The sequence below is a fragment of the Callithrix jacchus genome, chromosome 4 (genome assembly GCF_049354715.1).
Source record: "Callithrix jacchus isolate 240 chromosome 4, calJac240_pri, whole genome shotgun sequence".
NCBI classification, from domain to species: domain Eukaryota; kingdom Metazoa; phylum Chordata; class Mammalia; order Primates; family Cebidae; genus Callithrix; species Callithrix jacchus.
The window spans coordinates 141,014,890-141,086,978 of NC_133505.1; the positions used below are offsets into that span (position 1 = coordinate 141,014,890).

The following is a 72,089-nucleotide window of genomic DNA, read 5'->3' on the forward strand; positions in this document are numbered from 1 at the left end:
AGACTTCAGATGTTAGAAAGCATTCCCACCGCTCTCAAGAGTCATTTGGAAAAACTGCCTCTTCGTAGCTAAGGCCATAACAACAGTGACAACAACAAACACCTCTCTGGGTTGTCCTCACAAGTAGTTTCCAGTTCAGAAAAGTCAATCCTGCGACAGTGTTGGCATCATCGCAGTGCACTCCGGTGATGCAGATGTAAAGATTGGCGATCTTAAACAAACTCCCTGGATTTGAATTCTGGCTATACCTCTTCCTAGCTCTATGATCTTTAACAAGTTAGTTAACCGCTGACCCTCAGTTTCCTTGGCTATATAGTGGGCACAATGAAGGACTGTGAGAGTGACCTGGTAGAGTGCTTTGAAGGGTTGCAGCTCAACAATGTCTTCCCTCTGAGAAGCCATGAAAGTTTCCCATAAGAAAAGGACCTTTGTTATTCCAATTTGGATACTTTAAGCAGGCATAATAGAACAGTAAAAGGAAATCAAATGTAAAGGGAATAAGCACTTCAGAGGAGCTTAATTTAATTTCTCATCTCTGCTAGAGTAAACATTGTAACCAGGCTAAAAACATTTCCTTTGTTCCCGTACTTATTAGAGAAAGGAGGAGGCCAGAGAAGTCATATCATTTCAGTTCTCTGACCTTCCTCCTGGATTATTTAATATTGACAGACAGGCAAGATATACAGAGGTTAAGGACAAAGACCCTGGAGCCTGGTGCTGGGATTCAAACCCTGACCCTGCCACTAACTAACTATGACCTGGGGCAAGTTCCTCAACTTCTGTATACTTCGGTTTCTTTGTCTATGAAACCACAATCATAAAATTACCCCACTTCAGTTATTTTTATATATGATAATTTTTTTTTCTTTGAGATGGAGTCTGCTCTGTCACCCAGGGTAGAGTGCAGTGGCACGATTTCAGCTCTCTGTAACCTCTGCCTCCCTGGTTCAAGCAATTCTCCTGCCTCAGCCTCCTGAGTAGCTGGGATGATAGGCACCTGCCATCACAACTGGCTGATTTTTGTATTTTTAGTAGAGACAGGGTTTCTACCATGTTGGCCAGGTTGGTCTCAAACTCCTGACTTCAAGTGATCTGCCTACCTCGGCCTCCCAAAGTTCTGGGATTACAGGCATAAGCCATTACTCCCAGGCTCTGTATGATGATTTAAAGCTCTTAGAACCATGCCTAGCAATATTAATGCCATTTAAGCGACAATTATTAGAAAAGCTACTGTTATTAAAGAACAACGTAAGGAATTGTTCAAATGCACATAATCATAAAATATGGAGTCAAGGCTGGGCACGTTGGGTGGCTCACGTCTGAAATCCCAACACTCTGGGAGGCTCTTTTGTGCCCAGGAATTTGAGACCAGCCTGGGCAACATAGTGATACCTTGTCTCTACAAACAAACAATAATAACAAAAACAAAAATACAGAGTCAAAATGAAAGAGTCTTGTCAAAGTTGGTAGTCAAGAGGCGGTTAGTTCTTCCACTAGGAAGATATAAAGTGGTTATTTTGTTCCTACTCTATTTGTTGAAAAATGAATGAATGAGGCATGAAGAACTTGACTAGTTTGATGATGATGGCTTAATGAAGAGGAAGGCATACAAGATCTGGAAGTGAAAACCCAAAACATGAGTCCTGGCTTAGCCTCATTCTAATTTGACAGGTGATTTACCACAGGTACTCACTTTCCTCACCTTTGAAAGAGGAAAGGCAGAGGGAGAATTTCTGAGGTTCACGCCACATCAAAAGTTCCGCAGGGCTAGATATTTTTATAAAAGGTAATGTAATCATGGCTATGGAAGTCTTTTTCACATACCTACTGTATTTCCAAAAAGGATCATTGAGTTGGAGACAATGTCATTTGTTTGTATTTTCTAAATCATTATGTACAAATACGAGCCACGGAACAGAACAAATCTTTAAATCCATGAAAATAGATTACCTTTAGCTGGACTGATAACTTTTAAAGCTCTTGGATTGGGAGAATAAAAGTGATAGGGACATTTTCCCATTCATCTTAAATGAATTTTTGGAGACTCTCAAGAGCAAAATATAATCCATACACATCTAATGCTAATTTATCATGAGCACTTAAAGAATGAAAGAACTGTTATCTAGTTTAGTTTAGCAATTCTCTGCTAAATGAAATTAAGCTGATTTAGTTGAGCTTTTAAAATATGAGGGGGAAAAGCTTAAATCCAAAGGATTTTGTAGAACTAGCATCCGGATGGTCTTTCTTCAGATTAAGTTCCTAGAATCTGGGTTCCCTGGAGCTGCCTGTCATTACTGTTAGTGTTGAGGACTAGAAAGGAGCTGGAAGAGGCTTGGCCACCTTTATAGGTTTTCAGTAGTGGCATAAGATCTCACCTGGTTGGGGGGGGTGGGGAGGATAGAAGATTCTGTTGTGGAAACAAAAGAAATAAAAGGGAGAGTGGTCTGAAATCAAAAGTCTGGATTATATATACAAGCTTTGAGTCGAACAAGGTTTAAATTTTAGCTTTGCTACTTCTTAGTTCTGTGGCCTTGGGCGAGTGGGTTAATCTCTCTAAGTCACACTTTGCACATCTAATAATGTTTCCTACTTTACAGGGTTACTGTGAAGATTAAATGAGCTAACACATGTAAAGCACTTGGCCTCTACCTAGAACATATTCAGCTCGAATAATGGTGACGGAGAGCTACAAGGCAGATAACCTACATTCCCTTTTAGCTTCTTATGCTCCCTCTGGAATGTCTCGGAAGCATAGGAAGCATTGTTTAAGCCTCCTGCAATCAAAAGTCATTCTTCTTAATGAGGCCTAATAGACCCTATGGGTTTTTTTTTTTTTTCCCAAAATCTATTCATAGTTTAATGTGGGCTATGGACAAAGATTCACTTTGTAAGACTGTCTAACTAGGTTAAAAATAAAATATGCAGAAATGTGTGGAACTTCAACAATAGAATATAAGAAAATGAATTCTTCTTAACTGAAAACAAAGGCATTTAGTATATGAATGTGTATGAAAGTAAAAGTCTGGAAAGTATAAACAGCACTATGCTAACAGTTGCTACATCTGGGGAAGGGAAAAGGATTGGAGAGGAGGTGGGATATACCTTATTATTGTTTTAATGTTTTATATATTTATTTACATATTGTTAATTAAAAACAAACAAAAAAAGCAAACCAAAAGCAAAGTCATGGTACAAACTGAAATAAACATTTAAGACACAGAACTTGTAAAATAAAGCAAAGTAGACAAGAATCAAAGAATTTATCCCTGGGACATTCAATGACTTGATACAAGGTCACCCTTTACTTAGTTAACTGTTCTTGAGGGGTAAGGAGAGCACAGGGCAGGAGAGATGCCTGATCCTGTCTCCAGTGACTGATAGATCCAGGTTAGAAGGTAGATGAAGCTGCTTGCCACTTATCTTGGTAGAAACTTCTTTCTGCATGTACTCAGGTAAGACATCAGTACCCCGGGTTGTTCTTTGCAAAATTCAAGGTCTACAGAGTCACCAACTGAAGTCTATTGGTAAATTATGCTTTTAAGCAAAACAAAACCAAATGGTAAATTAGCATTTCTGTTAGTTTATTTTGATGGCAAAGAAAATAAAATATAATTTAAAATTTATGTAACTTAAATCTGCATTGCTTAGAACATCTGACTGAGGAGCTTTAGAATATCCCCAATACCATGAAATAAATACAGTAAATAAAAGGGAGTAGGGAGCTTAAATACTGAAAGCACTGAAATGCTATGACTTTGTTTTAAATTGGCAAAACATGTGTTTATTATTGAAAATTGGGGCTGGGCCTGGTGGTGGACATCTGTAATCCCAGCAATTTAGGAGACTTAGGCAGGAAGATCACTTGAGCCCTAGAGGTCAAGACCACCCTGGGCAATACGGAGACGTGGTCTCTAAAAAAAATAAAAGTAAGTATTTCTAGAGGGACAGAACTAATAGATATGTAATAAATAAATAAATAATAAAAATAAAGAAAATTAATTTTCACAAAGGCCCTTCCCTTGGAAAGAAATATTTTGACTGCAAGGAGAAACTGAGAAGCATTGTGGTGCTCTGTGAGGTTACACTGACTTGCTTTTTCATTCAGCTTGCAGCTCCACTAGTGAAATACATGGTACTTACTCCCACTCCAAGAGCAGGGACCTGGCCGGACAGGTTGGTTTTATTTTGGTTTTAATGCATATGCTTTGGCCCACAGACTTTGAGAAAGATTTTGCTTTACTGATGAGAACTGAGTCCAGGTGCTTGGGAGCCTTCGCTGGCCCTCTAGCTGGGCCTGACATGTTGCCTGCATTTCTAGCCCTTGCCTTCCCAGTTTGCCCATTTGGTGCAGGGAGGTAGTCCAACCCACCCTGAAATCCACTGGGTTCTGTGGATGAGTTAACTGAAGAGCTGTATTTCAAGAGTGGCACTGAAAGGACCTGAATGAAGGGAAGGACAAATAAATGGAGGAAACCATTTTGGTGGAATTGCCCCAGGGTATTATATAGGATGGGGCAGTTGGGGACCAAAGGATGTTCCTGTTCCTAATGTTGCTTAAGAAATGCTATCCTGAAGAGTGTCAGTCATCATTCCTTTAACAATCATTCATTTCTTATCTCCTACTTGTGTATAAATTTGCAGATTTACACAGACCACCAGTGTGACCATCCCAGTGAACTACGTTTATTGTGAAATATACATAAAAAAAATTCTTTTTTCTCACCTACAATCAATGCAACATTATTAATACTTTGAGTTGAAGAATAAATAGTTTAAGAAATAAATGCATACAGCAACATAACCTTGAATTATCACTCAAATACATACAGACCTCCCACTGCTCTCTCCTTCTAAAAAAAAAAAAAAATGAGGCAGTTACACTAAGCAAAAGCAAAATTGAGGCAACTTAAAATAGACAATTTTAAATGCTGGATTCCATCATTTCTGCAAAAGGTCATTCTAGTCCTTTGCTATTTATACCATAGATAGAGACACAGCAAATTATTGGCTGAATGGATTTGGGAAGCCAGAAGCTGCTGCTTCTGACTAATGAAGATGATAATGCAGCACTTGAGACTGAGCAGATGAAAGGTGTGGAAAAGTTGAACCCTTCAAAGATAAGAGAGAGGAAGCTGCTAAATTAGCCCCTGACTAAATTACTAGCCATAAGTGTACTCAGGCCAATTCTCTTTGCAACTGCCTTGTAATCTTTGTTGTGGCTTAAGAGAGAAAAATCCCCATTCCCAGCTCAAACCCTTTTTAAGACATTTCAGCCCAACCCCCTCCTCCCAGTGCAACTCTTCATACCCACCCCGCCCCTCCTCCAACAAATTCGAATCAAGGCAGGTATGTATAGTTCTCAGCTTTACCACTGCTATCAGAAGCACGGCTTACATTGAGGGTTTAGCAACCGAACCTTAGCCTTACTTCATGCAAACATTGAAAAGCATTTAAGAGAAGCACAGAAAACAAAAGAAATAATCAAAACCTGTCCTTACCCGCTTCTTAAAAAATTGGAAGGCTGAGCATTTCTTGACCGGGAATCCATTCATGTCTTTGTTTACCATTTTCCACCGTGGGGAATTCACAGTTATAGATCCAGGGTGGCACCCGCCTGGTTAGTGCATCTGTTTCCCCGGTTTACCTCCTGTAGACAGTTAATGAAGACTGAGCGGGATGGAGAATCTAGCGGGGCTCAGTTCTTCACTCGCGCATTCTGCAGCGCCAGCTACTGCAGCAACCTCTCCCCACTTTCAGTGGCCACCGGCAGCGGCATTCCTCCTTCCATCATTGCTTCGAAACATATGCATCACTGCTGCAGGACCCTGGGGGCCCGACGGTGGGATACGGCCAACCTCGGGGAGCTGATGCTGTGGCTCCGACCGAGCGGGAGAAGGGTACCCCTCCCCGCCCCCAGCTACCTGGCTGCTCCTCGGCGGCCGGCACGGGGAGCCAGTCGCTCTTCTCCAGGTGATGCGCTCCTGGAGGCTGCTTGAGAGGAGAGTTGTTTTTGATTGAGCAAGTTCCAGTGGGAGCTGTAGTTAAGCAGCTGAGAGAAGGAGTAAGAGCGAGCAGAAGCCAGAGGGAGGGAGGGAGGGAGAGCCGCGCCAGAAAGGCAGAGGGAGAGAGAAAGCGAGGCTGGAAGAAGCAACGATTCATGAATATCTGAGCAGTAGCGGATGGAGAGAAGGCACAGCCAGCTCAGGACGCCCTGAAGAGCAGTTGACTCCCCTTGGGAAAGCTGCTTTAAATAGCTTCTTTTTCTTTTTTTTTCCAGTTAGAACCATTTAAATCAGAGTTGTATGTGAATGCACACCGTTTTTATGTTATGCTCATTGACATTCTTTTGAATTCTGTTCCTGAATAAAAGCCTCTCAACGGAAATGTAATCACATTTAATCCCTACCTTCCCAAATGCGGGAAAAAAATGAAATAAAGTGCAAGCCTAGGTATAACAATGGAAGATCTCTCACTATGCAGAAGCTGTCCTAGCCTCCCTCCCCTACTTGTCATTATATAGTGGGCAATGGTGAACGTAATTGTGTCTTTTTTTTTTTTTTTTAACTAAAAAAGCTTGTTACAAAAGAACACAATGAACATATACAAAGTATTTTATTACACACACACACACACACACACACACACACACACACGTTATTACCAAAAACTATTACTGAATCCATTTAATGATGAGGAAGGTTTGGTAAATTAAAGAGTAAAGCATTCTTCCTATTAGGTGAAAAATTTCCCAAGAAATCCTTACTCATGTTATCCTTTGCACATTGAGCTTCTTCTTAAAAAAGTAATTTAATTGTACGTGGCCCATTTTTAAATTTTTACTGTTTAATGTTGATATTTCTTGGGAATGATTTAAAAGATTAGTTTATAGCATAAAGCAAAGCAAGAAAGCAAAGAAAATAAACTTGGCATCTGATCTGGCAGAAAGCCACCAACGTCGGTGTGTGGCTTTCTGCTATCCCCTGACCTCACTGTGTCTTTTGGACACTGACTCATCCATAAAATGGAGGCAGCCACTCATTCATTCATTCACTCATTCATTTACTTAGTCATTCATTATTTGCTGTTTCATTCCATTAATAAATCTGTGACAAGTGTCCTCAGGATGTGGAGTCTTTTCATAGTCATCACAGGGAATATAACTGATAAATAAGTGAAAGGCACTCTGCTAATTTGAAACTGATTATGACCTCATTAAATATAACATGACTAACATTGTTAAAGTATTTTCATGGCAGTCTGTGGTAAGAAGAGAAACATGAGGTTAGACTGGGAAATAAATGCATGGGCTTCATTGAATTGCACTATAAATCTCTACAGTTGGACCAGAGTTTTGGGGAATAACATGAAATCCTGTTTGATAAATGCCTTGAGGTTTCCAAAAAGAAAATGCAATACAACTAAATGATGGCATGATAACCAAGGGAAAACAAACTATTCATTTTGGAGAGACATGTTCAATTGTCCAAGATGCAAGTATATGTTATGTAATCTACAACATTGATAAGTTTTTGTGGTTCTTCTAAAGAGTTCATTTAAAATTATGGTAGTTCAAAGGGAATTATTTTGAGATGATGGAAATGTTCTCTATCATGATTATGGTAGTGGTTATATAACTATGCATTTGTTGAAACTCATCAAACTTTATATAGGAAAAGGGAAACTTTTCCTGCATGTAAATTATACCTCAATGGACCTCATTTTAAAAAATGATGGTCATTCAAGCTCTTTCTTGTTCCTCCCATTGCTGCTTCCCAAAAAGTGTTTTAATAGACATTTATTGAGTTTGAGTGATATATATAGGAGGGGACCTTCAAGCACTCTGCTAAGAAGGAGGTGCTAGGGGTTTTCCTTGATCCCACATTGGCCTAGCATGCATACTGGTTGACATGGTTTGGCTGTGTCCCCACCCAAAGCTCATGTTGAATTGTAGTTCCCATAATCCTTACATGACTTGAGAGGGGACTGGTGGGAGATAATTGAATCATGGAGGTGGTTACTCTCATGCTGTTCTTTTAATAGTGAGTGAGTTCTCACGAGATCTGATGGTTTTATAAGGGGCTTTTCTCCCTTCTGCTCAGCACTTCTCCTTCCTGCTGCCATGTGAAGAAGGATGTGCTTGCTTCACCTTCCCCTCTGATTGTAAGTTTCCTGAGGCCTCCCCAGCCATGCTGAACTGTGAGTCAATTAAACTTTCCTTTATAAATTACCCAGTCTCAGGTGTGCCTTTATTAGCAATGTGAGAACAGACTAATATGCTGGTTTTAGGTAGGAGGTATATTTATTTGGGGTGAAGGGGGATGATTAATAGAGATTATGAGGGAGGAGATAAAGACAAGCTAAATTCTATCTCTTCCCCTCACTCCATGCAACCTCTTCAAGATGCTGCCACTGTCACCTCATCTATGTTAGATCCCATGGAAGGTCTGGTGCATATAAGTATCAGTGTTTTTTTTTATTTTTTATTTTTTAAAAAAAGACAGGGTTTCACCATATTGGTCAGGCTGGTCTTGAACTTCCAACCTCAGGTGATCCACCCGCCTTGGCCTCCAAAGTGCTTGGATTACAGGCATGAGCCACCAAGCCCGGCCTAGCATCAATAGTTTTTGTTACCAAGGAACTCACAGCCTAGTAGAGAAATACACAGTGTGTTAAGAATAATACATACAGTAGTCCTCCCTTATCTGAAGTTTTACTTTCCACAGTTTCAGTTACCTGTTATAAATCAAACATTTTAATTTAATTAACTTACTTCTTATTCCCATAAACATGCCTATTTATTTTTGTAGCACCAGCACACAGCGGAGTGCCTGGGCCATGCTAACACTCAACAAATGGTTCTCAAATGAATTAAATAAAAAAGTAGGTAGAGCTGACATCAGTGACCCTGGCACCAGACCGTTTTCAGGAATCATTAAATACCTTTAAGATTCTTCAGTCATGAAGCTCTCTACCATGATAGTCAATATGCCAAGCTTCAGCAAGAGCAAATGACCTCAGTCCTCACCATTTCTTCTTTAAGTTTCAATGACATTGCAGCCCTGGGACGACACTTCTTTTTAATGGAAAATCCCAATGTTAAAAAGAATCCCCCAGGGTGCAGTGACTCACACCTCTAATCCCAGCACTTTGGGAGGCCGAGGATGGTGGATCACCTGAGGTTGGGAGTTTGAGACCAGCCTGATCAACATGGAGAAACTCCACCTCTACTAAAACTATAAAAAATTAGCCAGACTTGGTGGCACATGCCTATAATCCCAGCTACTCAGGAGGCTGAGGCAGGAGAATTGCTTGAACCTGAGAGGCGGTGGTTGCAGTGAGCCAAGATCACACCATTGCACTGGCAGCAAGAGAGAAATTCCATCTCAAACAGACAAACAGACAAAAGAATCCTCTGGGCCAGGCACAGTGGCTCATGCCTATAATGCTAACACTTTGGGAGGCCAAGGCAGGAGGATCACTTGAGCCCAGGAGTTTGAGACCAGCCTGGCAACATAGCAAAGCCCCATCTGCATAAAAAGAAAAAGAAAATGAGGTAGTGTGGTGATGCAAGCCTGTGGTCTAACTGCTCAGGAGGCTGAGGTAGAAGGATTGCTTGACCCTGGGAAGTTGAGGCTGCAGTGAGCCACGGTTGTTCCAAGTACCTTAGCCTGTGCAACAGCAAGACTATCTCAAAATAAACAAACAAACAAACAAACAAATAAAAAGACTCCCTTGAACCTCTATTTGATTTTTTGTGATATATTTACTTTTTATACCAACAATATTGTTTAGGCTGTCACACAAAGAATCAAATAAAGCAGCTAGGTAGGACTAACTAGCAATACATACCTGGGTGGAGAGACTGCTGCATTGATCTGGTACATCTTGTACCTAACATTCATTCCCGAATTGTGCAATCTAAGTTCCCTCAATATACTAACACCTCAGTTTCTTCATCTGTAAAATAATAATAATAAAATGCTTCTTCACCTACGTCCTAAAGAAATTGTCAATACCAAATTATATTTGAAAGGGCTTTGCAGGCTGGATGAGGTGGCCCATGCCTACAATCCCAGCACTCTGAGAGGCTAAGACAGGCAGATGACAAGGTCAGGAGTTCAAGACCAGCATGGTCAAGATGGTGAAACCTCGTCTTTACTAAAAATACAAAAATTAGCTGGGCGTGGTGGCTCACGCCTGTAATCCCAGCTGCTTGGGAGTCTGAGACAGGAGAATCGCTTGAACCCTGGAGGCAGAGGTTGCAGTGAGTAAGATCGTGCCACTGCACTCCAGCCTGGGCTACAGAGCAAGACTCTGTCTCAAAGAAAAAAAAAAAGATAGAGCTTGGCAAAATAATAAATAACTCTACATTTTTTTTTGTTTCACTAAAGCAAGAGACATATGGTACTGTAATACTTTTTACCTTTTTAGAAAGTCTATCTTCCCGACTGGTCACATTGGCTCACTCCTATAATCCCAGCATTTTGGGAGGCCCAGGCAGGTGGATCACGAGGTCAGGAGATCAAGACAAGCTTGGCCAAGGTGGTGAAATCCTGTCTCTACTAAAAATACACAAATTAGCTTGGCATGGTGGCACGTGCCTGTAGTCACAGCTACTCGGAATGCTGAGATGGAGAATTGCTTGAACTGGGACTCGGGAAGCAAAGGTTGCAGTGAGCCAAGATCGTGCCACTGCACTCCAGCCTGGGCTACAGAGTGAGACTCTGCTTCAAAAAAAGAAAGCCTATCTTCCCATAGATTAAAGTGTTTTTGTGTTGTTTAATAGAATGCAATTTATTTCTATAGCACCCCAAATGTCCCTAAGGAGAAAGGAATAAAAATAGATCACCTCATGAGAAATGTTTTACATTCCTTTTCGGCCTGAGTGACTTGATCATGTGCTTAAAACTCCAGTCACAGTGGTGATATCTTTAATTAAGAATTAGGAAACCCTGGTAGAGATTATGGGTGTGTGTGTGTGTGTGTGTGTGCACGTGCACGCACAAAAGGCACTTTTTTATTTTATTTTATTTGTTTTTTTTTGAGAAAGGGTCTTGCTCTGTCACCCATGCTGGAGTGCAGTGGTTTGATCATGACTCACTGCAGCCTCAACCTCCTGGGCTCAAGTGATCCCCCCACCTCTGCCTCATGAGTAGCTGGGACTACAGGTGCGCGTCACCATGCCCAGCTAATTTTTGTAGGTTTTATAGAGATGGGGTTTCACCATGTTGCCCAGCCTCGTCTCAAATTCCTGAGCTCAAATGATCTGCCCACCTTGGCCTCCTAAAGCTCCGGGATCATAGGTGTGAGCCACCAAGCCTAGCCAAAAAGACTCTTTTAAAAAACTTTGAAATGTTTTGGTTTTACCAAATTAGATCTCTTTTCACTTAATTTGTGCATATATCAGAGGAAATGTTACATTACAGAGGAAAACCCTAAAACAGTTCATTATATAGTTTTCTTTGACGGAAATAATGATATAAAAACAAAAATAATAAAAAAGCCATTGAAGGATTTTGGTGATGAAAGAATATTTTTATTATTATTTTTTTTTTTAAAAAGCCAGACATGGTGGTTCATCACTATAATCCTAGCACTTTCGGAGGCTGAGGTGGGAAGATGGCTTGAGGTTAGGAGTTCAAGACCAGCATGGGCAACATAACAAGATCCTAGCTCTACAAAAATTAAGAAAAATAAGCAAGACATGGTGATGCAAACCTGTTGTCCCAGCTACTTGGGTGGCTAAAGCAGGAGGATCGATTGAACCCCAGGAGTTCAGGGAAGCAGTGAGCTATGATCGTGCCACTGAACTGAACTCCAGCCTGGCTGACAGAGCGGGACTCCATCTGTTAAAAAAAAAACAAAAATCAATACCAGAACTGATTCATGGAATTTTGCAAAAAGATGCAAGAAGCAAAGGATTGTGCTCCTTTTGTGTATAAGAGACTAAATAAGACTTAAAGTGTTCCATACTTGTGGTTTGTTTCAGTTTTCACTATATTAGCGAAAACAGTGCAATTGGTAGATACACGGCTTTCATACAAAGTCAGCATTTATTGATTATTTTATTATTTTAACTGGCAAAGCAGTCAGGCAATATCTCTAGTGCTAATTGGACACTTTATTGAATATAGAGAATGTTCTAATCATTACACTTACAAGAAAAAGAACAAACCAATGAAACAGATTGCATTTGTCTTGGCAAATTTCATCTAATGATAGTATTTAATCCATGTGCAAAGGATTCCATTTTTTCCCAGAAATATGGTTTTAACCAGATCATCTAATAAACTGGATTTTATTTATCTCTCTTGCCTGAAACATTTTTTTATGTAATTAGAAAATTTAGTTCCTCAGTTCAAGAGAAACTGTAGCAGCTGATTAAAAATGCATGCCGCCTCCCTGTATCTCCGTTACTCGCTTTTTACCTGGGTCTGCTCACCCACGCAGGCACCCACACACACCTCTCCCTTTTTTCTCTCCTTGGCTCTGTATGATAAAATGGTGTCAAATATGTTTATGACCTAACCTTCTCTGATACAAACTATAAAGAAATCCTCTCTTTCTATGGCAATGCGACAACATGTAGCCCAAGGGGACAAATCAATTTGTTAGTAATTGCTCATTTGAATATTAGTGATAATTCATTCAACATCAACAATGAATTTTACAGCTTTCCCAGATTTCACATCTGCACAGTTATTTCTATTCCCTTGCTTAAATCATACAAAGGATTTAGAACCTGCAAGTATTGTTTGTTTTAAAGAAAATCTATTCATTTGAATGCCCTTTTGATCTGACCTTCCTTATTACAGTAATTTCTTATCTCGTCAGTCAGGGAATTTTCAGTGTTGCAGCAAGACTTTGTTATCATGTAAATCTCACTGACAGAGACCTAGAAAATATACAGACATGCTTTCCAATGCATAAACGCGCACATATATGTACACATGCAGTTTGAACAAAGTAGGTGAACAGAACATTCTGCTAAGGTCATTATCATCTATGAATTGGACTGCCTTGTAAATTACCTTGAGATATAAAGTAGAAACTACAGTTGGTAGTGGATTTTACAGCCTTTTTGTAAGATGCATTTTTAGGGCTACTATTAGTTACTCCTCTCTTTTTTTTTTCAACATTCAACCTTTGAGATTAGGTTCAAATAATCTCTTAACTGATAGGACAGAAGGTTATATTTTTAACTTGACTTGCCCAAAATGTGTTCATCAGTTACTTCTCTATGTACAACACAAACGAACCATGATGTGGGCGGGTTGCTCCTGTCAACTGTCTCACCATGCTGAGTACTGATGGAATAGGCTATTGTGATTGGTATTGATTGAAAGACGCTAGGGAGAAATTAGTAGCTGGAGTCTTGTTTTCTCCACTCTGTAGGCATGATCTTTGGCTATCTCTCCATGTGCACCACGAAACAAAGAGCTGAGTCAAATTCTCAGATAATTCAAATCAGCTGAGGCTTGCAGAGAAAGGAGCGTGAGCTGGGCAGATATGTCCAGTAGTGACAGCCACTCCAGCAAAGAGACAACCCACCCAGGAGCCTCACATCCTGTTATTCTAGAAAATGCTGTGCCTTAAGGTGATTTGGTTCCTGAACATGATTGGCTTCCATTTGAAACTCTCTGGAAGTCTACCTGAGGTTTATCTGTTTTATAAAATAAGCTTATTTAAATTGAGCACAATTTAATCTCATCTAGCCCACTTTGTTTTCAAGGGAAATTAGATACCACAAATATAGTATCAACTCAAAATTATTAGAGTGACAATAAAGAGCATTAGAAGTAATGGGGTCTCTCCCCTCAAGTCAATATTGTTCAGTATAAATGGATTTGAATCTTACCTCTCCTACTTACTAGCTATGTGATCCTGAGCAAGTTAAAATAAACAAAATCACAAAATACTTCCTAACACTTAGTTTGTTGTAAGAATTAAAGGGAATTACAAAGTATTTAATATACACACATATGTGAATGTGTATGAATGTCTATTCACATATTTATATGTGACAGTTATTTTTTATTTTTGTTTATAAATAAAAATTCTTTCATTCTTTTCCTCTTATTTCTTTATTTTAATGCCACACTATATGGGATATGTGATAGTTTTAAAACATGTCTGCAAATTCTTTAATTCTGTTCCCATTGACAGAAGAAGTTTGTGTCTTCTCCCTTTGAATCCATGTGGGCTTATCTGCTTCAAACAACCTAGTAGAATGGAAGTGATGCTGTGTGACTTCTGAGGCTAGGTTATAAAAGGCCATGTTGTTTGTGCCTTATTCACTAAAACATTCTCACTTGGAGTCCTGAGCTGCTATGTAAGAAGTTTGGCTATCCAGAAACCTCCATGATATGAGGAAGCCCAAGTCACATGAAGAGGTCATGAGTAGGCATTTAGTTGATGGGTTGGTGGTCTGTGCTGAACCCAACTTTTGAGTCATGCCAGCCCAGGCACCAGATATATAAGTAGAAAACCTGATGATTCTAGCCCTGAATTTGAGTCATCCCAGCTGTTTGAGATTTTTCACCTGAAGTTCCAGACTTTGTGAAGTAAAACTAGATTCTGTGAATCTAATAACATAATGTTGTTTATGTTACCAAGTTTGAGGCTGGGCACGGCAGCTCAGGCCTGTAATCCCAGCACTTTGGGAGGCCAAGGCACGTGGATCACCTGAGGTCAGGAGTTCAAGACCCATCTGGACAACATAGGGAAACCCTGTCTGTACTAAAAATACAAAAATTAGCTGGGTGTGGTGGTGGGCACCAGTAATCCCAGCTACTCAGGTGACTGAGGCAGGAGAATCACTTGAACCTGGGAGGTGAAGGTTGCAGTGAGCCAAGATTGTGCCACTGTACTCCAGCTTGGGTGACAGAGTGAGGTAAAAATAAAATTAAAAAAAAAAAAATTGAGGTAATTCATTTCTTAGATTATATCTATCCTAACTATCTGTCTGTCTGTCATCTATCTGCCTGTTTTCTGTCTATCTGCCTATCTATCTATCTAGCTATCCATCCATCCATCTATATCTTCTCCCATGGCCCATTCCTCATGCCAGGGAACATGGTTCATGCTCAACACATGAAAGTACGAGGACGCCAAAAAACATATTCTATTAGTAATGGCCAATAGTTTAGATTGAAAGTGTTCAAGGCCAGGCGTGGTGGCTCAAGCCTGTAATCCCAGCACTTTGGGAGGCCGAGGCGGGTGGATCACGAGGTCAAGAGATCGATACCATCCTGGTCAACATGGTGAAACCCCATCTCTACTAAAAATGCAAAAAATTAGCTGGGCATGGTGGCGCGTGCCTGCAATCCCAGCTACTCGGGAGGCTGAGGCAGGAGAATTGCCTGAACCCAGGAGGCGGAGGTTGTGGTGAGCCGAGATCGCGCCATTGCACTCCAGCCTGGGTAACAAGAGCGAAACTCCGTCTCAAAAAAAAAGAAGTGTTCACATTGAAATCAACAGTTGGGAAAGAAGCTGAGAGGTGCTGCTCTCTTGTAGGCAATATAATCTTTGAGTTCTGTATCTTATTATTGTCTTAGTAAGCTTGTGCTATCATAACAAAATACCATAGCCTGGATGGTTTAAATAGCAGATATTTATTTTCTGACAGTTTTGGAGGCTGAAGTCCAATTTCAAGGTGTCAGCATAGTTGGTTTCTGGTAAGGGCTTTCTTCCTGGCTTGTATATAGCTGTGTTCTCACTGTGTCCTCACATGGCAGGGAGAAAGATTGTTTCTTCTCATAAGGTCACTAACCCTATCCTGAAGACCCCACCTTCAGGACCTCATCTAAGCCTAATTCTCTCAAAGTCCTTATTTCTAAATACCATCACATGTAGGGGTTAGGGCTTCAACGTATGAATTCTGGGAGGACATAATTCAGTCTGTAGCAGCCATTTTGTCATGTGGAACTGTTTCTGGTACTGAGGCACTCAATTTCCACATCAGAAGTGAATATTGTTATATTGCTTTCTCAGTAAGCAACAATTGGGAAAAGTTTTAAAAATCTATGTCAACCCATGTGATATAGGGTTGATATAACTACTGTACAAAAAACTCCTATAAATGTATAAGAAAAGGCCAGCTATCTTAATAGTATGCCTAGGAAATAAAAAGCAAATCAGTAAGGGCATAATACAGAATATAAAAAACATATGCAAGTAAGTATGGGTAGAGATGCTAACATTTCTGGTGGTTAGAAAAATGCAATTTAAAATGGTGAGATACCATTTTTTCACTTCTTAGGCTGAAAAATATTAAAAAGTTATGCATTCAAAATAAGCAAAACTCTGCAGTATTTTTGCTTATAGGTGGAGGTAGTAGAAATACTTTTGAAAATAATCGAGGAATATTATACAAAATTACAATGTGCCTATCCACTGACCTCGTAAGTTTAGTTTCGAGAATAAATTGAAAATATAAATACCAGTATACGTGACTCTATGTATAGGAATACTTGCTATAGGATTGGTTGGAACAGGAAGAATTAGGGAAAAATAGGGTCATGATTTAACATATTGTATAACTATACTAAAGAATATCTTGCAGCTATTCAAAAGTATCAATTTAAACATTTTCAAAATCCTAATGTTTTCTAAAGAAAAAAACATTTTATGGCCAGGCACAGTGGCTCACACCTATAATCCTAGCACTTTAGGAGGCTGAGGTGGGTGGATTACTTGAGCCCTGGGGGTTTCAGACTAGCCCGGGCAACATCTTCACACAAAATGCAAAAATTAGTTATGATAGGGTACACCTGTGGTCCCAACTACTCAGAAGGCTAAGGTGGGAGGCTCACTCGGGCCCAGGAGACCAAAGTTGCAGTGAGCTATAATTGCACCACTGCACTCCAGCCTGGGCAACACAGCCAGACTCTGTCTCAAAAAAACAACAAAATTAAACCAAAACAAACAAAAACACCCAAAAAACTCCTACAATGTTTTATTTTATATGAGCATAGAGAAAGGAATGGAAGATTATATATCAAAATATAAAACTGGTTACTTCAGGAGGAGGTAGATGGGGAAGCCTATTTCTTTTCTTCCTTCCTTCCCTTCCTCCCTCCCTTCCTCCCTCCCTCCCTCCCTTCCTTCCTTTGTTCCTTCCCTCCCTTCTCCCTCCCTTCCTTCCTTTGTTCCTTCCCTCCCTTCTCCCTCCCTTCCTTCTTTCCTTCCTTCCTTTCTTTCTTTCTTTTTCTTTCTTTCTTTCTTTCTTTCTTTCTTTCTTTCTTTCTTTCTTTCTTTCTTTCTTTCTTTTTTTTCTTTCTTTTTCTTTTCTTTCTTTCTTCCTTCTTTCCTTCTCTCTCTCTCTCTCTCTTTCTTTCTTCCTTTTATTAGACAGTATCTCACTCTGTTTCCCAGGCTGGAGTGCAGTGGTACAACTATGGCTCAGTGCAGCCTCAACCTCCTGGGCTCAAAATATTCTCCCACCTCAACCTCCTAAGTAGCTGGCACTACAAACACCATGTTGGGCTAATTTAAAAAAACACAAGTTTTTATAGAGACAGAGTTTCCCTATGTTGCTCAGGCTGGTCTCAAAGTCTTGGGTGCAAGTGATCCTCCTACCTCAGCCTCCCAAACTACTGGGGTTACAGATGGGAGCCACCATGCCCAGCCTCATTTTTTTTCTTTGTAAGTTTCTATAGTGTATTTATCAAAACAAGCATATCTTACAGTAAAGCTGAAAAACATTTGACATCCTACAGCTTACTTAGGCACCCTACCATCTCATTTTCACCATGTATTTTACTTCTGCCTTTGAAAGCTTCTATTCTTTTATCCTTGATTGTGTATCTGATAAATTTTAGGCACCATGCCTTGTACTAGGAAATTTACAAAGAACAGTATTTGACCACAGCCAGTATCTAGAATTGCAGAATGTAGCAGGGCTGGAAGGAACTTGAGGATCTTCTCATCCAAACCTTTCATTCTATAGATGATGGAATTGAGGCCCACAGAGACTGACTTGCTCAAGGTTACATCATAGTGAATGACATTTCCATTCTGAATTTAGCCAATCACGAGATACATGAAATTCAGCCAAAATCAAACAGAAAACATCATGAAATGTAGTCATGAATCAATAGAACAACCAGTATTTGTTGGGAACTCAATTATTCCCTAGGCACTGAGTTCAGGACTAAGTGTCTGTCATGCTTCTTTAGATTCTGACTAATTTTTCAGTGCTTATTTTTATAGTAGCTTATATACAAAATTTGCATAAGAGATTGTAGCTTCTCTTTTCATGACTGTTCTTTCTCTTTCTCTTTTCCATTGCTGATTGCGATGTCAGTCAAGTAGCCTCTCCCTATAAAGTAAACTTAGTTAAGAGATAAATTTATCTAAACAGAATCTGCTATTGATTAGAAAAATCTGAATTTGTGCCACAGGATTTTCATGAAACTGTCCATCAGTTCCTAAAGCAAAGAGATCTATAAAAACTTGAACAAAAAATTTAAACTTTCCCATATGGAAGCAGAAAAATAATTTTTAATTAAAAATATGATTGTGTATTCTGAATAGAAGCTGGTCACTTTGGAAAATTGTGTAAAACCCAGAATTGCTCGAATTGTGAAAGGTCAGATGTTGTAAATGGGCAAGCCCACTGAAGGGACTGTTTCTATCTGATTTCACTTTACTTTTCACACTCTCTTGTCACTGAAGTACAGACTTCACATTTGAACAGAAGCTATTGAATGGGGTGGGTGAAGACCAAACCTACTTATAAAATTCTTTTACTTATTTATTTATATTTAAACATAATTATTGCTTATATAGCCTATCAATTTATAATTCTTTAAAAATATTTAATATAGGATTTTTCTAGAGAGTGCTACTTAGTATTCCTTGTCAGCTTTAGCGGAACAGAGTGCCAATATTTCAGCCTTTCTGTAAGGGTTTAAAGTGTATTTACACTAGAATACTGTTATTTTTACCCAGTGTGTACTATTTTTATAATGAAAGACACTATTGAAATATAAATTTATGTTTTGGACTGAGCACGCTAACTCACCCCGGTAATCTCAGCACTTTGGGAGGCCAAGGCGGGCGGACCACAAGGTCAGGAGTTTGAGACCAGCCTGGCCAATCTGGCGAAACGCCGGCTCTACTAAAAATACAAAAAGTTAGCTGGGTGTGGTGGTGCATGCTTGTAATCCCAGCTACTTGGGAGGCTGAGGCGGGAGAATTGCTTAAACCCAGGAGGCAGAGGTTGCAGTGAGCCGAGATGGCGTCACTGCACTTCAGCCTGGTCAACAGAGCAAGACCCTGTCTCAAAAAGTAAATCAACATATAAATTCATTAAATAAATTTGTTTTGTTGCAAGGCATCCTAGACAGTGCACAAACATGAAGTCTTCAGGAAAAAGGAAGAATCTAAACTAAAACTTCCTTCTGTTTTTGATGGTATATATGCTAAGCCATATTTAGTCTACTAGATGTATACCCTCAATGAGTGGGTGAGTTAAGAGAAAGTCTAAATTAAGGACATGAGGCTTTTACCTCTTTATCTCAAGGGTTCAAAACATATTTAAATAAACATAAGGATAATAGTGAAATATCCTTTCCCCATGGCAGAAACAAAAAAAAAAAATTTAATAGAAAGAATAATAATGAAACAGTGGGGCCGGGTGGGGTGACTCACCTGTAATCCCAGCACTTTGGGAGGCTGAGGTGGGTGGATCACAAGGTCAAGAGATTGAGACCATCCTGGCCAACATGGTGAAACCCCGTCTCTACTAAAAATACAAAAATTAGCTGGGCATGGTGGTGTGCACCTGTAATCCCAGCTACTTGGGAGGCTGAGGCAGAATTGCTTGAACCCGGGATGCAGAGGTTGCAGTGAGCTGAGATCATGCCACTGCACTCCAGCCTGGGGCCTGGCAAAAGAGCAAGACTCTGTCTCAAAAAAAAAAAAAGAAGAAACAGTGGGTTATTGGAATAGAGGCAATGTGCCCTAATGGCGAAAAGTAATCATGTCTGGGGGTTGACTCTCTCTTCACCGGAACACAGCTATGTTATGTAAACTGGGATGTTATTTGAGTCTTCAAGCCTGTTTTCTATCTATAAAGAGGAGATAATAGTTGTACCTATGTCTCTGAGTTCTTAGAAATGAAAGACGTAGCATATACAATTTGCCTAGCGGGGAGCATGGTACACGGGAGAAGATCAGTAAGGGTTGGCTATTGCTGTTATTATCGTTCTTATTCTTACTTGAAAACATGAATAGAGGAAGTTCTCATTGAAGCCAGGGGCTTCAAAAGAGCATGCAGAGCTTGGCAGGTGGGGAGTTTTGGGCATCTGTTGGGTGCTAGACAGTACTTCCATAGGGCAGTTGACCTGGTTTCCAGAGGAGCCGGAGGGTGTTAACCTGGAGCAGTCATCTGCAAATAAGAATTTACTTTAAGTCTTATGTTTTACCTTTTGAAAATTTTGCAGTAGACTCCATAATGCTTGTAAGCATTAACATAGAATAATGTTCTTCCTTCACATTGCATCCCAAGTCCTTATATAACTCCTACTCCTGGGGAGCTGAAACCTACTTATTCTGCGCTTTTTGGCACTGTCTCATTTATGCCAGATGGAGGAACACAGGTTGAAGATGAGAAAGGAGTCACACATACAGGACTGCAGGCAGGAGTTTAAGTTGGGCCTGGGGGTGATGTATAAAAAAGAGATTGAATGAAATAATTCAGTATTACCTACAATAGTAAGCACTATATTGTTAATTACTTTTAAGTGCCAGGCACTCACCTGGGTTAGGTACTCTGTAAGCATTTTTTCATTAAATTTTTACGACATCTTTGAGAACAAGCTATTATTATCTGTATTTGTGGGGAATTTGCTTTGGAAAGCTGGGAGTCCAGAGGCAATGAGACCATTCAATATCCTGTTAATTGGTCCAATGTTGACATGACAACCATTTGGTCCAAGAGGGTAGCAATACAAAAGTGAGAAAGCACACACTTTATTTTGTCATTCAATAAACATTGGATGTGGGCTGCATACCGCATGCTGGTGAATAAGATACTTTCCTTGCTTAAGAGTTAGACTGGAAGTCTGGCTGGCAATTTCAGGGCTATGTAATGAGTGTTGTGGTGGCAGGAAGCACAGAGTGTCTGGGAGCCCTGAGGAGGAAAAACCAGTTCAGCTCTGAGTATCCAGAGTACTTTTCATAGACATGGAGAGAGATTTTGAAGAATTAAATTAAATTTCTTTTCTTTTTTTTTTTTTGTAGAGACAGAGTCTCACTATCTTGCCCAGGCTGTTCTCAAACTCCAGGTCTCAAGTGATCATCCCACTTCAGCCTCCCAAAGTACTGGGATTACAGGCATGGGTTACCATCCCCGGCCAATAATTGAATTTTTAACCCTGAATGGATATGAAACATGGAGGCATAACGTTGTGGCTAAAAGCCAGGACTCTGGAGTCAGACTACACAGAATCAATCCCTGGTCCTGCTACTTACTGGCAATGTGATCTTGGTCAAGTTACTTAACTTTTGCCCCAGAGTTTCCTCATCTGAAAATGGAGATTAAAAATTACCTACTTTATAGGGTTGTTTTGGAGACTGAAATGAGTTAATATATAAATTTTGAAAGAATGCCAAGTCCAGAATAAATTATATGTGATTATTTGCTTCTTGCTATGGGAAATTGAAAGAGAGGGCAGTTGTGAGTGCAAATAGGAACCGATGCTACAATCACATTGATAAATTAACGGACACTTTTGAGGTTTTTCTCACTGTTATGGACCACCCACTCTCACCACCAGGGTCTAGGGTGGGTCAGCAATTTGAAACTTGTCCGGCCTAACCAACATGGTGAAACCCCATCTCTACTAAAAATACAAAAATTAGCTAGACATGGTGGTGCACCCCTGTAATCACAGCTATCAGGAGGCTGAAGCAGGAGACTTGCTTGAACCTGCCAGGCAGAGGTTGCAGTGAGCCAAGATTGCGCCACTGCACTCCAGCCTGGGCAACAGACCGAGACTCTTTCTCAACAACAATGGCAACAACAACAACAACAAAAAACTTGTTAAGGGCTGGGTGGGTAAAGAAAATGAGTGAGACAGCTAGGCACTGTAAGGAACTGAGGTGAATGGGGACCTTTGAAAAGGGTGGCTACAAATCAGTTCCAACCAAGTATCGCCTCATGGAATATTGGTCCAGTGATGCCAGATTCTCTGATATTTCAGGAGAAGTTGCAAAACTATATATTTATGTAAAATGTCCCAATTTAAGAAACTTTAAAAGCTATAAAAGAAAGTCATCTGTGGCTCAATCAAGACTTTTGGGTCCTCCTCTAGGCTCTCTATTGCCTCCAGGGATAGATAACAGCTTTTTCTTTAAAGTTTTCCACCAAAAAGACAGTAGAAAGAAATTGTTAGGCTCTTGGGAGCTAATTTCAAACAGGCTGTGCTTTTCTCAAGTCTAGGTCCCAGGTGGTGCAAAATGGGCCGCTTTGCTGTATAGCGAAGGCTGGATGGGGGTTCCCCCTAGGCCTGGAAGCCTGTGGGGAGGGGCTGGGGGGTTGGGAATTGAACAGCATTTATCACATTTCAAGTGTCATGGAACCATTCAGATCGATTATACATGTAAATGACTATTTTTAGTATCATTCAGATTCCTATTGTTTTATACTCAGATATATTCTATAACGTGAAAGAACCAAATTTCGCTAAAAAGCAGTGACAGTTATCATTAACTACTACCAAATGTAACATTAAAAAAAATTTTTTTTTTTTGAGACAGGATCTTGCTTGTTGCCCAGGCGGGAGTGCCATGGTGTGCTTTCAGCTCACTGCAACCTCCGCCTCCTGGGTTCAAGTGATTCTCCTACATCAGCCTCCCGAGGAACTGGGACTACAGGTGCATGCCACCACGCCCAGCTAAAAATGTAACATTTGAGACTGTACTTTTAATCAACATTCTTGGGCATGGTGGTTTATCCCTGTAATTCCAGCACTTTGGGAGGCCCAGGCAGGGCCATCACTTGAGGCCAGGAGTTAGAAACCAGCCTGGGTAACATGACAATATCCTGTCTTTACAAAACAAAGAAACAAAATGAATTGGGTAGTGTGTGCCTGTAGTCCTAGCTACTTGGAAGTCTGAGGAAGGAGGATTGCTTGAACCCAGGAGTTCAAGGCTGCAGTAAGCTTTGATCACTCCACTGCACTCAGCCTGGGTGACAAAGTGAGAGCCCGTCTCAAAAAATAAAATGAACAAAGTTCGTTCAACAACTATTTTATGAGTATCACTACACGTTGCTCTGTTTATACTCTTATCAACCTGCCTTGTGACGATCAGTGTGAATATATTGGGGTACATATTCAGTGAAGGCAAAGGAGTTCAGATGGGTTTTAGGGATACACTAGTCCTAATGAACTCCATGGCTTTATCAAATGAGCTAATCACCAAAGCCTCACCTGGAAAATGAAACACCATAATTAACCATAATGTTATTACTATAAGACAGGGTAGGCTGAATGCAGTAGCTCACGCCTGTAATCCCAGCACTTTGGGAGGCCAAGGCAGGTGGATCACCTGAGGTCAGGAGTCCAAGACCAGCCTGGCCAACACAGTGAAACCTGTATCTACTAAAAATACAAAAAATTAGCCAGGTTTGGTGGTGTGAGCTAGTGCTGGCTACTCAGGAGACTGAGGCGTGAGAATTGCTTAAGCCTGGGAGACGGAGGTTGTAGTGAGCAAAGATCACGCCATTGCACTCTAGTCTGGGCTAAAAGCGAAACTCTGTCTCAAAAAAAAAAAAAAAAAAAAAAGACGGGATCTTGTTCTGTCGCTCAGGCTGAAGGGCAGATCATAGCTCACTGCCAGCCTCAAACTCCTGGGTTCCTGCTATACTCTCTCTTTAGCCTCTGGAGTAGCTGGGACCATAGGTGTGTGACACCATACAAACCTAATTTTTTTGTTTCTTTTGTTTTTAAATTTTTAAAAAATGCTTGAATTGTTAGATAATTTTGTTTTTTAATTTTTAGTACAGATGAGATCTTGCTATGTTGCCCAGGCTGGTCTTGAACTGCTGGCTTCAAGTGATCCTCCTATCTCAGCCTCTCAAAGTGCAGGATTATAGGCATGAGCTATTATGCGGGGTCTTTATTGTTCTTTTCTTTCTTTTTTTTTTTTTTTGAGACAGAGTTTCTCTCGTTGTCTAGGCTGGAGTGCAATGGTTGCTCACTGCAACCTTCACCTCCCAGGTTCAAGTGATTCTCCCGTCTCAGCCTCTCAAGTAGCTGGGATTATAGGCATGCAACACCATGCCTGGCTAATTTTGTATTTTTAGTAGAGATGGGGTTTCTCCATATTGGTCAGGCTGGTCTCAAACTCCCTACCTCAGGTGATTCGTCAGCCTTAGTCTCCCAAAGTGCTGAGATTACAGATGTGAGCCACTGCACCCTGCCTCTTTTTCAAATATAGAATAAAATGAACCACCTAGAGGTTATATTTTCCCTAAGCTAAAAGGAAATCAGCAATCAAAGCAGGCTGAGAATTTAATACTATTCCTTCAATTTCTCCTTATTCCATTGAGCCCTTAAACTCCATCAACTGGAATTTATTGAAAAAATCATATTAAATAACAACATTTATGAATCAATATGCTAGCATTTATCCTACCCAAATTTACATCTTAATAAGTTTTTTTGAGGATACATCACATTTTACTTTTTTCAACCATAACAAATTCAGCCTGCTGTACATCCACTGGCTTGTGTACCAGCTCAGGAATTTAATTTATACTCTAAGTAAACAAAGTGCAATAGCAGATGTTAGATTGTGTGCTACTCATGGACCAAAACCATCTACATCCAGTTGGCCACATCCAATTTGAGGATGCATGATTTATTTCTATTGAAAATAAGTTGTACCATTCAGGGCAAACACACAAAGGAACAAAGGAAAATAAATAACCTGACTGCCACTGTATCAACGTGTATCATAGCACAGCCTTTCTTCTTATTTTTCAATTAGTTCTTACCTATATGCAATCTCTTCAAACCTTTTATATCTTGAGACTCAAACTGCATAATCTTCTGCTTCATGATTTAATTGAGTGGAAATCCTTTTTTCCAGTAACGGAGAGCTTTAGAGCACTACAACAAAATGCAAATGCAATCTGCTGTTTCCCCAAGGTGAGTATTAAGACCTTTAATAGGAAGATTACACTCAGAAAGTTAATCTTTCAATTTTTATTTTGCCCAACATTATTCACGGTGAGTATATTCAGTTTATGCTACACACGAATGTTCTCAACATGAATGTAGATCATATAGACTGCTTACTGTATGGATTAAATGAGCTCATACATGTAAAGGATTTAGAACAATATCTGGAACATAATGAATTGTCTTTATAATAATCATCATCAAGCCAGGCAGGGTGGTTCACACCTATAATCCCAGCACTTTGGGGGGCTGAGGCGGGCAGATCACTTGAGGCCAAGAGTTCAAGAGCAGCCTGGCTACCATGGTGAAATCCCATCTCTACTAAAAATACAAAAATTAGTTGGGTGTGATGGTGCATGCCTGTAATCCCAGCTACTCAGGAGGCTGAGGCAGAAGAATTACTTGAACCCAAGAGGCGGAGGTTGCAGTGAGCTGAGATTGTACCACTGCACACCACTGTATTTCAGCCTGGGTGACAGGAATGAAACCTTGTCTCAAAAAATAATAATAATAATAATCAACATAAACTTTTTTCTCAATCTTTGCCTCTGGTTCTTTAGGCTATGTAATTCCTACCTTGCATTCTATCTGGACCTCCAAAAATAATATTCAGGCTTACTTCACATTGCATGCCTGTTTCAAAACACCTCATGTACCCCATATACACCCTCATATACACCTGCTATTTACCCAGAAGAATTTTTATAAAAAAATAATAAAAACATTAAAAAATAAAACAAATAGGACAGGCACGGTGGCTAATGCCTGCAATCCCAGCATTTTGGAAGGCTGAGGCAAGCGGCTCACTTGAAGTCTAGAATTCAAGACCAGCCTGAGCAACATGGAGAAACCCCATCTCTACTAAAAATACAAAATTAGCCAGGCATGGTGGTGTATACCTGTAGTCTCAGGTACTCAGGAGGCTGAGGCAGGAGAATTGCTTGAACCCGGGAAGTGGAGGTTGTGGTGAGCTGAGATCATGCCATTGCACTCCAGCCTGGGGAGCAAGAGCAAAACTCTGTCTCCAACAACAACAACAACAAACAAACAAAATAAAGGATAATATCAGGGTGTGCTCAAAAGGAAAAAAAGAACAATATTTGAATGTTAAAAAAAACAACAAAGATAATACTCAGGATAGGAAGGTTCTTCTAAATATAAAGTTTTGTGTAAGTTAGGGTTCTCCAGAGAAAAAGAACTAATAAGAGATAAACAGAGATGCAGATATGGACATAGACATAGATATAGTTTTGTTATAAGGAATTGGTTCACTCAATTATGGAGGCTGACAAGACTCAAGATCTCTATAGTTGGCAAGCTGCAGAGCTAGGAGAGCTGATGATGGAGTTCCAGTCTGAATGCCGCCACGCTCAAGACCCAGAAAGAGCCTGTTTTCTTTTTATGTAGAGATAGGGTTTCACCATGTTGGCTGGGAAGGTCTCGAACTCCTGGGCTCAAGTGATCCGGCTGCCTAGGACTCCCAGACTGCTGGGATTGTGGGTGTGAGCCGCTGTACCTGGCTCCAGTTCAGTCCTGAAGTCAGACAGGCAGGAGGAAATTCCCTCTTACTTTGCAAGCGCTTCAGCCTTTTTTTGTACTTTTCAGGCTTTCAGGTGATTGGATGAGACCCACCCACGCTGGAGAAGATAATATACCTTATTCAGTCAGAGACACCTTCATGTACACACCCAGAATAATGTTTGATCAAAAGTCTAGCACCCTGTGGCCCAGTTGAGTGACACATAAAATTAACCATCATGTATTCCATTTTGACTAGTGTTTCTCCTCCCTTAGTCAGGTGCACCTCATAGATTCTTCCAGAATGGGACTCAATCAGCATATTTTTACTGTGTATAAGGCAGAATTGCTTGTAAAGTATTTTTAGAGATGTTTTTTGTTCTGAAGGAGCTAATAACATAGTTAAAAAGACTAAACAAAACCTGGATTAAAAATATATTAAAAAGGAATAAACAAAAACTATAGCAAGGGAAGGGGTAGTTAGTACATGGAGACAAATGAATGTTGTAGACAAGGTGATTCTGTGGAGGAAATGGCTGGCACGTATTGGAGCGGGGTAAGCAGAGCTCAAGGAAGAAACGGGTCTCAGAGTAAAGGATATGGATGATTTTATTAAGCATGGGGAAGAATTATATTTTCAATATTAATTTCTGTATTTCTAGGTGTGCCATTTCCTCTTCCTGCAGCTACAGTGAAGCAGAAACAAAGGCTCATAGAAAACAGTGTCCTATCCGTGCTTCTTAATAAAATAATAATAAAAAAAGAAGAAAACACCATCCTAAGTGGGAAACTTTTAGGGTTCACAGAGCAGAATTTACCTCACTGTTTAAATAAAACTAGGTCTGGAGAAGGGAGAGGAGAGGGCCGATGAGACGCTGGGACTACAGAGGGGAGAACCAGAGATGGGTGGAGAGCAAAAGAGGGACGCGCCACCCCCAGAACCAGGGAGCTGCGCAGAAGCAGATTTGGCACAGGTTGTTGTCTAAAAAGGACCTACCAAAAGCAACTCTCTGACAATCTTTGAATACTGGCTCATTCTTTCCCCACTTATTCAGTGCCCATTGCTTGCCACGTTTGGGTGCTAAACTTCTGCAAGTCCATAGTCTACCTCACCTCCAGTAGAGTAAGGGGGTCATGAACATCTTATGAGGAGGAGTGATATCCTGTAGGAACCTCTGATCAAAGTAAGACCCAACACAACCAATTGGGAATTCCCCTTCGAGTGAGGACATTGGTGGCCACACTGTCACTGGGTATATACAGAAAGAACTAGAATCAAATATATTTAGAATGGGCCAACTTTTTTTTTTTTGAAACAGATCTCACTCTGTAGCCCAGGCTGGAGTGCAGTGGCCCAATTCTGGCTCACTGCAACTTCCTCCTCCCGGGTTCAAGCAATTCTCATGCTTCAGCCTCCTAAGTAGCTGGGACTACAGGCACACACCACCACGCCCAGCTAATTTTTGTAGTTTTAGTAGAGATGGGGTTTTGTCATGTTGGCCAGGCTGGTCTCGAACTCCTAGCCTCAAGTGATCCACCCACCTCAGCTTCCCAAAGTGCTGGGTTCCCAGCAGAATGAGCCAATTTGAATAGCTCTTAAGCACATAAAAAGTGCCACTGATAATGGAACTGTTAACCCATATGCAGAGTTTGGCCCAGGAGGGCAGATACTATGTTCAACCACATGTAAAGGATTAAGATTGCACATAGACACATCTTCGGTAATCACTCTAATCTCTTTCACCAAATCAGAAAATGCTATTCTTTTAGGATTTCCCCAAAGGATCATTACCACATGTCTGTCCAAGATAAGTGAAGAAATTACCATGCAGGGATATGACCAAAACAGGGATTCAGGATTGAAATGGTAGGGTTGGCTTGTACAGAGGATGGTTTAATGACTGCCAATAAGCAGAGAAAGAAGAATTGAGAAATATGCTTGTCCTTTACTTACTGCTGGACCTGTAGAGTTGGATTCTAGCCAACCGAGAGAGTTCCTGGCTCCAGCGATCATCCATCCATCCATCCATCCATCCATCCATCCATCCCATCTGTCCATCCATCCATCTGTCCAACACATATTTACTGAATGATTGCTACATATTAAATATTTATCTATGAGCAGAAATTTAGCAGTGGGGAACAAAGACAAAAATCCCTGCTCTCGTAGTGCTTATGGTTTAGTGAGGAGAGCAAGATAACAAAATAAGCAGAGTAGATTACAGGGAGAAAGAAAATGAGAAAGCAGCATGGGTAGTGCCAGAGTTGGTGGAGAAAAAGCCCCACTGGGAAGGTGACTTGGAGTGAAGGCTTGAAGGACCATGCATGAGCCACGTGGCTAACCAGGGAAGAGCTCCCACAGGGCGATGGCGGGAGCAAAGTCCCTGAGCTACTTTATGGCACATAAAGGCTGATTAATTTGTAACGGCAAATGACACATGACGAGACTTTGGTTAAGGTATATATACATTCCTCTGTGTTTAAGATTATTTTCTGCCAGAAGATGCTTAAGCTAAATATTGACCTAAGTTTTTTCTATGTAGTATTATGTTATTCTTTGAAAATAGAGTACTAAGTCATTCCAGCCTGATTGGCAATTTCTTTAATACTGCAAAGGAATGTGCCAACTGGCATCTAGGAACTTGGTGGTGAAGCAGCCAGTGATTACAATTTGTGATTGCTTATTGACAAATTAAGACAGAAATTGTCATGGCCTGACCTCCTGCTGATGTAAATCCTTGATTACCAGGAGCATCAAGACAACTCTTTCCAGTGTCCTGTACCCTTTCTAATGTCCCTTATTAAATATACATAACTTTGCAATCTTCGATGGGGTCAACATTCAACACGCCTTGACTTTTAACTGGCACCACTAATCAACGTGATATTAATCCAGGATGAACACCTGTCACATCAGGGCAAGAGATAGGAACCAATGAAGTTGCTTCATGGATGAAGGTGGCATTTTCTATGCAGGGTTTAGTCATTCCTTATGGTTTTCGCTTGCTGTGAAAAACTCATGAGACCAGTAGCTCATTTTGCAAGAGCTATCTTTAAACTCTTTCCTCAGCCTCTCTCTTATTACTTCAGTACAGTAACGGTTGGGTCTTCAACTAAGTGACATTTGAGACCTTCATATATCTAAGACATCATATCATACTTCACAGCAAGAGACAGTGAGTCTTCATTTAAGGCCGAATTTCTGGTGTTAGTGGAGAATTTGGTTTGAATGCTCTTATTCATGTTTCTAAAATTGCAAACATATTTTATTTATTTATTTATTTATTTTTGAGATGGATTCTCACTCTGCTGCCCAGGCTGGAGTGCAGTGACAAGATCTCAGCTCACTGCAACCTCTGCCTCCTGGGTTCAAGTGTTTCTCCTGCCTCAGACTCCCAAGTGGCAGGGACTACAGGTGTGTGCCATCACGCCTGGCTAAATTTTTATTTTAGTTTTTTGAGATGGAGTCTCTCTCTGTTGCCCAGGCTGAAGTGCAATGGCATGCTCTTGGCTCACTGCAACCTCCCCCTACCAGGTTCAAGCGATTCTCCTGCCTCAGCCTCCTGAAAAGCTGGGATTACAGGCACACGACACCATGCTTGGCTAATTTTTGTATTTTTAGTAGAGACAGGGGTTCACCATGTTAGTCAGGCTGGTCTCGAACTCCTGACCTTGTGATCCGCCTGCCTTGGCCTCCCAAAGTTCTGGGATTATAGGTGTGAGCCACCATGCCTGGTCTAATGCCCTGCTGAATTTTGTATTTTTTAATAGAAATGGGGTTTCACCATGTTGGACAGGCTGTTCTCAAACTCCTGAACTTGTGATCCACCCACCCCCACCCCGGCCTCCCAAAGTGTAGAATTATAAGTGTGAGACACCGCACCTGGCCCATATTTTATTTTATTATTTTATTTATTTTTTTAAGAGACAGGGTCTTGCTCTGTCACCCTGGCTGGAGTGCAGTGGCAGGATCATAGCCCACATAGCCTGGAACTCCTGGACCCTCAGGTAGCTGGGATTATAGGTGCAAACTACCTCGCCTGGCTTAAAACTGCAAACACATTTGTCTTATTATATTGGTAGTCTATACATTAGAGAAAACTAGAATAGAAATGAGGGTAGAACTCAGCCATCTTTACAGTGTGCCAATTTAGGGGTCTATCAGATTTTTCAGTTGGTAATAAAAATATGGGTCAGTGATTTTATTATTTATTTATTTATTTGAGACAGTCTCGCTTTCTCCCACAGGCTAGAGTGCAGTGGCACCATTTCAGCTCACTGCAACCTCTGTCTCCCGGGTTCAAGTGATTCTCCTGCCTCAGCCTGCAGAGGAGCTAGGATTACAGACACAGGCCACCACTCTTGGCCTGATTTTTGCACTTTTACCAGAGACAGGGTTTCACCAGGTTGGCCAGGCTGGTCTCAAACTCCTGGCCTCAAGTGATCCACCTACTTCAGCCTCCCAGAGAGCTGCAATTACAGGTGTGAGCTGCTGCACCCGGCTTGATTTTACAATTTATTTCTTATGGTGCCTGGTATATTTATGAAAAACTCGTTTTACATAAATCACACTTCTGGTTCTTCACAGATTCTCTTCCTACCTGTCCCTCCCTTTTTCACCAGGAGTGAAGCATTTCTGTGTGTGTGTTTGTGTGTCTATGTGTGTGCAGGAAAGTGTGTGTGTGTGTGTGTGTGTGTGTGTGTGTGTGAAGGGGTAGACAGTGTTCTGAATCAAGACAAGACATGGGTCTCTGTCCCCATCTCACTACATGATTACTGGCAGTGCCCTCTCCAGCCTTCACTTGGTCTGTCTCTCAATTTGCTCATCAGTAAGAGGAGAACATCTTTTTATTTCCTTTGTTTTTTTTGTTTGTTTGTTGTTTGTATTTTTTTTTTTTTTGAGACGGAGTTTTGCTCTTGTTACCCAGGCTGGAGTGCAATGGCGCGATCTCGGCCCACCACAACCTCTGCCTCCTGGGTTCAGGCAATTCTCCTGTCTCAGCCTCCCGAGTAGCTGGGATTACAGGCACACACCACCGTGCCCAGCTAATTTTTTGTATTTTTAGTAGAGACGGGGTTTCACCATGTTGACCAGGATGGTCTCGATCTCTCGACCTCGTGATCCACCCGTCTCGGCCTCCCAAAGTGCTGGGATTACAGGCTTGAGCCACCGCGCCCGGCCGTGTTGTTTGTATTTTTTGACAGAATCTTGCTCTGTCGCCCATGCTGCAGTGCAGTGGCAGTGATATTAGCTCACTGCAACCTCTGCTTCCCAGGTTCAAGCGATTCTTCCGCCTTAGCTTCCCAAGTAGCTGGGACTACTGGCGCACACCACCACACCTGGCTAATTTTTGTATTTTTAGTAGAGAGGGGGGCTTCACCATGTTGGCCAGGCTGGTCTTGAACTCCAGACCTCGTGATTCACCCACGTTGGCTTCCCAAAGTGGTGCCCAGCTGACACCTTTTTCTTAGTAGTGGTGTTATGGGGATAAAGCGAGCTGATATATGTGAAGAACTTAAAAGCTATAATGATTAGCACAGCTTTAATACATCGCTCATCACCTGTGCAGATCTGGCATCAGCTCCTCCAGGTGCTACCCAGGATGGCTATGCACCATCTTTGGGAAAATTGTTTCAGTTACTTCACCTGTGCAAGGAGGGTAGTTATTATGCAAATGTGAAGCAATTGTCTGATCACAGCTCACTAGATAGTAGTATTACGGTTTACATGGGATGTGGAGAGTGTGCCAGGTTTGAAGATGCTAGAGTTCCAGAAACCCAACCTCAAGCTGTGCAGAGAGCCTGGGACTAGCCCAGTGGTGTTCGCAGCCTCTGGTCCCCAGGGGCTGCAGCTGAACCTTGAATGGGACCTGCCCTTTCCTGGCAGGGGTGTGGACACATTGGCCTCGGTCAGGCGCCCTCAGGACAGGCGCCAGGGTGGAGCTGGAGCAAGCCTTCTGGAGAACCCCTCCCTCGGAAATGAATTCCAGTGCCTAACTGCAGATTTCATTCATCTTAACAAGAACTACTCCTATGCAGTTTGATTAAAATAGAATACAGACTTCTTAGTAATGATCAGCATACATACTTGCCACACATTCACATACATGAGAAAGAAGTTAGGATTTGTAGTGCAATGCCTGGAAAGCTTGCCCTTTGCCCAGGTGTTTCGTATCAGGACTGCTGTCCGTGAAAACGGCATTCAAAATGAAAGACCGGTGCACATCATAGGACATTTTTATAAGCCAAGCCATTTTCTTTTTCCAATCTGTGCAAATTTATTGACTGCATGTAAAATAAAGAGCATTCGGCAAAAACTTTCTTCTATTATCTCTTAGTAAATTAATCATTGGTTACTTATTGAAAGTGTGTCTGCTGGTAGTCAGACAAGGGCTAGATTATATCAAAATAAGTATATTTGAGCAAACATTTATTGAATAGTAATAGGCACTGTGCTTGGCATTAATAAGATGAAGATCTGGATCCTGTCCTCTGAAAGCTTAGAGAGTGGTTCAGGATGGAGCAGGTGGGGCATAGCAAATGAATGTTTTCAACACAGAAATGTGCTGATGAAAAAGCAGAGGCAGTGGGAACCAGAGAGGAGCTTCCGAATCTGGAAGTCAGAGACGGCTGCCCTGGGGCTTGGGTTGAGTCTCAGAGGATGAATGGGAGTTGGCAAGCAAAATTGACGGAAGGGTGGGGAAGAGTTCTGTGGTTGGGTGAATAGGAGGGACTACGTCACAAGAGACGTGAAATGATATTATGCTGGCAAATAAATACACAAGGAAAGTCTGAGGCAGACTATGGAGGAAGATGAGCTGGGAGAGAAAGGTAGGCAAAATTAGGCTCCAGGAGGCCTCTATGCCATGCTGAGAAATGTGGACTTTGGGTCTATTGGTGGAAAAGGCTGAACGAGGGATTTTGAACATAGCCTCATCCCTTGGCTGGGCATGGTGGCTGGTTCATACCCATAATGGCAGCACTTTGGGAGGCCAAGGAGGGCAGATCACTTGAGGCCAGGAGTTCGAGACCAGCCTGGGCAACATAGCAAGACTCATCTCAAAATTTTATAAATTATAAAAATAAACATAAAAATTAAAAACATACAATGTTTGCTAGTAACCATTCATTAGAAAAAGTTTTAAAATATTTTTTTTCACTTTTTAAAAACTTTAATTTTTATTATTATTTTTTGAGAGAGGGTCTCACTCTGTCACCCAGGCTAGAGTGCAATGGCACGATATGGCTCACTGTAGCCTCCACCTTCTGGGTTCAAGCGATTCTCCTGCCTCAGCCTCCTGAGTAGCTGGGATTACAGGCACACGCCACCATGCCTGGCTCACTATTTTGTATTTTTAGTAGAGACAGGGTTTCACCATGTTGGCTAGTTTGGTCTTAAACTGATCTTAAATGATCCATCTACCTCAGCCTCCCACAGTGCCGGGATTACAGGCTTGAGCCAATGCTCCCAGCCTTTAAATTTGATTTTAATTTTTATTTCTTTTTTGAGGGATGGGGTCTTAGGCACTGTCACTCAGGCTGGAATTCAGTGGCACAATCATGGCTCACTGCGGCCTTGACCTGCTGGACTTCTGAGCAGCTAGGGCTACAGGTGCATGCCACCACACTTGGCTAATTTTTTAAATTTTTTGTAGAGACAGGGTCTTGCTATATTGCCCAGGCTTGTCCCAAACTGTTGGCCTCAAGTGATCCTCCTGCCTCAGCTTCCTAAAGTGCTGGGATTACAAGTATCAGCTACTGTGCTTGGTTAGCTACTAACCCTTCTTCTCCAAATTCCAACTCCATGTTTGTTTTTGTTTTGAGACAAGGTCTCATTCTGTCACCCAGGCTGGAGTGCAGTGGTGAAATCCTGGCTCACTACATCCTCTGCCTCCAGGGCTCAAGCGATGGTCCCACTTTGGCCTCCAGAGTAGTTAGGACCACAGGTGAGCATCACCACACCTATTTATTTATTTGTTTATTTTTGGTAGAGGTGGGGTTTTGCCATGTTACTCAGGCTGGTCTTGAACTGCCAGGCTCAAGCTATCGGCTTGCCTCAGCCTCCCAAAGTGCTGTGATTGCAGGCGTAAGCCACGGTGCCCGGCCCAACTTTACATTTTTATGAGCACTGGGTTGGATTACATTAACTCAGTGCTGTCTAACTTTTAAATTTTCATGTTAGAAATGATAAGCTGGGTGTGATGGTATATGCATATATCCCTATATACTCAGGAGGCTGAGGCAGGAGGATTACTTGCGCCAAGGGGTCAAGGCCAACCTGGACAACATTAACATAGTAAAACTCCATATCTAAAAAAAATAAAAATAAAAATGATATCCCAGACTAGGATAGAAAGATAAAGTTGCTCTTAGCTACAGGGAAGCATGTCTTTTACAGACACTCTTTTCCCTGGGCTTCAGGCAGCAGAGCTAATGGAAGACAGCTCCGTACTTTGCCACAGATACAAGCTACATAAGGCGGAGCCTACGCCGGGGAGCTTTGTTTTCATTTTTATTCCAAAATCCTCTTGTTCTCCAACTCAGATTTTCAATAGACAAGCATGCATTTTGTCTCAACAATTATGGCAAGGCATTGGGCTGGGTATCAGAGATGCAGCAGAGAGCAACATAATAAACTGGGTTCATGCTTTCAAGTAGTTTAAAGACCAGCGATGACAATGCTTGGGGAGTGCGCTGGACTCAAGAGAGTAAGCGGGAATTGCACTAGGCATGCCAAGCGCCATGAGGGGAGCACTATATTTGGGAGCGTATCCTAGACCGGGTGTCGGAAAAGGCTTCCCTACAGGAACTGATATTTAAGCTGAGAGCTGGAGGATACATAAGACTGAGCCAAGCAAGCAGAAGGAGGAAGTGTGTTCCAGGCAGACGGACAGCGCAAGTGAGTCCCAAAGGCAAATGGGAATGGGCCATGCTGCAAGAATTCCAAGGAGCTCCTGTGCTGGAGAGGAGTGCAGGGGAGAAGCACACTGGGAGGCGAGGCCAGGGAGAAAGAAGGGTCAGTGAAGGAGGGCATTAGCAGCCATGTGACGCAGCCCTTTACGTGCTGTGATGATGATGTGGGCCTTCAAAATTTTTTCCCTACTTGATACTCTAAGACAGTGACTGTCAGAGAGGTTAACTGACGTTCCTGAAATCAACTATCAGGCTGGGCATTGTGGCTCATTCCTGGAATGCCTGTAATCCCCACACTTTGGGAGGCTGAGGCAAGAGAATGGCTTGAGACCAGGAATTTGAGAACAACCCTGGCAACATAGGGAGGTCCTGTGTCTACAAAAAAATTAAAAAATTAGCCAGGTGTACTGGCATACTCAGTCCCTCCTGAGTAGCTGGGACTACATCTGTATGTAGTCCCAGCTACTCAGGAGGCTGAGGTGGGAGGATCACCTGAGGCTGGGAGGTTAAGGCTGCAGTGAGCTGTAACTGCACCACTGCACTCCAGCCTGGGGCAACAGAGTAAGACTCTGTCTCAAAAATAAACATATAAATCAAAAATCAAATGTCTACGCATTGACGGGCCACTGTGTCTTCCTTGGGTTTTCCCAGAAGCAGATCATGACACAAAGATTCAATTATTTGGAGGATTGGCTTAGGAAATGCCAGCAAAGAAGTGGCAAAGGGCACAGGAAACTGAGTTCCGCTTATTAGTACTGGGTTGAAGGCCACAGTAGGGGTGGGGAGGTGATATTCATTCTCTGGCACCTCTAGTCCGCTGCCTGGGTGGGTACAGTGGGTGCAGAGACAGCTCTCAGGTGAAGGAATGCAAGTGTGGAAAGTTGGGCATTTGGAATGGTGGTCGGCCAGGGCAAGGGGACATGAGCCGGGCACTGAGTTCTCTGCTGCAAAGTTCTACGGCCCTGATTCTGAGCTCCTACACTGCACTACACTGGCTGGATTTGACTTGAATTCCACCTGACTAGCAGGTAAAAGATGCTCATTTGGTGGTGGATAGAGGTAGAAAAGTCAAAGAACATTCTAGAACTCTATGCTGGGGCCCTGGCAATACCTCAGGCTCTAAGCCTACATCTCCTTAGTCACAGCATACACTTCCCATAATTCTTTCCTTCACTTGGGAGTCTTGATACCAAAGGAAGACATGCCACTTTGAGCAGCCTATTAATTTGAAAGTGTCAAGTTTAACTAGGGAAATAAATGAGACTCCTCAAAATCAGAGCTTAGTGAGGCATGAGGTATTGAACAAGGTTACTTAGTTTAACACAGCTGGATTAATTAAGGTAAAGACTTTGGGTTGGGATTTGGGGGGCCTTCTGACTCATGCAGTTTTTCCAGAAATGAATGGGTCGTAAGTGTTGGGAATCTGATACTTAATGACTTAGTTTTGGGGCTAAAAAGTTCCCAGTAAGTTTGTCTCTGCAATAGTTGTCCTTGGGAGACATTGTAGAGCAAGAGAAAAAGAGAGGTTGGTTTTCCTTTCCTTCCTAGCCTTTTGCCCTTATCACACATTTATAGCTGGAGGCGCTGTGAATTTAGATATCAACATCATGGTTTAGGTGCTTAAGGATTTCGTAGTCTGTGAGAAGACAGACACACAGATAAATGTACACTAGCTAACAAGATGTGGGGCCCTGGGGCAATCTTTCAGCCACTCCGGGCTCTGTTTCATCTGGAAAGACCTTGATGGACAAGTTCAGTGCTTCTCAACCTTGGCTGCTCATTGAAAGCAATCGGGAGCTTAAACAACACCAATGCCCCTGCTGGCCTCATGGCTCTGGAGAAAGGCCCAGGCATCGGTAATTTTTTTGAAAGATTTTATTAACTCTAAAACTCCTTCCCCCAGGCTCCCCCAACCCATCAAGACAGGTTGTGCTCTGTTTAACTCAACAGAAGACAGGAGGTAGGAGGTGAAAATCACATTCCCTCCTCTTGGTCCAGTGAATAGTAGCATGAGGGCAGTGGAGGTCTGCCTTAGGCGATCATATGCCAGCTGCCTCTTGGACTCTAAGTGAATAGCTCACCTCAACAGAACACATAGAACACTCGTTCCAGAAATAACAGGTGCTCACATTTTTCTTACTCAGGAGACACATTCATAGAGCCAACAGCTAATTATCATACCAAGAAAACACAAACCGTGAGGGAGAGCGGAGGCGGGCTGGCAGCACCCTTGAGTTGTACAAACCGTGACTCACTGGTGTCCAAGGCTGAAGCATCTCCGTAGCATCTTTCTGAGAAGTACCCAGTGGTTATTTTGCAAAGGAAAGAAGGCAACGTGCTTTGCCGTGGGCCTGAACGGAAGGAGAGCTCTTCTCCAATCTCCTGCGTCCTCTGGTTGGCTTCAGACCACACCTCCCATTGAACTTTCTGTCACTGGAATAGAGAACAGTTGGCTCCCACATCCCTGTTCTGGCGTGTTCACTACATTAACAACATCTTCTGTTACGTATAAGGCAATTAAATGATGAGCTTAGAAGCTGGCATCTTTCCTTTAAAGTAAAAGGCAGCTTCTGTTTTGCTAGTGACAGTCTCCTGTAAAAATAACTCTCTTGTTAGGGATGACATAAGAGCCACTGAAACCATCTCCACTCACGGTTAGCTTGGAGCCTGCCCCATGCCCTTCCGAGGCCCTTTCTCTGATACATGCTGACAAAATCAGCTCCCTGTGCGCCAATATCAACATAATGACCTCACCTTGGATGAGCTTATGAGTCTCTGAAGGCTGACTGATTCTTCAAAACACGCTGAGGGGATGAGTTAGAGGCATGTTTAAATTGCTTGTACTTTTCCTTGCTGGCTGTAAAGCCAGCATTGCTCTATCTAATGCAATGTCTACAAAAAGCCACAGAACTCCACTTTTTTTTCTTTTTAGGCTGATATATTTTCTATTCCATCTTCTGCCACAGGTCTTGTTTGAGAGAACTTTGGAATGTGTAATGACCACTAAGAGTATGGAATTGAATTAGCTGATTAATTACAAAGGTAGAGCCTCAATTTAAAAGAAAGATGCCCAAACCAGGCAAAGGGGATCATTCCTCTAATCCCAGCACTTTGGGAAGCCAAGGCAGGAGGATCAGTTGTGCCCAGGAGTTCAAGACCAGCCTGGGCAACATAATGAGACCTCATCTCTACAAAAGACCAAAAAGTTACCTGGGCATGGTGGCACATGCCTATCTACTTGCGAGGCTGAGGTGGGAGGATCGCTTGAGTCCAGAAAGTTGAGGCTGCAGTGAACTGTGATCATGTTCACTGTACTCCAGCCTGAGCAACAGAGTTTAACTCAACAGAATACAGGAGTTAGGTGGTGAAAATCACATTTCCTCTCAAAAAAGAAACAGTATAAGACAGAGGCCTATATCAGCCCATTAAAGACTTGGAGGTGGGGGCGGTCAAAACTCAACTGAGACTGGGCCCAGTGGCTCTCGCCTGTAACCTTTGGGAGGCCAAGTGGATCACTTGAGGTCAGGAGTTTGAATCCAGCCTGGGCAACAAGGTAAAACCCAGTCTTTACTAAAAATACAAAAATTCTGCCTGATAACGAAAGAAAAAAAAGAAAAAAAAATACAAAAATTAGCCAGGCATGGTGATAGGCACCTGTAATCCCAGCTACTTGGGAGGCGGAGGCAGGAGAATCTCCTGAACCCAGGAGGCAGAGGTTGCAGTGAGCTGAGATCATGCCATAGCACTCCAGCCTGGGCAACATAATGAGACTCCATTAAAAAAAAAAAAAAAGAAAGAACTTGGAATGACACATATAATGTGTGATGTAGGCAGGCTCCAAGGCATTAAAATATGGGAACTGAGTTTTCCAATTAGACATTTTTTTTTCATTTAAGTTATATTATTGTTTTATTTGAAAAGTGAGGGATACCTTATGGAAAATACAGAAAATACAAGAAGAATCTTTTGTAAGTCATTATGTTCCTATACAAAGCATTAGTGTTATAGCTTATATTTTTTTCTAGTCTTTTTTCTTTGTGTTGCTTTTTGGTAACATACTGTTTATATATATAAATATATAATATTGAGCAGGCACAAAAATCTGCTTTGGGTTTTAGTGTTTTCATCTGTATACTAGTAATAATAGTATTACTATATAGCATAATTATAATATGGCATGTATAGCAGTATATCATAGTAATAGTACTATATATATAGGGTATACACTATTATATATAATAATAACACATATTATATATATGCATTCTATTCTTTTTACTTAATGTGCATTTTTCTATTTTAGGTTATACTTACCACAAAACATCTTTTGCAATGGCCACCAAATATTCTACTGTTATCAAGTTTTTAAAATTTTTTTTATATTTTTGAGATGGAGTCTCTGTTGCTAAGGCTGGAGTGCAGCGATGAGATCTCGCCTCCACCTCCCAGGTTCCAGTGATTCTCCTGCCTCAGCCTCCCGGGTAGCTGGGATTACAGGAATGTGCCACCATGACTCGCTAATTTTTGTATTTTTCGTAGAGATGGTGTTATATTATGTTGGACAGGCTGATCTTGAACTCTTGACCTCAGGTGATCCACCCACCTCAGCCTCCCACAGTGATAGGATTACAGCCATGAGCCATTGCACCCGGCCAAGTTATTTTTAATAAAAAATTTCCATACTTTATTCTATAAAGCTGAGTAGAAAATTTCTTTTCTGGTCAGTTATTCTAACCAAAATATTATGAAATAAAACAAAGGTCCTTTTCCATTTTATGCATAGAGTCATTGAAAATAAAAAATGAAAATAATAATAAAACTAAGGTCCTTTTGAATGAGTTACCAAATAAAATACAGAATCTCCAGTTAAATTTGAATTTCAGGTAAATAAGAAGAATTTTAAAAAATGTAACTATGTCCTAAACATTGCATGGGATATATTTATACTAAAATATTATTTGTTATTTGTCTGAAATTCAAATTTAACTGGGCCTGTATTTATATTTGCTAAATCTGCAACCCTATGAGTGAGATTTGAAAAAGGGAGGGGACCTGTTTATTTTTCCTATTACTAATTTTTTTCAAAACAGAAAGTCATTATAACTTTTTATTAATAATCTACCATTTGGTAACAGCTAAGCAGAAAATAAAAGTGAAAAAACGAAAAAGAAGGAAAGAAAAGGTAAATGGACACAAGGTATTCACAGTCTCAAAAAATAAATAGACGTGATGTTACATCTAGCCAAAATTATTTTAAAGGTATATAACAGGCCAGACCTGGTGGCTCACACCTGTAATCCCAGCACTTTGGAAGGCTGACGCGGTCAGATCACTTGAGGTCAGGAGTTCAAGACCAGCTTGGCCAACATGGTGAAACCTGGTCTCTACTAAAAATACACTAACGATATATCTAAAGATATATAAAGACTCAAAACAAGGGGATGGAAAAAAACTCACCAACCAAATGGAGAGCAAAAATAAATAAATAAATAAATAAATAAATAAATAAAAAGCAGGAGTTGCAATTCTCACACTTAATAAAATAGATTTCAAAGCTACAAGGATGCAAGGGTAAAAGGATTAATGCAACAATAAGAGATCTTAACACCCAGATACATAAGACACATAATGAGATTTAGATTCAACGAGACAACAAATTGATAATGATATCCAGGACTTGAACTCAGAGCCAGAACAAATAAACACAATAGAGGTCTCCATTTTAAACACATAAAATATGTATTAACCACTTTAAACACTCAAAATATTGATCGGCCATTATTGAAACCCATTTTAGGAATGAAGTAATATTCCTTTTTCCCTCTTTTTCTTTTTTTCCCCCCCAAAAAATAAAATAAAATAAAATAAAAATACAAAAATTAGCCGAGTATGGAGGCACACATCTGTAATCCCAGCTATTCAGGAAGCTGAGGCAGGAGAATCGCTTGAACCCAGGGGGCAGAGGTTGCAGTGAGCAGAGACCACGCCACTGCACTCCAGCCCGGGCGACAGAGTAAGACTCTGTCTGAAAAATAAATAAATAAATAAAGCTATATAACAAAGAAAGGTATTTATGAGTAGCAGCTTTATGTTTTGAAAGCACTACAGGAAATTCATTCTGGGTTTTCAGATAGTCATCAACACTGTGTTTTATACTTTTGACTTTTCAGATAGAATATGATTATGTGGCAGCTCATACCTGAAATGACTCTTGGGGAATTCAGCTAAGGATTTAGCCAATGGCCAAATCACTTGTTGCCAATTTCAGGCGCAATGGTACTAATTGTTGAAGAATGAAGACTTTCTCTGTAGGCTGTACCTGCAGAGGCCTTTCCCAGTCATTTTATACTAGTGGGGTTTTGATGACAAGTTTCCCTTAGAGCCTTACACAAGAACATTATAAAACCCCTGCTTTCTTGAAGAATCAAACTATTATCTGTGAGTCTAAGAGTCATTTGCTGAGAGTCAGCGGATGCTCCAGGATTTCTATACTCTGTTGAAGGGACTCAGAGCTGCCAGTGGCTGGAAAGAGGGCTCAGAACTTTTTCTTGAAGCTGCAACTGCAGAACAAGCACAATTACTTTATTGAGAAGAAATGATTGAAGAAGCAAGTAAAAAGGGGTTGGAGCTGGTGGCCGTCTAAAACCTCCTTCTTCCACTCCATGTCACTGATGCTGATTACGTTTGATGGAATAATTAGCAATTGGCATGGGACATAAAGGATCTGAAGACAGACTAATGCTCTTAAACATGACTTAGAAGACTAAAACGGTACTGGTGAGAGACATTTCTAATCAGACTATAAAAGCTACATGCTGTCAGCATAGTTTCTCTCATTTTGTTTTTCACCCAGGGACATACCTCCAAAATGAAAGTCTGACCATGACTCTTCTGAAAGCCCCTTCCTGGCCTCCCACTGTGTGCTGAATCAAGTTTGAGCCTGAGAGTGGGTGTGACACAGCCCCCCCCCCCCCCCCCCAGCTCCTGGCCCTCCAGCCCCGCCTACTCCTATTATCCCAGGCATCTCTTTGCTGCCTGTTGCTTTCTCATCCAACTCATTAGTAACATTGACTTCAAGTTTATAGGACAAGATACTGTTTCAGGCTTCTCTTGCACCTGCTGTTTTCTTTGAGTCCAAGAAAGCCTTGTGGCTTCCCCTCCCTCCTCTCTCCTTCCCCCTAAGGCTGCCTGGTGACTGTTATTTCCTCCTGAGAAGCAGCTCAGGTGTCAGTTTCTGCAGGGCCCTCTATTCATCACACCCAACACCCCCAGGGTTAAAACCTCTTCCTTTAAGCTGTTCTGGATCTTTCTCACATGTTGTGTTATATCAGATCATTGGTTAGCTTTATTTATGTGTCCTCTTCCCATTCATAAGCTCATTTGATTTTTCTATCTTTCCCTAGCAACTAAACAGAGTCTGGTACATTATAATCAATCAATATTTTGGGGGGAGTGAATCCTAGATTTTAGGTTTAGCAATTATTCTATACTCAATGAATTTTCATGTATTTCACTGAAATTAATTTGTCAGTACATTTCCAAAATCTGAACTCCCAGCTGCACTGTAGAGTAAACTTTGTAAGCAGTGATGCTCTTCCTAGATCTGTAGCTTTGAGATCTAAAACAGGGCTGTGCACAATCACTTTAGCTCCTGGCTAAGTCTTTGACCCTGCAATTTAGGTATGATTATATCTTTTGAATTCCCATTATATTTCTATTGTCAACCTCTTAGACAGCTTAACCACAATCAGGAAAACGGAATAAACACATTGAAGTCTGATTTAAACCCTGTGGTCTCTTGGAGCTGCCAGTCAGATTGAGAAGTTACAGGACAGGGAGACTTTGTAGAGTAGGAACTTCTCACAGTGGTAAATCAGAAATAAGAAAATCCTAGGTCAGAGAAATAATGGTGCTCCAGTGGTAGGGAGTAGCTGCCATAACACTCTCTATCAACATAGGTCTTTGGGTACCTGCCCATTCTCTTATTCAAGTCTCAATTTGATGTGAAGTTATCTTCTCTTCTTAAACTCATGCATAAATAAGTTCTTCTTTGGAACAGAGGAGTGAATTGCTTGTCAGTACCCCTCAGAGACTCCATGCAACTGAAAGTGGGTCATTCCATGTGGCATCGAAGCTCTTTGACTAATCTCTCATTTAAGATGTGCAAGTGGCTAATAGATGGGAAAGATCCCTGGAAAAAGTAACTTGGTTTCTTGTGAGTTTCTTGAGTCTACCTGTCTGAGGAATCTCTGAGATCTGCTTCTCAATAGTGGTACTTTTCTTTTTTCTTCTTCTTCTTCTTTTTTTTTCTTTTTTTGAGACGGAATCTCGCTGTCACCCAGACTGGAGTGCAGTGGCGCAATCTCGCCTCACTGCAACCTTTGCCTCCCGCGTTCAAGCAATTCTCCTGCCTCAGCCTCCCCAGGAGCCGGGATTACAGGTGCCTGCTACCATGCCCAGCTAATTGTTGTATTTTTAGTAGAGATGGGGTTTCACCATATTGGTCAGGCTGATCTCGAATCCTGACCTCAGGTGATCCGCCTGCCTTGGCCTCCCAAAGTGCTGGGATTACAGGCATGAGCCATGGCACTTGGCCATAGCTGTGCTTTTCATCTTGATCATTAATTAATTAATTAAAAAATGGCTTAAGTGTGGCCTAAACATTGAGGTTTGCTCTTCTCCCACAAATTTTAAACAGGAGACTTTTCCTCTTTACTCAAGTTTGACAGACCAAGAGTATCTAAGCTGAATACTGAACTTACAACTGTTTGTGAGAGTTGAAATGCAGTCAATGCAGTTTGCAGTGCCTCGATCATGGTTCCTGGATGGAGATGTCTTGGGAGCAGAGTCCTTCCTATCTATGATTGGCATTTTCCAGCTTTCCTCTTCCTTTGTTCAGTTCTGCTCCAGTCCCTGTGCCTCACCAGCGCCGCCTGAAGTAGCATTTCTCAGTGTCAGCCTGGTATCTACTTCCTTTAAAAACACTGACAGGGTATGTTTTTCTTCTCCATCTGAAGATTCTGGATGAGTCCTCCAAAAAGAGGAGGAGTAAGGGAGTTGGGCTGTGGGTCATCACTGCTAGAACAGTCCATCTGTGCACACTCACACACACGCTTAAATCCACCAGTTCATCCCGATCCTGATGCCTGTTTCTGATCCACAGGATTTATTCTGGCTTCTCCTTCTTTTTCCTAATTTTTTACTCCTTTCTCTCACAGTGAGAAACCTGGCCCTCTTTATCTGCAATAGGTTTACTTTTGTTCAGTCCTGGTGTACACATAAAATAATTTCAGAACTGCTAACTCATACCCATGAAAGACACAAATTTGCTTCAATATAATATTTATTTGTTTATTTTTGAGACAGAGTTTCACTCTTATTGCCCAGGCTAGAGTGTAATGGTGTGATATTGGTTCATTGCAATTTCTACCTCCCAGGTTCAAGCAATTCTCCTGTCTCAGCCTCCCAAGTAGCAGGGATTACAGGCACTCGCCACTACGCCTAGCTAATTTTATGTTCTTTAGTAGAGATGGGGTTTCACCATGTTGGTCAGACTGGTCTCAAACTCTTGACCTCAGGTGATCTGCCCATCTCAGCCTCCCAAAGGGCTGGGGTTACAGGCGTGAGCCCATACCCTGCTGAGTATAATGTTTATGTACAGTTCTTTTGTCTTTACCCATTTAGTATATACACAAAATTCTATTTCCTAACTCAGGTTAATTCTTTTCTTCCCCTGGTTTTGTTATCCATTTGTAATAAAGTGAGTTCCATTTGCCTCCCGTCATTTCCCCACCGCATCCCACCAACAGATTTAGAAGAATTCAGATTATAACCAAGTTGAGCCTGACTGATGGAGAAATTCTAGGTTTATTAAAGAAGGTAAATGAATTGTATATTCCTTACTTCTTCTATTTTCTTTTCTTTTCTTTTTTTTTTGAGACAGGGTCTTGCTCTGTCACCCAGGCAGGAGTGCAATCATGGCTTAATGCAACTTTTGCCTCCTGGGCTCAAGCAATCCTTCTACCTCAGCCTCCCAGAGTAGCTGGGACTACAGGTGTATGCCACAATGGCAGACTAATTTTTGTATTTTTTTGTAGACACAAACTTTTGCCATGTTACCTAGGCTGATCTTGAATTCCTGAGCTCAAGCATTCTGCCACCATGTCCAGCCACTTCTTCTATTTTCAATTAACTTGGCATCTAGAGAGAAGTTGCCCTATGACAACCTGAAATTCATAGCTACCTCAAAATTGCTTTACAACCTCTTTTCTTTACCACTGCCTTCCCCTACCCCCTCCATTTCCTGGTCTCATTTTCATAAGAGTTTCTAATGAAGAGGAAAACTGGTTTCAAAACCCCTCCCTAACCCTTTTAACTTGGGAGGAGATTGGAATGAATCGTCAAAAGGATGAAAAGTAGGTAGTGGGAAGGTAGAGGAATAGCAGCCAGGGGCTATAAATTATGAAGTGAATCATATAGTGATTTCAGTAGAACTGATGATCACTGATAGTCGTATTGATTTAACCATAATACAATTCAGAAGAGAAATGTCCTTCTTTACTTCTGACCTGGCTTGTTTGGTGGGGCCTGATCACATGCCAAGATACCATTAGGATTAACAAGCTCTTGTCTAAATGAGACTCTGGAATTTGCAGGGCCTCATTGCCCATAAAGTTTAACTCCTTATTCTATTTCTGCTCATTCTTTAGTGTGTTCATTCATTTATTCAATCAATCATCTATTCACAGACATGAAGCGGGGTTCTTATTCTGCACAAGGAACTTTGCAAGAGATGGATAATAGCTGGGTCACCTCCGGTCACCAGGCATCCCTCTGGTCAGTCCCATTGTCTGCTCTGTGAACATCCCCAATGGTCGATGCATCAACTTCAAAATATTCGGAGTTAAGCAAATAGAAGTCATGGAATTACACTCAGAACTAACCATACAAGGAGAAAAGGCACTGGCTTCCTGTGGAGGGAGTGGTTTTGAAAATCCCATCCCATACCCCCTCCTCCTACTACCATTTAGACTTCTAGGAGGGAGTCTAACCTACCTACAGGCCTTGCCTTAGTGCTCTTCCCTGAAGCAGTTCCAGTAGCCCAGCCCAGGCATGTACTTGAATCTGTGTAAACAGGGTTCCCCAATTAACGCAGGAAATAGCCATGTGTGAATGCTGGGAATCCTGTGTGATTCATTAGGCAGGTCACAACAAAGCCAATTCAAATTCTAAAATGTTTGTTTCACCAGAATGATATTTACTAGCATAGTAAACAGAACGACAAAACAACTATGTCAAATAGTCCAAATGACAATCAAGATTTCAACATTGCCTAAAGTGGAAGTAAGAGGGAGCTTATAAACACCTGCATCAGGTATTTAAGGTAATGTTGAAAAAGCAGGATTACGTTTCAGACTTTATAACACAGATATTGGGAACTTCAGTGTGTCGTTAACATGGTTGACTGAAAGAAAGATGCATACCCTTGTAGGATGTTGTACGTACTTATGAATTGGCTTATGGTCCTTGAGGGGAGATCAGGGAGTTTGTATGTGTAATTTCTCTCTCTCTCTTTTCCTTTTTGAATATCTTTTTTGTAATGCACCAGAAAAAGGAACTCTATTTTGTTTTACTTGGGAGACAGGGACTGAAGTAAACATAATTATGCATGGTCTGGATAATAAATCTGATGCTTTTTCTTAAGTAGGAAGACCTGAATCTTTTCTGTTTTTGCTGAATATCTTAATTTTTTTTATATGTTTGAAAAAGTCAGTATTTGGAACAATATTCCTAGTAGAAATGCTATTTGTTGTTCCTCAGGGACTTACATTTTAAAAAAATGTTACTACAGTTTCTTATTTCATAATTTCACCATGAGGATTCCTTATCTACCCAGTGACCTCAGACACTAAGGAGGAAAAGTGTTTCCAAATGCCCAGTTCTTATCTGAGCATCGTCTGAATTATGCAAGGACCCTGAGTGTATGCATTTGGGTTGGCTCTCCATTGGGGAAGAGCTCACATAAGGCTGTTGGTATTTCCTGCCCCTATTAGGCCAAAATTACTGTAATAACAGTGTTTCTGGCTGGACTCAGGTACCTTTGCTTCAAGTCCAGGCCAGAATCAGGAAATGAAGAGGCGTGTGTGAAAGGGAAAACTACTGGGGTGGTGGTTTGAGCGTAGGGAAGGGAGAATTTCTCAATCTTTTCATGGCATCAAAATGCTCAACATGGATAAATCATTAAGAAAAAGAAAAGGCCTACTCTTTTTCTTTTTCTTAATCTGAGTGGAAATTACCACTCAGATTCTCCACCGTAACTTCTGGTTCTAACACTGTGTAAACGGACTGGGAAGCCCCAAGGTTTGTCCAAGTAGGAAGTAGAATACTTTGTTTCTTTTCAAGTATTGTGAGGGCTTATACAACTTGGGGAAGGTCTTCTTGAAGAGAAAGAATATAAATTAGAAATACAAAATTAGATATGAAATGAAATATCTATTTAAAATGAGAAAAGAAATCCAATTATTTTTAAAGTTGGCAAATGCCCTGTATATCACATTTCCATATTATTAAATCCACAAAATCCATTAAAACATCACAACACTTTTATTAGATAACTGCCTGAAATACTTCTCGTTTTAATTTTTAATTTAATTTTTTTAATTTTTTGAGAAGGAGTTTTACTCTTGTTGCCCAGGCTAGAGTGCAGTAGTGCCATCTCAGCTTACTGCAACCTCAACCTCCCAGCTTGTTTTTTATATTTATTATTTTTTTGAGATGGAGTCTCACTCTGTCACCCAAACTGGAGTGCCATGGTGCTATCTTAGCCCACTGCAACCTCCACCTTCCGGGTTTAAGCGATCCTTTCGCCTCAACCTCCCGAATAGCTGGGATTATTCACCACCACACCTGGCTGGCTAATTTTTGTATTTTTCCTAGAGACAGGGTTTCACCATGTTGGCCAGGATGGTTTCAAACTCCTGACCTCAAGTGAGCCACCCACCTCAGCTGGAATTACAGGCATGAGCCACTGCGCCTGGAGACATACTTTCATAATACTCTTTTCCCAACATTTTTGGCTGCATACTCTTAAATGGCTCTTCAAGAGATGATGATTTGGTAATAGTTTTGTTTTTTTGAGAATGAGTTTTGCTCTTGTTACTCAGGCTGGAGTGCAATGGCGTGATCTCCACTCACCGCAACCTCTGCCTCCCAGGTTCAAGCGATTCTCCTGCCTCAGACTCCCAAGTAGCTGGGATTACAGGCATGTGCCACCACGCCCGGCTAATTTTGTATTTTTAGTAGAGCTGGGGTTTCTCCTTGACCAAGCTTGTCTTGACCTCCCGACCTCAGGTGATCTGCCTGCCTCGGCCTCCCAAAGTGCGGGGATCACAGGCTTGAGCCACTGCGCCTGGCCAATTTGGTAATGTTTTTATTTACAGGAAATGGTGTGGAATGAGAAGTCAGTAAAACCTTGTTTCTTTCTCCTTACCCTTCCGGTGCCAGGTGCTATAGGACTACCTGTAGCCCTACAATCTGGTGTAGAAGCCAGAGGAGTTGACACAGAAAGGGTTGGAGTGAATAGAGCGATGGGAAGTACAATTCTTCAAAGCCAGCCCTATACCAGAAAGGCTTATAATTTGGTAACTATACATATAAATGACTTGGGGCCATTGAAATGGATCTTAGAAAACCACATTACCTTCAAATGAACACTTCATTAGCTGGCTCCTTAAAATGCTCAAGGCCATCCAACATGAAGAAAAATCTGATGGGGGGCTAAAATTGGAGTGGAAAGAAAAATAATATTTACCGATTGTGATATAATCATAAATTGAGAATAGAATGTCTCACTCTTACAACTTTTATAGACACTTTCAAGGACATGAACACATTGGTGGGCCTCTTCCCTTTCCAGGAGCTTAGAAGAGGCCATTCAAGAAGACTGCCCTGATGGTTAACTTTCATTAGCTTTTCAGGCTATCTATCTGTGGGTCTATGTGAATTTGAGAAAGAGACTTAACTCCCTGGCCTCAGTTTCTCCATCTGCCTATTCACACTGGATGCTTGTGATGATTAAATAAGATAAATTCATATGAGAGTCTGTAAAGAATAGACTGTACTGTTTTGTAGATTACTCAGTATAAGCCTCATACTTAGGTAATGTAGTTTGTGGTCCAGTGGAAGAGTAATCTGAAGAGCTTGGTGTATGGACCAATAATTCCTTTTCTTAGGATGCACTTCAACTTTTGCAAATCATTACCTACTTTTAGCAATTTAGAAGCAGCAAAAAATAAAAAGCTTAGAGGAGTTAGTGAGGAGAAGACTTGAAAGTTTTGGGACATGGCTTCAGTCTCTTGGGGTAGCCTGTCTGTTTGCTAGTGCTGGTCCATTTAGATGCATCTTGGGTGGAGCTCTCCATGAAAACAGGAAAGCTTCTAGAGCCTTTCTTTTCAGAATTAACCCTAATTGCATTATCTTGGGTCTGCTTCTTCTTCAGGCTTGCCCATGTCAGTAAATGCCACCACTCTTCACCTAGTTGCTCAACCCCAAACTTAGTTGTTATCCTTGACTCTTGTCTTTTCCTCATCATTCCTCATCATGTGACTGTTAACAGTCATATGACAATCAAAAGCAAAATGTTGAGCTTTTTATTTTTAAAAATAAAATGTGTGCATACACACACCTAAATGAAATATAATTTTCTTTTTTTTGGAGAGGGAGTCTTGTTCTGTTGCCCAGGCTGGAGTGAAGTGGTGGGATCTCAGCTCACTGCAACCTCCTCCTTCCAGGTTTAAGTTATTTTTATGCCTCAGCCTCCAGAGTATCTGGGATTACAGGTGCACACCACCACATCCAGCTAATTTTTTTACTGGAGATGCAGTTTCACCATGTTGGCCAGGCTAGTCTCAAATTCCTGACCCCAAGCGGTCCATCTGCCTTGGCCTCCCAAAGTTCTGGGATTACAGGCATGAGCCACCAAGCCCAGCCACGAAATATAATTTTATATTCATTCAAAATAGACATAGTCTGGGCACAGTGGCTCATGTCTATACTTCCAGCACTGTGGAAGGCCAAGGAGGGAGAATTTCTTGAGGTCAGGAATTCAAGACCAGCCTGGGCAAACATAGTGAGATCCTGTCTCTAAAAAAAAATAAAATTAAAAAAATATTGGCCCAGCATGGTAGCATGCACCTGTAGCCCTAGCTGCTCAGGAGGCTGAGGTGGGAGGATTGCTTGAGGTTAGAGTCAGCTGTGATTGGACCACTGCACTCTAGCCTGGGCAACAGAGTGAGAGCATGTCTTCTAAAAAAAGAAAAGAAAAAAGACACAAAGGCAAATAATCACTGAATTATCAATTATTGAAGTTTTCTTCACTGTTGTAGAAAACTCAACAGAAGCTCAGTGAATTCTGACCCAGCTTATGTAACATGTGGGGATGAAGGGGTTCGCAGGAGTGTTCCCCTTTATGTGTGTGATGCAGTCTTGGCTCTCGGGGCCAGAAGTTCTGACTGTCCCTAGGACACATCCTTACTGTGATGGCTGCTAGGACAGCATCAGCCATATGATGCTACAGTGCCTGTAGTAACCGGCTCTGGGCTCCCCTACTGGCTCTCCACAGTCAAAATCCAGTTATCTTAGAGCACCCTGTGGAATTAGACCTGTCTTTCTTTCTCTCTCTTTCTTTCTCTCTCTCTTTCTTTCTCTCTCTCTCTCTCTCTTTCCTTCCTTCCTTCCTTCCTTCCTTCCTTCCTTCCTTCCTTCCTTCCTTCCTTCCTTCTTTCTTTCTTTTGAGATGGAGTCTTGCTCTATTGCCCAGGCTGGAGTACAGTGGTGTAATCTCAGCTCACTACAACGTCCACCTCCTGGGTTCAAGCGATTGTCCTGCCTCAGCCTCCCAAGTAGCTGGGACTACCAGCATGTGCCACCATGCTTGGCTAAGTTTTGTGTTTTTAGTAGAGATGGGATTTCACCATGTTGGCCAGCTGGGTCTCAAACTCCTGACCTTGTAATCTGCACGCTGAAGCCTCCCAAAGTACTGGGATTACAGGCATGAGCCACCAGACCCAGCAGAATTAGAGCTGTTTCATGGGCTGGATGACTTTGAATAAATTTTCAGTATTTAAGGACTGGAACACACAGGAGAGAGGAAGGGGACAGAGACTAAACAGCAAATACAGTTTTAGGCAAAAGAACAAAGAATCTGAAAGAAAGGGCCATTCTAGAGGATTCTGATTCCTCTGTAACAGTTGGTAGTAACTCAGGATCACGAGGCCTTCCAGTTCTGAAGCTTCGGTCATTAGAATTGTTCTGTTTTACCTGATTTCTAGGTGTAGATGTAGGAAGATCTGAAAATTACATTCTACTGTCATCTGAAGCTTTTTGGTGAAGAATTATCTATTTAAAAAATGTCTGGCACCTTGCCTCCTGCTAAGGCTAATGCGTATACCTTAAGAAAGAAATAGTGACATTGCTGAGCTGGAAGAATGCAGAATGTCTTACTCAGATCAACTTGCCCATTATACATCTCTGCTTCCTGGGACTTAGTCTTTTATCCCTATGAGAAAACACTGAACATTCACCTGTTCAGATAAAACAGAAATAAGCCACATTCAAATGCTAAAGAGGTTTAAAAAAAACCCACTTATTGCATATGGTCTCTTAAACTCACTTTAAAATATATTTAAAACATTTTTCATTTTAAAGATGATCTTCAGAATGCCGGTTCATCATTGGAAGGAAATTTGTACAATTAGATTTTCTCTAATTGATTTCTTTCCTCACTGCTGCTTTTAACCCCATATGTGATATCTTCACAGGTGATTTTCTTTGAGCTCCTGCCAACATTCCCATATTTGTTTGCTAGGGCTGCTGTAACAACAAAAAAGTACCACAGATCAGGTGGTTTAAATAAGAAAAATGTATTGATTCACAGTTCTGGAGGCTAGAAATCTGAGATCAAGGTGTCAACTATGTTGATTCCTTCGGAGGCTGGAAGAGAGAATCTGTTCCAAGCCTCTCTTAGCTTCTGGTAGTTGCTGACACATCCCCCTGATCTCTGCCTTTATCTTCCCATGCCATTCTCCTTATCTGCTGGTCTGTGTTTGCATCCCAATTTCCCCTTTTTATAAGCACAATAGTCATAGCAGATTAGAATCCATTCAATTGACCTAATCTTAATGTGTTTAAATCTACGAAGACTCTATTTTCAAATCAGGCCACATTCTAAAGTATGAGGAGGTAGGACTTCAACACATATTTTTGGTGATGGGGGCACAATTCAACTTGTAACAATCCTTATCTACACCTAGCCAATGATCACATTGAATGACAGGCAATGGCTCTCAGATCTGTGGTCCGTAGTGTTTGTCATCCTGGCAATATATCCAGTATCTCAGTGAGGTTGATCATGTCAGCCCCCAAAGAGAGGAGACTGAGATGTCTGTAAATACGACATCCATGTTTAAATGGCTGCTGCAAGCCAGGAGTACTTGATATGGTTTTGAGCTGTGTCCCCACCCAAATCTCATGTCAAATTGTAATCCTGTGTTGGAGGTGGGGCTTGGTGGGAGGTGATTTAATTATGGAAGGAGATTTCCCCTTTTGATGCTGTTATTATTATGATATGGTTTCGAGCTGTGTCTGGTAGAGATCTGGTTGTTTAAGAGTGTGTGGTACCTCCCACCTGCTCTCTCTTCCTTTTGCTCCAGCCATGTGAAGTGCTGGCTCCCCATTTGCCCTCCACCATAATTGTAAGTTTGCTGAGGCCTCCCCAGAAGCCAAGCAGATGCTGCCATGCTTCCTGTACAGCCTGTGGAACTATGAGCTAATTAAACCTCTTTTCTTTGTAAATTACCCAGTCTCAGGCATTTCTTTATAGCAATGTCAGAATGGACTAATACAGTATTATTGGAATAAAAGTTCAAGTGCACTGGGATTACTTGGCCAGTGCCTGTGTAAGCTAATGTCTCTTTATGCACCATGTGAATTCCATTCCATTCTATTACCCAGTGTGACCTAAAAGCAAGAGCAAGAGTGAAATTAAGGAAGAAAAAGAGTTCTAAGAAATCTTAGTTTGATGTGCAAATGTTATAACCTTGATGTCTTTTGAAAACTTGTACCACCAGGTGATTGTTGATCATAAGCATGTACAGAGAGCTTACCAGTAATAACATGCACAGTATACAAAGTATTCTTTGTTTTGCTTCTTTGGATTCTGTACTTGATCAGTTGCTCATCACTTACCTCTCTGCCTAAGGCAGAGTAAATTGTCAGCATCCATCCAAATGACTCAACTAATAACAAGCATCATGCTGGGCACAGTGAGATGACTCAGAGACAAAGCTGAGGATCAATCGAGAAGGTTGTTCCCAAGGTCTGTGCTGGATAAATCAGCATCAGAAACCTAGGTGCTGAGTATACCAGAGGTTTGATGAAACATTCTTTTAAACTTGCTGTATATTTGAAAATTTCTATAATGTTAAGAAAAAAATCACATAAATCAACTCCATGGATTACTGATTTAGAATAAGCAAACATGATCTGTTAGTATTTATTTATCATAGATACAGAGAACACTCAGAAAGAGAGCAATCAGGGCCAGTTTTAACTGTCTTGATGATGTCTGGGTAAACAAAGCATCATCACTTCATGGCTTGATATCTGTTCCCTTATTTTTTTATTTTTTAAGAGAGGGTCTCACTAGTGCAGGCTGGAGTGCAGTGGTAAAATCTTGGCTCACTGCAACCTTCACCTCCCAGGCTCAAGCAACCCTTGCAGGTTTGGGCCACCATGCCCAGCTAATTTTTTTGTAAAAACAGGGTTATGCCATGTTGCTCAGGCTGGTCTCTAACTCCTGGACTTGAGCGATCAACCCTTCTCAGCCTCACAAAGTGTTGGGACTATAGGTGTGAGCCACCACCTCAGCCTGTTCCCTTATTTAAAATTATTGGGATGCAGGAAGAAGGCTTTTTGTTTTGTTTTATTTTGTTTGTTTAATTAATAGCTGCTGGATCCTACCATTCTGCATATTTTAAAGAACTAGCCTATCACTGTTTTTAAATCCTTTCCATTTATTTGTGCTGTAGGTATGATGATAAATTTGATAGCCGGGGTACCATAATACAGCATGTAGTAGTGCATTCCTTCTCTGCAAGCTGTCTTTTCCTCAGTCCTAAAGCAGAGTAGTTAAGCGAGTAGTCTCTGGAGTCAGATCTCCTGGCTTATTAGAATTGCAGCTCAGTAGGACTTTGGGAAAATTGCTTAAGCTTTTTGCACCTTATTTCAAGTTCCTGCATCAAATGACTATTAGTGTCCAGAGTAAAATGCAATCGGTTTAGCTGCATTGCTCTAGAATCTGTATTTTATATGCCAGTCATCCTTCTCTCTCTCATTTCTCTCACATCTCTATCTGTAGCTCAACTCTTTCTTTCTTTATTGATCTTCCAAACTTATTTCCCTCAGATCCACTTGTCAGGGATGTGCTGAGGGAAGCAGGCTTCCTTCTGAACTGCCAATGAGCCCTGAGTGGCTTTCATGGACCCCATTTTCTTCCCTCTTCATTAGGAAAAATGACCTTTTTGGTTTCTGGAGCACCCGTAGCCTCCTGTTTAGGTCTTTTGACTTCACAAGTAACTCCTTTCTTCATGAACACGTTCTTCATCACCATGAGATTTTTCTTCACCTCCTGATCCTTCCCACATTCGGGTCCTGAACTTCTGCAGTTCCTGGTCTGTAGAGTCCCTTCAGATATCAGATGAAACATTTAGTCAAATCTCTCGCTTGACAAGGAATCAATGCATGAACATTTGTATCAGTGTTCATATACTCAAGCCCTCAGGAACTACACTCTAGTTGCCTCCGCAAAAGGAACACGTCAAGACAGCCATGATAATAGTAATAATAAAAACTCCATTAAACTACTATATATGTAGACATGGGTTTTAAATGCAAATTACAAAATCTCTAACAATGTGTTCGTGACCCATATGTCAATTAATAAAACAGTTAAAGGAAAACTCTAATGACACCACATATTGTTATAATTTCTTATCAAATAGGCAAAGGAGGCAGACATGGAATACCGTAGTAATTTAGTAGTGAAGGAAGGGCCGTGTAGGCATTCCTCAGTTGAAGATCATGGTTCTCACTGTTTCCCTTAGAGATTTAAGCCAGGCTCCAATGCCTCGTAATAATACGAATATGAAATGTATTCATATTATTATTTTTATTATTATTTCAGTAGAGATGGAGTTTCACCAAGTTGGTCAGACTGGTCTCAAACTCCTAAGCTCAGGTGATCTACCCACTTTGGCCTCCCAAAGTGCCAGGATTATAGGCATGAGCCACTGCACCTGGCCATATTAATATTAATAATGAAGTCCTGACAAAGAATTCTATTCATATTTAGGAGATCATTTACAGAGATAACTGATATTACAGTCATTGCCCTTGTGCTCAAAATGCCTAAAGTTCCTTTATAGGATTCTAAAACAAGAATCTGAGGACTGTCTACTCCATCAAGGATACCTGGGGTATGACTCTAAAATGAACATTCAAATTCAACAGGTGATTCTGATGTACCCTAGAGTTAGACAGTCAATGCCCTTTGGCGTTTGGGCCTGAACAGGGCCCATTTCTGTCTGAGAGTGCCATACAGTAAAGTTGGAATTGCTCAAGAAAATACAGTAGTCCCTTGATATCAGTGAGGAAATTGGTTCTAGGGCCCCCTCCCAAACCAAAATTTGCAGAAAGTCAAGACCCTTATATAAATGGTATAGTATTTGCATATAACCTATGCCATCCCCCCATATACTTTAAATAGTCTCTAAATTATACCTAATATAATGTAAATGCTATGTAGTTTTTACATTTTTTATTTGTTTTTTTTTTATTGTTGTATTGTTACTTTTTATTGTTGTTGTTTTAAAAATATTTTTGATCTTGAATCTTTGGACGCAAGACTTCTGGATACAGAGGGCTGACTATACCATTACAATGAGACGTTACACATATATCCATAACGTTATCTAAACTTTCAGTTGTCTTATCATTTCTCAAAATCAACTTTTATAGCTGTGGTGATTAATGAGTAATTTTAAAAGGAGTTCTCTTAAAATAAGAAATAACAGCAACTCAGCTAAATCCTGTGGATGCTATTCAACCCTTTCTTGGAAGCAGATGAAGCCCTCATTTGTAACTATGACCTTGCCCAAAATGGAGGAGCGGAATTCCACAAATGGAGTCATCCCAAGTCAAGGGATGGTCTTAACCACTTCACCAGAGTCTCCTAATTTCCACTCATCATTGAGCTCTAACAAACATCGGAAGGAGAAAACTGGATGAGGGAATGCCTGTTGTCTTCTTGGAATAGAAGGCCCCCCTTAGCTCCCTAACGCGTTCACTCTGCCACCACATAGTCCACAGAAATAAAATGCTTTGGCTCTCTTTTTGTCCTCAAAGATATCAATCTGGGGACTTGGATATGTAGGAATTTATTTGAAGTACAGTTAATTATGCTTTCTTTCCTGTTTTTCACATATAACCCCTCTTAAATTTGCATTTCAGGCTACAGCAAAGTAGTTTTTCACCCAGGCTGAATATCATAGTCATCTGGAGACCTTTTAGAAGTTCTAACACCCATACCCACCCCTAGAGAGAGTTCAAGTGAATTGGTCTGGGGTGGAGCCAGGGCATCATATTTTTCAAATCTCCCAGGTGATTCAAAGTGTAGCCAAAGATGAGAACCACTGTTTGCTTTATGACATAAGACGTATAAGAGTCAATTCTATTAAAACTGTCCACCACCATCAACAAACAAAACTCTGATTTGACAGTATCCTACTAGCTGAATAGCTTGTGCAGGCATTATTCTTGTCTTGAGATTTTTGGGAGATTTGACTACATTCCACAATTTAGGTGACACAAAATTCCAGATTTTGCATCACACTTTGGTGATAGAGTAATAACAATCCCCCTCAACTTTTTTTTTTTTTTGAGACAAAGTCTAGCTCTGTGGCCCAGACTGGAGTGCAGTGGTGTGATCTTGGTTCACTGTGACCTCGGCTCCCAGGTTCAAGTGATTCTCCTGCGTCAGTCTCCTGAGAAGCTGGGATTATAGGTGGCCATCACCATGCCTAGCTAATTTTTTTTATTTTTCGTAGAGATGGAGTTTCTCCATGTTTCCCAGTCTGGTCTTGAACTCCTGACCACCTCGGCCTTCCAAAGTGCTGGGATTACAGGCATGAGCCACCACACCTGGCCCCCAAACTTATATATTCATATTGTTGGCTAGCAGAATTCAGCAGGAAATTCAGTCAGCAAAATTGCTTAGAGGAAGCTGTTTGTTCATAAAATTTCTAACCTCGAAGCATTACAGGATTTAGCCTCTATGAAATCTAACAAGTGTAGCAACATCAGCTGTGATATCTTTGCAGTTAGGTTACATTTAATTGATTTGGGGGACTTTAGCCTGGAGCAGGTCTACGATCACAGAATCAGTTGAAGCTGTGAAACCTTCGTTTTGTCACGTGTTTATGTTCTTTAATAAAATAAAGCTAGTAACTTAGTAAAACTAATACCTTTCTTTCTTTCTTTCTTTCTTTCTTTCTTTCTTTCTTTCTTTCTTTCTTTCTTTCTTTCTTTCTTTCTTTTCTTTTCTTACTTTTCTTTCTTTCTTTCTTTCGAGATAGAGTCTCCCTCTGTTGCCCAGGCTGGCGTGTCGTGGGGCAATCTCGGCTCACTGCAACCTCTGCCTCCTGGGTTCAAGAGATTCTCCTGCCTCGCCTCAGTTGGGATTACAGGCATCTGCCACCACATCTGGCTAAGCTAATAACTTTCATGAGAGTGAGAGCAGTCAAGGATGAGACTGGTTTGGCTATTATGGACAATGACTGCCTTGGATAATGATTCCACCAGGTTCCATTTGATGGAAGGCAGGTTCATTGAACACCTTCAGCTGCGAGGAGGGCTGTAGTGAGACCTTTCTGCCTAATGACTGCTCTCTCTCTTCAGTTTCATGTAATGAGTTTGTGAGTTCAATTGCTAGATTCTGATGTTGGTGGAAGATAAATGTAAATAATTTATGAGAGAAAGTTATGAACTTCTTGGAGAGCCCAAGGCACACATGTATATCAACCTTTTCTGGAGGGTAAGGGATAGGGTAATAAGAGTGAAAAAAAGAACAAAAGAAACTCTGTTTTAAGAGGCATTCATTTAGTTGGTGTCCTTATCTACGTCCTGCCCCTGTACCTTGTCCTATGAGACTGGGCACTTGCATTTGGCAGCTGCAATCACTTAATAACTGCACCTTTGCCATAAAAGCTGTTGGAGGTTGGCAGAGAGCAGGAATCCAATGTGATCACTGCTAACATCCATTTCAAGTCAAAGCCACAGGGGGAAGTAATTGGATTTAATGGATATAGAGTTTTAGAATGAAAGTACGTGGGATTAGGTTCATGTAATTTAATCAGACTTATACTTTAGATGATCTCATTTAAATGATCTGTGTTTCCATGTATGCTTTGACGCTCTCGACTTTAGGCAATAGTCTCGTACTATTGTCCAGGCTGGAGTGCAGTGGGGCAATCTCGGCTCACAGCAACCTCTGCCTCCTGGGTTCAGCAATTCTCCTTGTATGAAGCAATGGAGATCTGTTCATTTCTCCTTCAGAGACTTCGACGTCAGCCAGGATAAAAATGAGCTTCTGCGTCAGCCAGGGTCAACTGAGCCAGGTCCCTCCAAAGGCAATCTCTGTCACTGGTTGGTTGAGTCATAGAACAGGAGGACCTGAGGGGACTTTTAAAACTCTCACACTGCCCTGGTCCTCTCCCTAGCAGCAGGGCAGGCTCTGCTTTCTGAGTAGCTATGAGAGTCTTCATTACCTGTGCCGCAGGACGTAGCTTCTTAAGGGTATCTGACACTCCCAAGGGCAAAAGCCTGGAGGACTTTGACAACACATCCCACAACAACGAAATAGTCATTTCCAGAATGAAAATCCGTCTTGCACAATCATACAAGGAACTTGATGCAAATCACGGAAACCAGATAAATGGAGCCTACTAGTTAGACTTGATGATTAGCTAGGCTGATGTCGTGGTGTATTTCTCCTGACATATCTGAATGTCCCTTTGCCTTGACATTTCTCTCTCTTTTTTTTCTTTAAAGGAGAGAAGGAAAGAAAGAAAAAAAAGGGAGTGAAGGAGAGGAAGAAAGAGGAAGAAAAAGCCTTGACGTTTCTCTCCTTTGAAAGTAGAGGTGCGGCAGGGCAGCCTGTGCCAGCAAGGAAACAAACGTCCAGGGGAGAGAGGGAGGCAGTCCCTATGTGGCTCCCATGGAGACCCCAGGACAGGGGTAAAGTAGGCAGCAGGCTCCTTGTGATCTCTCGCTCTGCTGCTCTCAGTAGAGCAGGAATGATTGGAACCACGCAGCAGTGAATTTCATGATAGGATAATATGGACACATTTCCACTGCAGAAGGGAATCGGGCTGTCTTGCCTCTCAGCACGCCTACTCCAGTGGGAGTCTGAAATTACTGTCTTCAAACCCTCCATTCACCTCGTTCCTCTTATACCTTTCATATTTTCAGAAAATCAGTACTGTGGTTAATAATAAATAGATGTATTGTTACCTTTTAGTAAGAGCCATATTATTTAGGGACAGTTTATATCAATTTAAACACATATACTGTGTATTTGGTGTGTGCGCGTGCGTGTGTATCTCCATTTAGACTTTGTAGTACAAGGGTCTGCTTTCTCCACTTTTGTCATTCTTCCCTAATAAACTGGTGTGTATGTGTTTATATATATACACACACAATTAGATTTCGTTTACTTATTCATTCTCAAAGATCAAAAGACAGGCAAGCCAGCAAAACAGACAGTGATCACCTCAACAGCATGTACTAGGTAACAATTTCATTTAATGCACTGATACCAGGTACTGTGGTCAATATAAAAATGTATAAGACCTGATCACTCTCCCAGGGCCTTCTAGTCTACGAAAGCAGATTAAGCTACAGAGACACATGATCAATTCAAAATAGAAATTGTCAGTGTGAAATACAAGAAAGCGCTTCGAGGTTTCTGAAGACAGTAAGATTATGTCTGTTTTGGGGGATCAGAAAGTGTTCTGTGGGATGCCTTCTGCACCGAGCTCAGAAGGAGGGAGCTTTGGATACATAGTGGTGGGTGGGTGGAGATGGGGCACCCCAGGAGGTGGGATAGTGCCCCTGGAAAAGCGCTGAGCACTTTCTGGACCTTTTAAAAATTTATTTATTTTACCAATGGACAAGATATGGCATCTGGATCCTTAAATAGGCTGTTTGGCTGTGCTGTGGAGTTGTGAGTATTAAGTTCTACCACAGCGAGATCCTGAGAGTCTTTTGGTGTCACTAAGCAGTGACATCAGTTTGAATTTCACCAGTTGTATTCGTTCCCTAGGGCTGTTTTAACAAAGTGTTTGAAAATAACAAACGTATTCTCTCACGGCGCTGGAAGGCTGAAAGCCTGGTATCTAAGTGTTGGTCAGGGCCATGCTCCATCTGAAGGCTCTAGGGAGGAATCCACCCTGGTCTCCCCCCGCAACTTCTGGTGGCTCCTGGCAATCCTTGACACTCTTTGGCTCGTAGCTACATCACTCCAGGCTTCACTCTGTCTTAGAAGGACCTTCTTCCCGTATGTCTGTGTACCTCGGTGTGTCCTTTCTTCTTTTTCTAAGGATGCCAGTGAAATCGGAGGTAGGGCCCACCCTCATCCAGTATGACCTCATATGACAACTAATTACATCTGCAAAAACTCATTTTCCAAATGAGGTTATATTCTAAGGTTCCAGGTGGACATGACATTTGGGGGCACACTATTCAACTCATAACACCATTTTAGCAAGATCCCAAGAGTCCTTTAGTGTCAAGCTAAGGAGTTTGACCTTTACCAGTTTAGAAGCCTAGGTCCAGAGAGACATTGAGCGAAGTATTTTTAAGTCAGGGAATACCTTGACAGCCTTGGCCTTCTCTAGCGAAGTATTTTTAAGTCAGGGAATACCTTGACAGCCTTGGCCTTCTCTAGGTTGGACCTGGGTATGCCAGTGGTAAGCCCCTGACCCCTGGCTGCCATGAGCCATATTCTGAAGGTCCATACACACACATGTACCATCTGGGTGCCTGAAGCTCCACCTTCAATCTCTGTCCACTGGCCTACTATTTTAGCATTCCATTTTGCTTTTATTTGGAGAAGTATTCTTTTTTTTTTTTTTTTGCGACAGAGTTTCGCTCTTGTTACCCAGGCTGGAGTGCAATGGCGCGATCTCAGCTCGCCGCAACCTCCGCCTCCTGGGTTCAGGCAATTCTCCTGCCTCAGCGTCCTGAGTAGCTGGGATTACAGGCACGTGCCACCATGCCCAGCTAACTTTTTTTTTGTATTTTTAGTAGAGATGGGGTTTCACCATGCTGACCAGGATGGTCTCGATCTCTTGACCTCGTGATCCACCCTCCTTGGCCTCCCAAAGTGCTGGGACTACAGGCTTGAGCCACCGTGCCTGGCCCTTATTTGGAGAAGTATTCTTGTCCCTCTCTCCTGTACCCAAATGCCCTGCTGCTGGCTAGGACTCATGAGTAGAAGGTAAGTGTGGGCTTCAAAGGTACTATTTCCATTTTTCCCATTCTGCCACAGCTGCCTCCCGTGGCTTATTTTAGTTTTATTTTGTTTTAGAGACAGGTCTCTGTTGCTCAGACTGGAGTGCAGTGGCATGATCATGGCTCACGGCAGCTTTGAACTCCTGGGCTCAAGGGATCCTCCCACCTCAGCCTCCTGAGTAGCTGGAACTACAGGTACATGCCATGATGCCCAGCTCCCATGGCTTACTTTTGGAACAGTGCATTTGTCGAATTAAATGTATAGGCCTGCAAGAGCTAGGAAGGAGAACTCTTACCTTACTAGCGCCTCTTGACAATTACTTTCTGCTTTAAAGACAAGTAACTAGCCTTATCAGAAGAGATGTCAGTTGAAAGACACCTTTGAGATATTTTACAAATACATTTTTGAATAAATGAATACATCGAATACTTTGTATGTGATAGATACTATACTAAAAGTCCCATATCTCATTATTAATTCTTTTAAGCTTTTAATGCAGGTGAAACTAACATGTTTAATATCAGTCCCCTTATTTTCTACTATTTATAGTTGCAAGAATTAAATGAAATAATATATTTAGAAGTCTTAACACATTCCACACAGCAGTCACTAGCTATTATTACTCTTCTAACTGTACATGCTGTCAGTTATCTGGCTCAAGGAGTTTTTAGTGGGATATGACATATTTTGCCTCTCAATTTGGGGTTTTAATGCTTTTTACCATCAAAGGATTGACACATCTTCCTGGAAAAGATCAAAAATATCTTTGAAGATTTGTTTTCTTCAAAGTTATGACAACCACTGCAACGTACCTCAGTGTAGGTACTCTGGTTGCTAAGAACTGCATAGATCAGGGTAAAAAGTGGGCTGATGATAACTGTCATTTTCTTTTCTTTTCTTTTTGTCACTTGGAGGGAGGAAGCAGTTTGGTAGATGTTTGTGCTCGTGTCTGAGGCATCGGAGCAACGTTGTGAAAAAGAATCAGTCAGCATGATGGTAACCTTTCTTGTTTGACTGAATTCTGGACTGATCTGCCATTCTACCACTGTACTTCACTATTCAGGGAAACCTGAATGCACATTCCTGTGTTAAAGAAACTTCAGTGTGATCAGTTCACGATGCAAAGCACCGGGAATCTTCCTCTCCAACGAAGATTGCAGCACACAGCCTTTGCCTTGCTTAACACCACAAGATTCTGTGTCTATAACCAAGGACAAAATAGCTCTAAAAGGAAATCTTATTTCCAGCCTAGAGGATATTTTGAATCTAGATTTAGAGACATCATAAAAAGTAATGATTACTATGTCAAGGAAGGTAATTTTCACAAAGGAAATGACTTCTATTCCAAATGGTTTATTTGTGGAATTAATGTCATATGAACCTGTTTTATACAAAGTTGTAGGAAGACAAAAAGAGGGAAAAATTAATTTAGAGCCTAAATATACCGATGAATAAATAAGTTGAAAAAAAATGAGCTAATTTTAACTTCAAATCACTCACCCAATTTGTCTTGTACAATAACCTCAAAAACACAAATACATCACGTCCGGCTGTGTATGGAAGTTGCAAGAGCTTGTCACTTCCATTTTTAAAAGGAGAAGCAAATGTGTCTAGCTGACTCCATTTTTTTCCTAACTTCAAGTTTCATGTTTATGTAACCATCAGGGGGACTTGCTGACTCACAGTCAGCCTCTGGGCAGCACTTCCCTTTTCTTTACTTCTTGAAGAACCAAGTGTGGTGCTCCTGGAAGGGTGGACAAGCTAACCATGTAAGTTTTTATACATACAAGTAATATAATCATATACATTTATGTTAACTGACAAAAACCGGAACACGTTAATCCCTAAACAATAAGGATTATTTCATTTATTTTATTATTATTTTTGAGACGGAGTTTCACTCTTGTTACCCAGGTTGGAGTGCATTGGCGTGATCTCAGCTCACCGCAACCTCCGCCTCCTGGGTTCAGGCAATTCTCCTGCCTCAGCCTCCTGAGTAGCTGGGATTACAGGCACGCGCCACCGTGCCCAACTAATTTTTTGTATTTTTAGTAGAGATGGGGTTTCACCATGTTGACCAGGATGGTCTCGATCTCTTGACCTCGTGATCCACCCGCCTCAGCCTCCCAAAGTGTTGGGATTACAGGTGTGAGCCACTGCGCCCTGCCTATTATTATTATTTTTTGAGTTGGAATCTTGCTCTGTCGTCCAGGCTGAAGTGAGTGGCTCCATCTTGGCTCACTGCAACCTCCACCTCCCAGGTTCAAGTGATTCTCCTGCCTCTGCCTCGTAAATAGCAGGGACTACAGGCACACACACCACCACACCCAGCTAATTAAGAATTATTTTAAATAAGAATTGATTTCTTTTTTTTTTTTTTTTTTGAGACAGAATCTTGCTCTGTCACCCAGGCTGGAGTGCAGTGGCAGGATATTGGCTCACTGCAACCTCCACCTCCTGGGTTCAAGCATTCTTCTTCCTCAGCTTCCTGAGTAGCTGGGATTACAGGCACCTGCCACCACGCCTGGCTAATTTTTGTGTTTTTAGTAGAGAGGAGTTTCACCATATTGGCCAGGCTGGTCTCAAACTCCTGAACTCAGGTGATCCACCCGCCTCTGCCTCCCAAAGTGCTGGGATTACAGGTGTGAGCCACCCTGCTCGGCCAGAATTGCATTTTAAAATGCTAAACCAAATGTTAAAAAGTCCACGTTTTTAGGTTTGTAGGTGAAGCCTTACTTGATTTCCCACCTCCAGCAGGTTGGGAACTGTTCTCAGTGCTACCATAATACTTCGGATTTACATGATCATTGCCGACACTTCAGCACTTAATAATAGCCAGGAGACAGAAGGTTCTGTGTATGGAGTACTGAGTTTGCATTTCACTTCTTTTTGTTCCAGGTCACAACCCCCCATACTCTACTTCCTTCCTTAGAGACAAGAACTAAGAAGAAAATATTCATCTTGGTTTTCTGGAGTGAGAAATACAGGGTTGAGACTGCATCAAGACAAACACAGTTATGTAAATAATGTAAGTGAAAAACTGAAGAAGAGGTGAGGAGCCACCACAGCTTCCTAATTGATTTATTTGCTTCCAACTTTTCCAACATTGCTGCTCAGTGAGCTTTCAAAAATGCCAATCTAATTAATTCATTTTTCTGCTTGAAACCCTTCAGTGCATCCAAGGGGACTTGAGACAAAGACCAAAGCCCTCACCTGCCCTGTGGGAGTCACTCTCTCTCCCAAGGGCTCTGTACTTCACCTGCTGTTGTGATCTTAGTTCATCAAAACAGATGGTCTTCTTCCTGCCTCAGGGCCATTGCTCCTGCTGTCCCCCTGCCCGAATCATCGCTGTAGACTGCCAGCCCTTCTGCTGTCTTTGGCTGCAGGCTTCTTTTGTTTGACCAGCCAAGAGGTTACTGAAGTTTGAATGTGAATGCTTTAAGGCCAGTAGACTCCCTCCAACGGGCCTTCAGTTCTAATATTTCTTGCTCTCTTACCCCTGCCAGATGCCCACATTTGTGTTACCTGCCTGATCTCTTAAAGGAATTTGAGTTTGCAATCTCTGGACTAATTAATTTCTACTAATCAACCAGTAAAGCACAAATGCCACTTCCTCATGGAACCTTTTCACAGCTCCACAAAAAATCCTATACTTTCCCATCATAGCACTCTTCACAACAGCAATTAAATAACTAATTGTGTTATTACATGTCTAAAGCCTAGCTTGGACATTACAGAAGGACAGAGACTCGTCTTTTTCACCACTGGGTTCTTAGTGTTTACATGTAGAAGGCACTCAATGATTGAATGAATGATAAAGCTAAAGTATTCCAAAACTTAATGACATAAATAATTTCTAAAAGTTTTAAATGAGAATTACAGGCAATATTTTTCTGAGCCTAGTCCTTCCAGGAGACACTGACATCCCGTAACCCTGAGGATGATACCTTGTGGGAAGCTCATAGCAGTGATTTCATACTACTGTACTAGGTCCAAAGGGCAGAAGGAATGGGAAAGCTAAGAGGGCTCCAGGCTCCAGGTAAGTAATTAAACCATAGCAGCTCTACTTTTATCATTATTCACTTTTTAACTTTTATGTAAATATAGTAAATTTCTGCATAGGAATTGTCTGAACAAAGCTTACACCATGCTTGGACAGTGTCTATCTTATTGGTTACGGTATCAGTGGCTCCTAGAATGGTGCCCGGCACTGAGTGTTGAATGGTGTCTATAAATAGTAACATACTTGTGGCAAAGATCTCATATTTACAAAGCTAGGGTCAGATTTCTGTTGTTTCAGAATCAGAAAGTAGTGAAGCTGTCTTATTGCAGGTAATGTTGGGAGCATTACCTACAATAGGATGAGGGTTTCTTCCATCCATTCAATCCAATTGCAAAACCAAATCAAACAACTTCCTTTCCTTCCCAAAGGATATTTAATTTGGTCCTTCAAATGCATTTTAAAAGCTTCTCTTGTTCATGCTCCTTCTCTATGCTAGGTTGTCTTCTCTGCCTGTAGTCACATCCAAAAGGCAATGAATTAATGATCTTCATAAGTATTTTTCTTTATTTCCAAATGTGGTCAGAATGTGCCCAAAGAATGCTTCATTGCAATGTTTTTGAGGAAGTTACACATTATTATTATTATTATTAGGCTTCATTACATCTGAAGCAAATTAAAGTGGACAATTTTCCATGATGATGGAAGGTCTCACTATGTTGTCCAGGATGGTCTCAAACTCCTGACCTCCATCAATCCTACTGCCTCGGCCCCAAAGAGTGCTGGTATTATAGGCATGAGCCACTATGCCAGGCCAAGGTATTTTTTTTAAATGTGATAATTAGCAGTAAAAAAAATGGGATAAAAGTTATTATATGGACTAGTATATGTAGTGTTCATGGTACTAAATAGCTTGCATTTCCACCCTCCTGCCTCTGCCTCTTTGCTGCTTTCTGGACCAAAGTTGTCTGCCTTGGAGGCAGACTTGTATAATTACTTTAACAAGCTCACTTGCCCTCTGGTTTCTGGTTGGCTTTGTCAACCAGAGGGCAAAGAGGTCAGAAGGTAGAACACAGTGAGGTCATGTCCCACATTCCCCTCCTTCCTGCCTACAGAGCTGGCTTGGGCTGGCTGGCATGATCACAAGCAAAGACCGTAACTCCTCTCAAGGTGACCCTTTCCACACTCTCTCCTCTTGCTCCTTTAGACCTCAGGGTTGTAACATCTGCTGTGTCTAGCCCCAACATCTCACTCTTCTTTGTAGTTTTCCCACGTCTGCCTATACCCTGTCAACAGTCCCTTTACTCAACCCTTCCGGAGAATGCCACTTGCTTTGGGGCCCTGACTGATACACCTACCAGGGATTCCACTTACAATCTCTCTCCTTTTGCTCAGGAGTCAAAGTTGGGGTGATAGACATTGTATCCACAGGTGTAACCACTTGAAGGAGAAGTATTTTTGGAATCAGACTCTACCATCTGCCTTTGTTTTTATCAGATCTAAAAATCTAAATTAACCATATTTTCCTCATGTCCTACAATGCCTTATTATTGTATTTTTTCTTGACACTTTTATAATATGCTATGCATATTCTTATTTTTTGAAAATTATATAATTTGTTGGCTATTACTACTTTATGTTACCTACCCTACTTTCTGTTCCTTCATAAGTAAGTGTCTTACTTGCTGAATTTTCTACTCTATATACTAATTACTATTTTTAATTTTAAGATGAGGTTCTCACTATGTTACCCAACTGGCCTTGAACTGCTGGACTCAAGGGATCCTCCCAGCTCAGCCTCTCAAGTAACGGGGGACTACAGGTGCATGTCACTGTACCTGACTATGTGTTATGCTAATTATGTGTCATTGTGAACATCTCTCGAGTCATTCAGTCATATCAGATACTCTATCTAAATTTATCAGATAACTTATTCTAATAAGTTTAGATACTTATTAGATCTAATAAATCAGATACTTATTCTAATAAGTTTAGTAAGAGCTTACTATGTAGCTGGCATTATGCTTGGCACTAAGAATAAAGCACTAACCAAGACTCTTCCAATCAGCAGTCTTTGATTTTTTTTCTGGTATACTCGAAGTAACTGAAAAACTACATGCCCCCTTGCATATGTTTTGATTGACATATTATTTTAAAATTGAGGTATGAAATTGTTGCAAAGGATGTAATGTTTAGCGTTTGTGACTGGGTAACAAATCCACTGCTCCGGGTGATAAAGTTCTTCTAAATATGGAACACTTTCCCCTAACGACCCTATTACATTAACATTTGTGTGGTGGTGGTGCTTTTTGCCAGAAGGGACTCTGAACAAGAATTAACATTTGTTAATATTCTGATTTCTCTTTTATTAAAATCTTTTTTTTAACTACCTGTTGATTTGCAGTTAATGTTCTGATTTCTTACGAAGTTCTTGTTGGAGGAAAAAAGTAATAAGGTTTTCATTTCATGAAACAGAACTGAAAAAGGGCTGTGAATCTTGTCACTCAGCAAGTATTCTTCCTGCATGCAAGTTGCTGAGTCATTTAAGGCATTGACTCTTCTGCTTGGATGTCTGAGTTCAGTGTCACAGGATTTTTCAGTAGGAATCTTAGAATTTTAGAAAGAAAGCCAGAAGAAGAAACAGACCCAGACAGGCAAGGCGCTTATCAAAGTCATGAACCTCGTTGGTGAACTTGGGCGTCTTGGTTATGATTTGGTTACATTTTCATTATTGCATGATAGGAAATGCTCTTTAGTAGGTTTAGATAAAAATTTGTGAGAGTAAATAGCAGCAACAATAATACTGTATTTGTGAGAGAATGTCCCAAATAAAATAATTTCTTTTTGCTTTTCTCTTGTATTTTTACCATTTGATTTTCTCCACATCATCTATGATACCTTTTACTTAAAGTTTTGAATTAGTTTTGCATTTCTGTTTGGCACAATTATTTCAATTTCATTGAGAAAATGGAAGTACATTTAATTTATCTTATAAAAGGAAAGCCTGGAAGGATGAATTTTGATCACTTAGCCTCCTTGGTAATAGAGCTTGATAAATGATGCAATGTTTAATAATAATTTTAGATTGCGCCTTTGAGCTAATCAATACCAGTTCAATCAAGTAGTTAAAAGAAGTTTTTACGACTCTGTTACACAGTGAAATAATTTAATTCTATCTAGATCAATTACTTTCAATAACATAACAACTTTCTGGTATAATCAAACTCAATTTAAAAAGTAAATAATGTTTATAAATAATTTGAAAGACTCAATAAAAATATTTTACTGAGTTACTGTTTAAATTAATAGAAGAGACTTCAAATTCCTATTTGTGATATAATTTTTAATATAAATGAAGGGGCTGGGCATGGTGGCTCTTGCCTGTAATACCACCATTTTGGAAGGCCAAGCTAGGTGGATCACCTGAGGTCAGGAGTTTGAGACCAGCCTGGCCAATATGGAGAAACCCTGTCTCTACTAGAAAATACAAAAATTAGCCAGGCATAGTGGTACAACCCTGTAATCCCAGTTACTCAGGAGGTTGAGACAGGAGAATCACTTGAACCCTGGAGGTGGAGGTTGCAGTGAGCAGAGATTGCACCACTGCTCTCGGGCCTGGGCGACAGAGGGAGACTCCGTCTCTAAATAAATACATAAATAAATAAAATCAAGGAATTCACAAAAGGAAGTAATTTACAGAACTTTATAGCTGGTTACTGTTATTGATATCCAAATTTGCTACTTTTCATGCAAATGTCTTTGTCAAGGACAAGCTGTGACATAAAATGCGAACAACTGTTTTTAATGCTACATTTAATATACATTTTATGTTCTCATTTCGGGCAAATGTTCACTGCAAATTAAACTAGAACATACAAACATTTATATTGTAAAATAGAACTTGTACTAGGGGTTCTAATACAAGTTCTATTTCACTTGAAGAAAACCCCAAATAAAACCCAACTTGATAAAATATTTAAATACACGGGGTGAGAATTCAAGCTTTTTCCATGAAATAGGAATGTCTTAAATGTCAAAAAGAAAGTCCTTTTAAACATACTATTTAACTAAAGTGATTTTGAAAGTCCTTTTGAACATACTATTTAACTAAAGTGAAGGACGTCTTTTTCATTTACTTGTCAATTTAGATATTTATGAAATTTTTAAAAATTAAATCAATTTGCTTCCTCCTCATAGCCTCTTCTTTAAAGCTCATCTTAATCATGTTTTATTCCCCTAACCGTAAGCCTACACGCTCCGAATTTGATGACTTTGCTGATCACTGCAGATTTTTTACCATTACTCGAAACAAAATTCCAGACTTATCTTTGTCCTACCAATATCTGATGAAAGCTGTCAGCTATACACAAAAACAAAATGACCTTCTACTCAAGTTCACTAACCCCACCCTCCACCCCACCACTGAAGAAAAAAAAAATCAAGCTTTTCTAGAATTCAAATTAGTTTTATTTAGAAGTCTGAGGACAGTGGACTGAGGCCTGTAGTCTGGGAACAGCCTTTCAGAGGTTTTGTCACACTGCTCCAACACGGGATTTCAGTTCATAGTTTATACACAGGTGGTGACAGCAAGTGCAAATCACATCTAAGTTGGGCTGTGAGTCCATCTGTAATAGTGCACAGAGGCATAATCACTAACCCCGTCGCTAGATGTTACATGTAGAAAAAGGCAGCAAGGGTCATTTATCTTTTTTTTTTTTTAATTGAATTTTAGGTTTTGGGGTACCTGTGAAGAACATGTACGATGTATGCATAGGTACACACATGGCAGTGTGGTTTACTGCCTTCCTCCCCATCACCTCTATCTGGCATTTCTCCCCATGTTATCCCTCCCCAACTCCTCGCCCCTTGCTGTCCCTCCCCAGTTTCCCCCCCAACAGACCCTGGGTCATTAATCTTTCAAGGAACAGAGTGACTCAAGCAAGAGAGGTGGGGGAGCTGGATGTGATGGTACATGCCTTTAATCCCAGCTACTCAGGAGGCTGAGGGGCCAGTTCAAGACCAGCCTGGGGCAACAGAGCAAGAACACATCTCAAAAACAAAGACATGAGGTGCGGAGTCCTCTGTTCTCTCTTCAAAGCATCCCTCCAGAGAGGTAAATGTCCTTACAGAGTCAGGGCTTTGTGAAATAATGCTGGCAAGTGGAAATGAGCAAACTTGTTTACACGTTACTTTGTCTCACACCCCAATTCCACATAAACATGGCAGAAACTTTTACTTTTTTAAATTAAAATCATCCAATGCTAAGGAGAGCTGGACATCCCCACAAATCCCTAAAAAAAGAAAGAAAGTTATGGAAACACCTATTCTTCCTTGGTACAAAGAAACGTCACCAGCATTGGGGTCGGGGGATGCAAGGTTGGGAGAGTTCGGTCACACTGAAATTGACTTCATGTGAAATTTAATGAAGACATATTTAAAGCTCTTTTAAAATCACAGTAATATTATAAGATGAGATACACTTTAGAGTTTGTCCTCTCATTGCATTTTCAAGGTCTAACTCTGGTGTAGAGCTGTTACACTTAAGTATAATGTCACTGTTGTGCTCCAGCGGGCTTGCAAAAGCTGATTGTTAAATATTCATGAATTTTGTGAGACAGTTGTCAAACACAGTCATTATTAAAAATAAAATTTTGCAAATTTATAATTTAAATTATATTTAAAAGAAAAGTAATCAACACTCAAAACTCATCACTGCATTTTAATCATTTATATACTCGAAGTTGCGTCTATGGTATCTGTATTAGAATTGCCAGATAAAATCCGGGATGTCCAATTAAATTTGAATTTCAGATAAACAACAAATAAAATTTTTATA

General features: G+C 41.1%; 1 protein-coding gene and 1 long non-coding RNA gene across 3 annotated transcripts in view; both read right to left on the bottom strand.

The window, feature by feature from the left end:
- SGK1 (serum/glucocorticoid regulated kinase 1) overlaps nucleotides 1-6,016 on the bottom strand; it is a 149,936-nt gene extending 143,920 nt beyond the window's left edge. Inside the window, exons 1-2 of one of the 2 annotated variants that reach the window (XM_035296753.3) lie at nucleotides 5,922-6,016; nucleotides 5,499-5,647 (exon numbers count right to left, since the gene is read on the bottom strand). In XM_035296753.3, coding sequence (XP_035152644.1) covers nucleotides 5,499-5,567 — 69 coding nt within the window. In that variant the 5' untranslated portion in view covers nucleotides 5,568-5,647; nucleotides 5,922-6,016. Of the gene's footprint in view, nucleotides 1-5,498 lie in introns of both variants that reach the window. The other variant, XM_078370808.1, reaches the window with a different exon arrangement.
- Nucleotides 6,017-19,883: 13,867 nt separating this feature from the next.
- LOC144582356 (uncharacterized) lies at nucleotides 19,884-38,118 on the bottom strand. Its single transcript, XR_013534928.1, has 3 exons — nucleotides 37,883-38,118; nucleotides 25,010-25,124; nucleotides 19,884-20,664 (listed from the first exon to the last, which is right to left on the bottom strand). It is a non-coding gene; the product is annotated as an uncharacterized LOC144582356 (long non-coding RNA).
- Between the last annotated feature and the right edge of the window lie 33,971 nt (nucleotides 38,119-72,089).